This window comes from Tamandua tetradactyla, chromosome 5 (assembly GCF_023851605.1).
Source record: "Tamandua tetradactyla isolate mTamTet1 chromosome 5, mTamTet1.pri, whole genome shotgun sequence".
Classification (NCBI taxonomy): domain Eukaryota; kingdom Metazoa; phylum Chordata; class Mammalia; order Pilosa; family Myrmecophagidae; genus Tamandua; species Tamandua tetradactyla.
In genome coordinates this window covers 136,412,219-136,473,817 of record NC_135331.1, presented here as the reverse complement: position 1 = coordinate 136,473,817, position 61,599 = coordinate 136,412,219, and the positions used below count along the sequence as shown (strand labels likewise).

General features: G+C 36.8%; 1 protein-coding gene and 1 non-coding gene across 2 annotated transcripts; one reads left to right on the top strand and one right to left on the bottom strand.

Annotated features, from left to right (window-relative positions):
- Positions 1 to 6,998: 6,998 nt before the first annotated feature.
- Positions 6,999 to 7,105, bottom strand: LOC143685249 (U6 spliceosomal RNA). Its single transcript, XR_013176498.1, has one exon. It is a non-coding gene; the product is annotated as a U6 spliceosomal RNA (small nuclear RNA).
- A 16,654-nt stretch (positions 7,106 to 23,759) lies between these two features.
- On the top strand, positions 23,760 to 59,795 carry ELOVL4 (ELOVL fatty acid elongase 4). The gene is made up of 6 exons (XM_077162301.1): positions 23,760 to 24,144; positions 48,420 to 48,607; positions 49,909 to 49,989; positions 53,887 to 54,058; positions 55,362 to 55,489; positions 57,776 to 59,795. Exons 1-6 carry the CDS (start codon positions 24,045 to 24,047, stop codon positions 58,049 to 58,051), a joined length of 945 nt encoding a protein of 314 aa, XP_077018416.1. The 5' UTR covers positions 23,760 to 24,044; the 3' UTR covers positions 58,052 to 59,795.
- Positions 59,796 to 61,599: the final 1,804 nt, after the last annotated feature.

Sequence of the window (61,599 nt, the reverse complement as noted above, 5' to 3'; positions counted from 1 at the left end):
CTGGGACAAAATAGTCTTTTCAATAAATAAACATGGGCGAACTGGATATCAATAACTAACACCCTATACAAAAATTAACTCAGAGTGGATCAAATACCTAAATATAAGAACTAGCACCATAAAACCTATAGTAGAAAATGTAGGGAAATATCTTCAAGACCTAGTAATAGGAGGCATGTTCCTAAACTTTACACCCAAAGCACAAGCAACAAAAGAAAAAATAGATGAATGGGAACTCCTCAAAATTAAATGCTTCTGCACCTTAAAAGACACTCAAAAAGGTGAAAAGGCAGCCAACTCAATGGGAGAAAATATTTGGAAATCACACGCCAGAGAAAGATTTGATATCCTGTATAAATAAAGAAATCATACAACTAAACAACAAAAGAACAAACAACCCAATTATAAAATGGGCTCAAGATATGAATAAGCATTTTTCTGAAGAGCAAATACAGATGGCTAAAAAAGCACATGAAGAAATGCTCATTTTCATTAGCAATAATGGAAATGCAGATCAAAGACTACAATGAGATACCACCTCACACCTATAAGAATGGCTGCTATTAAACAAACAGGAAACTTCAAACATTGGGGAGGATGTGGAGAAACTGGGACACTTATACACTGCTGGTGGGAATGTATAATGGTATAGCCACTATGGAAGAAGTTTGGCAGTTCCTTAGGAAACTAAATATCAAGTTGCCCTATGACCCAGCAACACCACTACTTGGTATGTACTCAGAAGAGCTGAAAGCAGTGTCACAAACAGACATTTCCACACCGATGTTCATAGTGGCATTATTCACAATCGCCAAAAGATGGAAACAAATGAAATGCCCATCAGCAGATGAGTGGATTAACAAAATGTGGAATATACATACAATGGAATATTATGGAGCAGTAAGATGAAATAACATCCTGAAGCGCATGACAAGATGGATGAGCCTTGAGGACATAATGCTTAGTGACATAAGCCAGACACAAAAGGATAGATATAGTATGACTCCACTTTTATGACCATGGTAAAGGTAAAACTGGAGACTTATAATACAGAATATAGAGGACTTAGAGATACACAGAAGCTAGAGATGGGTATATAACAGTTATCTAATGAGGTTGAACTCAAATGTAAGGGAATAGGTAGAACTGAAGGCAGTTCTCTAGTGCGTCTATAAGTAATAGTACCATATTGAAAGTGAACATGAATAAAGGGATTATATAGAGCTATGTGTCCCAGTGATTACTAGAAATATAAACAAGTTCTTGCAAGAACTATTTCAAAGGTATGATTCATGTACAAAAAGGTCTTAAGTCCTTGGTGCAGGGAGACAACTGCTATCGCATGCCATGGGCTATGTATAACAGGAAAACATCAGCACTACCACAGCGACAATAGGGTAAATAATGGGTGGAGGAACAAGAGTTAAGGAAGATTTAGATTTCCTATTTGGTGAAGATATGTTCATTGGTGACCTTTCTCTTGGGAACAATGAAATTATCTAAAATTGAGAATTGATGGACTGGGGACTTTGGGCGTTTTACACGATGCCTAATGAATGTGGGTGGTTGAAGGATACATTGACTGAGAATTAGATTGGTGAATGATGGCATATATATATGACCGAATATTGTGCTGCTACCAAAAGGAATGAAGTTGTGAGGCATGCAGCATTGCATGCCTTTGGGACATTAGGTGTCCCAAATGAACCTTTGGGACATTAGGTGAGACAAAATAAGCCAGAAACAAAAGAGCAATTATTGTATGGTCTCATTTAGAAAATGCTTATAAGAAAACAGGGGCCTAGATTTTACCCTCTTGTAGTAGTCACATTTAGTCCGGAGTGGTAATCATTATTTCTGGATTTTGAGAGGATGTTTTATATATCTGTGACCTGGTATTTAGAGATAAGAATGAAGCTGATCAGGTCAGGATTAAAGATTAAGAACACAGCGGTAGGAAGACATTGTCTGTATTTTAGAATCTCACCTACTCTTTGAGACCAAGTGAAGAAAGGCTTATTTTGTCCAGAACCTAAATTTTCTGTAGCACATAATCTAACTCAACCTGTCTACATAACTCATTTAAATAATCAAAACACAGGGAGCCCAGAATAAGAATGAGGGCCTTTAATCCTGTATAGCTTACTGTAATGCCTGGATATATCTTAGAATATATTAAGCAGATAATCGAAAAGTTATTGGCAAAGTCCCTTGGTGGATGAGAGAAAAAAATATGGAACTATTAAACTTTAACACCAGGGAAATACCTGATACTGTGTCAAACATTAGGGACACCCAAATCAATAGGCCAAACCCTTGATCTTGAGGCTTGCTCTTGTAAAGCTTATTAGGGTAGCTGAGAAGGTTAGCCCACCTATATGTATGTCTAAGAGTTAATTCTGGAGGACCTTTTCTGTTGCTCAGATGTGGCCTCACTCTCTGTAAGCCCAACTCTGTAAGTGAAAATCATTCCTCTTCTTCCTACATGGGACATGACAACCAGGGGTGACAGTCTCCTTGGCAGCATGGGAGATGACTCCCAGGGATGAGTCTGGACCTGATACTATGAGATCAACAAGAGGTTGCTCTTAAACAAGATTCAGTTAGACGTTGCTACCTATCACAACCGCCAAACCACAACCAAAACCATTCCAGCCAATCCTATGTTACACCTAGGGCAACATGTAAGATTCTACAGTGGTTCCATGCACTAGGGTAACTTTCCAGATACCCACAACTTCTGGATGGGTCCCTGGACAAGAAAAGCCCTGAAACCTAGAGGGCCCAGCCTCTCCATAACATCAGCTGGTTCCATCTCCATACCCCATATTAATGACAGCCCCTTCCAACATGAAAAAGTTTGAATGGGCATAGCCCAAATACCCCTAAAGAGAGGGATAGAAAGATCAAAGGTGATGGTGGAGTTATACACAGAAGGTAGGATTTAACAAACAAGTATAATGGCTGAATCATTAAATTTCTATTTCTTTTGATCTCCAGTATGCTAGAGCAGCTAGAAGTAAAACCTAAAATTGTGGAACTGTAACCCATACCAAACTCTGAAACCTGTTCTACAACTAATTGTGTTTTGAAATTTATTGCTTTTTTGTATATATGTTATATTTCACAAAAAAGAAAAAAAAGATAATTGTGATGATAAAAAAAAATTCATTCCTTCTAACCTCTAATGTTCTAGAGCAGCTAAATGGAAAAAACTGAGATGATTATAGAGTAGCCCATGAAAAACTCCAGGATCTGTCCTGAAACTAGCTGAAGAGTGCTTTGAAAACTGTTCTTTTTTCTTTCTTTGCTTTGTATATATGTTATATTATACAATAAAAAGTTTTTAAAAAATGAAGAGGAGTTCAAAATATTCAAAGATAAACAGAAACTGAGAGAGTTCATCAACAAAAGACCTCACCTACAAGAATTGCTAAAGGGAATTCTATAGGTTGAAAGGAAAAGTCAAGAGAGAGGAGCTTGGAGAAGAATGAAGAAATGAAGATTAGTAGAAGAGTAAGTGCAAAATCCAATATTGCTCTACCTTCAAAATACAATTCTAACCTTTAATTTGTATTAGAGTCAATATAATAGAAACAAGGTAGCTGGTTTGAAAGGATTATTAACCCTAGAAAAGCCATGTTTTAATCCTGATTCTCGTGGAGAGAATTCTTTTAATCCATATTCAGCACTACAGGTTGGAAATTGATTAGATTATCTCCACAGAGATATGACTCACCAATTGTGGATATTAACCTTGAATTAGAGGGAGATGTGACCTCCACCCATTCCAGGTGGGTCTTGATTACTTTACTGGAATTGTTTAAAAGAGGAACCATTTTGGAGAGAGCAGATCCATGAGAGCGATGAAAACTACCAGAGCCCACACAGAAAGAGATCTTTGGAGATGAAGAAGGAAATGCCCCTGGGGGAGCTTTATGAAGCAAGAAGCCTGGAGAGAAAGCTAGCAGATGTCACCATGGTCACCATGTGCCTTGCCAGTTGAGAGAGAAACCCTGAACTTCATTGGCTTTTCTTGAGTGAAGGTGTGCTGGTTGGAAAGGTTGTATGGACCCTAGAAAAGCCATGTTTTAATCTAAATCCCATTTCATGAAGGCAGAATAATCCCTATTCAATACTGCATGTTTGAAACTGTAACCAGATCATCTCCCTGGAGATGTGATTTAATCAGGAGTGGTTGTTAAATTGGATTAGGTGACGACATGTCTCCACCCATTTGTGTGGGTCTTGATAAGTTTCTGAAGTCTTATAAAAGAGGTAACATTTTGGAGAATGAGAAAGATTCGGAGAGAGCGGAGAATGCTGCAGCACAATGAAACAGAGAGTCCACAAGCCAGCAACATTTGGAGATGAAGAAAGAAAATGCCTCCCGGGGAGCTTCATGAGACAGGAAGCCAGGAGAGAAAGCTAGTAGATGATGCCGTGTTTGCCATGTGTCCTTTCAGCTGAGAGAGAAGCCCTGACTGTTCGCCATGTGCCTTCTCACTTGAGAGAGAAACCCTGAACTTCACTGGCCTTCTTGAACCAAGGTATCTTTCTCTGGATGGATGCCTTTGATTGGACATTTCTATAGACTTATTTTAATTGGGACATTTTCTCAGCCTTAGAACTGTAAACTAGCAACTTATTAAATCCCCCCTTTTAAAAACCATTCTGTTTCTGGTATATTGCATTCTGACAGCTAGCAAACTAGAACAGAAGGAAACCTCTTCTTGATACCTCAATGGGACATTTTAATAGACTTGCTTTAATTGGGATATTTTCATGGCCATAGAACTATAAACTTGCAACTTAATAAATTCCTCCTTTTACAAGCCATTCCATTTCTGGTATATTGCATTTTGGCAGCTAGCAAACAAGAACACAAGGAAAAGGCATTTTTACTAATAACAGACATCCAAAATATTAAGTGGTAAAGTGGAACATAAACAAGATTAAGAGGAGAAAAAGGGTTATCGAATGCAGAATGTGTATGCTATAAAAGCTAAGTTGGAATCTTTTCAAATTAGTAGATTATAGGTGTAGGCTGTATAATATAAAACTCAGGGTAACCATGAAAAAAGTATTTTAAAACTAATACAATGCAGAAATGCAAAAGGAACTAGTCAGAGACATCACAAAGATAAACTGTACAAAAAAGGAGATTGTGATTAAGGAAAAGAAAGACACAAAAAAAATGACCTAAAAAAAAGGATAAAGTAGCCGAAGTGGGTACTGCATTTACAGTAATACCACTGAAACAATGGATTAAACTACCCAGTCAAAAATCACAGATTGGCAGATTGAATTAAAAAATGCACGAGCCAACTATATGTTGTTTACAAGAGACTCACCTTAGACCCAAAGACACAAATTGGTTGAAATTAAAACGTTGGAAAAACTCATTCCATGCAAATATTAACCAAAAAAAGAGTTAGGGCAGCTGTACTAATATCAGAGAAAATAGTCTTTAAGTCAAAATCTATTGTAAGACACAAAGAAAGATACTATACATTAATAAAAGGGGTGATCCACAAAGAAGAAATAACAATCACAACTATTTACGCCCCTAATCAAAATGTCCCCAAATAGTGTAGTGTGATGGTGGCTCAATGGCAGAATTTTTGCCTGCCATGCGGGAGACCTGGATTTGATTCCTGGTGCCTGCACATGCAAAAAAAAAAAGTCCCAAAATACATAAGCCAAGCACTGACAAAACTGAAGAGAGAAATTGATAGTTCTGCAATAATAATTGGAGACTTCATTACACCACTGTCATCAATAGATAGAACATCTAGACAAATGATCAATAATGAAACAGAGAACTTGGATAATATGATAAATGAACTAGATCCTGTGCTGGTTTCAAACTGCTGTGTACCCCCAGAAAGCCATGTTCTTTAATCCTGATTCAATGTTGTGGGTGGGATCTTTTTAATTAAGTTGTTTCCATGGAGATGTGACCTACCCAATTGTAGGTGGGACCTTTTGATTAGCTAGTTTCCATGGAGCTGTGCCTCCACTTATTCAGGTGGGTCCCTTACTGGAGTCCTTTAAGAGGAAATTGTTTTGGAAAGAGTCAGCAGAGCCCACACAGCCAGAGATCTTTACAGATGCAGAAGGAAAACATCCCTGCAGAAGCATTATGAAATGAGGAGAGAAAGCTAGCAGACATCACCATGTGCCCTCCCAAAAGGCAGAGACAGCAGCCAGGTGCCTTCCCAGCAGACAGAGGGGCTTCAGACAGCAACAGCCTTTCTTGAGTGAAGGTAATTTCTTGCTGGTGCCTTAATTTGGACATTTTCATGACCTTAGAAGTGTAAACTTGCAACTTAATAAATTCCGTTTTTAAAAGCTGCTCCATTTCTGGTATATTGCCTTCTGCTTACAAACTAAGACAATCCCCTTGAGGGGCTGGGGAAATATGTGAAACTATTAAACTTCCCTGCTTGAGGAAGATCTAATATTCTTCTAAGTATTGGGGACTATTGATTTAATAGGCCAAGCCCTCTATTTTAGGGCTTGTCCTTATGAAACTTATTCCTGAAAAGGAGATTCTAAGACCACTTATAATTGTGACTAAGAGTCACCCTCAGAGAACCTCTTTTGTTGCTCAGATGAGGCTTCTCTTTCTAAGCCAACTCTGCAGGTAAACTCATTGCCTGCCCCCCAGTATGAGGGACGTGATTCCCAGGGGTGGAAATCTCCCTGGCAACATGGGACATGACTCCCAGAAATAAGCCTGGCCCTGGCATTTTGGGATTGAGAAAGACTTCATGACCACAAGGAGAAAGAGAAATGAAACAAAGTTTCAGTGGCTGAGAGATTTCAAATAGAGTCAAGAGGTCCTTCTGGAAGTTATTCTTATGCATTCTATAGATATCCCTTTTCGGTTTTTGGTGTATTGAAGTAATTAGAGGGAAAGGCCTGAAACCGTTGAATTATAATCCAGTAGCCTTAATTCTTTTTTTTTTTTTAATTTTTTTTTTTTGCTTAGGATAAATATGGAACGCTTCACGAATTTGCGTGTCATCCTTGCGCAGGGGCCATGCTAATCTTCTCTGTATCGTTCCAATTTTAGTATATGTGCCGCCGAAGCAAGCACCCAGTAGCCTTAATTCTTGAAGATGATTGCATGACTATATAGCTTTTAAAGTGTGACTGTGATTGTGAAAACCTTGTGACTGATACTCCCTTTATGCAGTGTATGGACAGATGAGTAAAAAGTATGGATAAAAAATAAACAAATAATAGGGGGACAAAGGTTAAAATAAAACAGGTAGAGGGAAATACTAGTGTCAATGAGAGGTAAAGGGTATGGTATATATGATTTTTTCTTTTTTCTTTCTTTTTCTGGAGTGATGCAAACATTCCAAAAAATGATCATGGTGATGAATACACAGCTATGTGATGCTATTGTGAGCCGCTAATTGTACACTATGTATGGAATGTTTGTATGTAAAAAATGTTTGTATGTTAAGATTTAGCAATAAAAATATTTTAAAAAGAAAAAAATGTAATGCATAGTGTTCTTCTGATATTTGGGGGGCTGAAGTTTCCCTCTTACATAATGAAATCTTCATGTTTTGGTATTAGGAACAATACTAACATTTTTATGTTTTTCATTTTTATTTAAAGCTCCTTAAGTATATCACTCACTCTGAGCATGTGAATGTGGCAGGTATTTATCTGGGGTGGAGGACAGAAGTCCACCTACACACAGACTCTTGTACAGTCATATAGGCTTCTCCACACAGGTCTGATTGAAGTTCTACTTCCTCTAGGAACATCCAGGATAGTGACTGAAGCACCTGCAAGAGTCTTACTCCCAGGTTTATCTGGATAGAATAAGGTTGCACAGGGAGTGCCTAGCAGTCAGACAAGTCTTGTTGGAACCCACAAAAGGGAGCAACAAACATCCCTTATCTTTAAAAGACAGTCAAGATAAGAAAAACTAAGCAGCTCCTTCCCCATCAATGCTGTAGATGCATGCAGGAGGGAGAGACAGACAGAAGAAAAGCAGACATTTATAAAATGGTAATGTTTATTTTGACAATAGAGGTATCTTACAAAAATATAATCTGATTTTTTTAAATGGTAGAAGGGGGAAGAGATATAGGAATTCAGAGGAAAAACACAACATCACTGTGATTAGTAATCAAAATTGACAAGGTAAAAAGGTAAATTTTTCAGGAATGATATTTTATTAAAGTTTTGATATTTGATAGTTGGTGATTTGGAACTCTGAATTGTAGTATTTGGAAAAAGAAATATATCTTACTATATAATCATATAAACAAACCCATTTCAATAAATAGAGATAATAATAATAATAATAGTAATCGGTCCAAAACATCCTGAGGGAATCTCACAGGGTGAAAATAATGACAGTACTTTTTTGGGTGGAGGGGAGCATAAAGGGCAGGAATCAAACCCAGGTCTCCTGCGTGGCAGGCAAGCATTCTACCACCGAACCACCCATGCACCCAATAATGATAATACTTTATATTATCACCTTACAATTTTTAAAGTATTTTCACTTATATATCTCATTTGATCCTAGTATCAGTTTGTGAGATAGGAGGCATAACTTTTTCCATCATTTTTCATGTATGAGATTGAAGCCTACAGCAGTTGAGTGACTTGTTCTAGGTTATATGGCTGGAAAGTAGCAAAACTAGAACAAGAACTCCAGAGTTTTCCTTCTCAGTCCATTTTTATTTCTGATAGAATAATTATTCATAGCTCTAGTTTCAGTAATGAAAATAGCAACTAATTTCCATAGTTGAGTAAAGCTTGTCCATAAATAGCTATAATTCAAAGCATTTATCCATATTACATTGAAGCCTCTTATGATTGTCCCTTTTCATGCACTGTTAAAATAATGTGAAACAACTCAATAGGCAACTAAACTTACATATTTCCTTTGGATTCTCTGGGTGGTTCTCTTCAATCATAGTTTGGTTTGCAGATGGCTGAGTGTACTATTTGAAGATGACCACTTCCACCTACCCTACCTTTTGATCCAGTTCCACCAAGAGTTGGTTTCATAACTACCTATATATTGCAGAACCTTTGACCTTGCTTTAAATCTGTCTCAGTGATTTTCAATGAGTCTATTTAATTCACCCTGGAAAGGGCAGATTTAGGGTGCCAAGAACATATCATGAGTCCAGCCTGGAGAAAGATGTATGCAAGGACATCCTTAGGTTTATTCTTTTACCCACCTGCTTCCTAGATCTGTTCCTTTCCATACAGGCTCAGGAGAAAATGTGCAGGTGGTTTAGACTGGGAATTCTATCATTGTTCACACCTTCCTTGAGAAGGCAATACATGCATTGGTAGGACTGTAGGATCTCCAGAAGCCATGGAAACTTCAGATGTGATGTAATTCCACGGTGAAGTTTTTGCTTAACTTAAAACTTTTTTGGTCATTTGGTTCCCTTGTTAATGAGAAAAGGCCAATCCCTAACATTTGTGAACCAGGGTAAGAAGAAAAACTGAGGCTGACAATCCATGTGTCTAAATATTTGAATACTATAAGTCAGGCTAACAATCTGTAAAGTAAAATATGCTCTTTCCTCCTACTGCAACAATACATCCATAATGACAAAATTGAAATACATGTACAAAGCTACTTTTAAAAAATAACTTATTGAAACAATTCACATGCCACACAATTCATCCATTTAAAGTGTATGATTCAATGGCTTTTAGCATATTCACAGTTATTTATCAGTCACCGCAATCAATTTCAGAACATTTTCATTAGCCCCAGAAAGAACTCCTCACTCCCTAACTGCCTCTCTACCAATCTCTTACTCCCCAACCTTGACCCCTAGTCAACCCTGTATCTACTTTCTGTCTCTGTAGATTTGCCTACTCTGTATATTTAATATAAATGAATCATACCATATGTGGTCCTTTGTAACTGGCTCCTTTCACTTAGCATTAATGTTTTCAAGGTTCATCCATGGTGCAGCATGTATCAGTACTTCATTTCTTTTTTAAAAGCATTTTTTTTAATTAGAGAAGTTGTATGTTTACAGAAAAATTGTATAGAAAATACCGCATTTCCCTACCACCCCACATTATCAACACTTTGCATTGGTGTGATAATTTGTCCATAAAGGACATTTTTATAATTGTGCTATTGCACACTATTATAATTGTATGTAATTGTACTATTACATACATACAAGTATAAGTATACTGTAGGGTTCATGGTGTTGCACAGTCCTACATTCCATCATTTGTTACTCTAGTAACATATATGTGACCTAAAATTTCCCCCATTTTATATACATATAATTCAGTGTTGTTAATTATACTCACAATGTTGTGCTACCCTCATCACCGTCCATTTCCAAAACTTTACAATCAACCCAAATAGAAATTCTGGACAAATTAAGCATCATTTCCCCATTCCCTACCATCAACCCAGCCCCTGGTAACCTATATTCTAGATTCTAATTCTATGAGCTTGCTTTTCTAATTATTTCTTATCAGAGAGATCATGCAATATTTGTCCTTTTGTGTCTGGCTTATTTTACTCTTGAAAGACATGTTTTCAACAAAGTAGACAATAGACTTTTACTTCAAGTTTTCTTGTTGACAAATGCAAAAGGGAAAACTACCAACCCACAGTATTCCTAAGATAGAAACACCCAGTTTCTCAGGAGGAAAAATGCAATTCTATTTGGTTTTATGTTAAAACCGGACATCTTTTCTTTCTAACCTGAAGTACTCTGACTTATCCCTTCAAAACCAAAGGCAGTTTGTTTTTGTTTTTAGTCTGTTTTTTTAAGTCTCTGTGGAAGGTTTCAAAAAGCCAGGTTGTCAGGAGGGATTTGAAAGAGGTATGTGCTTCATTAGAATGGAAAGAGGAAATCACAGATACATACAGGAGGGCATGGGAACTGTACCTCTAACAGAATAGAAGGAAATGGAAGAATCAAATAGCAACAGAAATAAAACGAAAACAGATGCTAGGAATGGGAGAAGATGAAAATAGAGATAAAGCAATACAGGGATTGAAGTGCATTTTCCAATGAAGAACTCTTGCATTTTACTGTTTATAACAAAGGTTAAATCATTGAAAGGGAAATTTATCTTATTAGAAAATTCAATTAATAGAATGAACACTGGAATAGTTTTTTCATTATAAAATTAACAAGTGAATTGAATCACTGAGTTGAATTAAAACATTGTATTCTTCATCACTTTGAAACCTACCTTGCTAACTGCTTGAAAAAAACACTCAACCTATTTCAACCATTGCTGAAACTTGTGGGTAAATCCAGAGTTCATTAAGTTTACTAAAAATGTTTGGTAAATAAAAACTCATGACAAACTTCATAATTGCTATATTCAAGGAAATCCAAAGGAAGAAAATAATTTGAATATATGTAATTTATTGGATCAAATTTGATGAGCATGAGTTTTTCAATCTTAATACCTCGATACATACACTTTTTAAGATCAGACCCTTCACTTTTGTATAAAATTCTCACTTATCTGCAACCTCCCACCCCCAACTTATTTCCTATAACTCCATTTTTTTTTTTTTTTTTTTTTTTTTGGTATAGGTAGGAGCCAGGAATTGAACCTAGGTCTCTGGCATGGCAGGTGAGAATTCTGCCACTAAGCCACCATTGTACTACCCTAACCCCGTACTTTTTTGAGAATAAAATCGAGTGTTTTTCATACCACATTGCCTCCTTCAACAACTTTATTTTCTCTTTGAAATAGTTCACATCAGTCAATTTCATATCTAGGGCCAATGAGTGTTCTTTGTAGAAAAACGTCTTTGTAAAATGGGAAGTGTTGTCTTGGACAGGGCATATATAGATTGCAGGGTTTTGGCGAGTGAAATAGGACCTAAATGTTGATAAAATTCTCAGTAGTTGTAAAGCTAAAGAAGAAAGTGAAAGAGACACTGTGCCCTCATACGCTGCTGAGGAGACCATCTTACCGACAAACCAAGGCAAGTCTGTAAGTAACGAGGCCTATCTGGTGCAGCTACCATAATTGATCAGCAAACTCAGAAATTTTATTAAATTGCAAAGGATGAATTAGACTCAGTAACATTTCTTGAATTGTTAGTAAGACTCTGGTCCAGAATAATACAAGAGATTTCCAAATGAGGAATGACAAGTGAATTAACGTTCGGCACCAATCTCCACAAAATTATGAAATTACTGGGTTCTTAGTCAATTTCTGGTGGTATGAATTTATCTATTATTATTTTTAAGTCTAGAATAAATGTAGCACAGGACAAAAAAGGAAAGCAAGCACAGGACATATTATTTCAAAAACATTTTAATAAATCCTTGTTAGTAGATTGCTCATTTCACTGGTAGTATTTTCATTTGGCATTTTCTGTCTACAATAGATTTTTTTTAACTTTTTTTATTGTATAGTATGACATATACAAAGCAAAGAAATAAAAAAAGCAATAGTTTTCAAAGCACTCTTCAAAAAGTGGTTACAGGATAGATCCCAGAATTTGTCATGGGCTACTATACAATCCTCTCATATTTTTTCTTCTAGCTGCTCCAGAATATAGGAGGCTAGTGGGCTTAAATACATTTTTATCATCACAATCGACTTTTTTCCTTCCTTTTTGTGAATAATAACATATATACAAAAAAGCTATAAATTTCCAAGCACAGCACCACAATTAGTTGTAGAACATATTTCAGACTTTGACATGGGCTACAATTTCATAATCTTAGATTTTTACTTCTAGCTGCTCTAAAATACTGGAGACTAAAAGAAATATTAATTTAATGATTCAGCATTCATATTCATTTGTTAAGTCCTATTTTCTATGTATAATTCACCATCACCTTTGATCTCTCTATACCTCTCATTGGGGTTGTTTGGGTTATGGCAATTGTAAATTTTGATATTGGAAGGGTCTGTCACTAATATGGGGTAGGGAGATGGAACTATCTGATGTTCTGGAGAGGCTGGGCTAGGTTTCAGGACTTATCTGGACCAGGGACCCATCTGGAGGTTGTAGGTTTCTGAAAAGTTACTCTAGTGCATGGAACTCTTAAGGAATCTTATATATTGCCCTAGAAATTCTTTAGGATTGGCTGGAATGGTCCTGGTTGGGGGTTGGTAGGTTATGATAGGTAGCAAGGTGTACCTGAATCTTGCATGAGAGCAACCTCCAGAGTAGCCTCTTGACTCTATTTGAACTCTCTCTGCCACTGACACTTTATCAGTTACACTTCTTTCCCCCGTTTTGGTCAGGATGAAATTGTTGATCCTATGGTGCTTGGGTCTGGATTCATTCCTGGGCGTCCTCTCCCACATCGGCAGGGAGACTTTCACCCCTGGATGTCATGTTCCACCTAGCGTGGAGGGCAATGATTTCACTTGCGGAGTTGGGCTTAGAGAGACTGAGGCCACATCTGGGCTACAACAGAGGTCCTCCAGAAGAAACTCTTAGGCTTCTATGCTATCTACATAAGCTTCACAAGAGTAAGCCTCATGATTGAGGGCATGGCCTATTGATTTGGGTGTCCCTAAAGTTTGACACAGTATCAGGCGATTCCCTGATGGTAAGGTTTAATAGTTCTATAGTCTTTCTCCCTGCCCTCAGGGGACTTTGCCAATACTTTTTGATTATCTGGTTAATATACTCTAGGATGTTTCCTGCCTGAACTCTTTTGTCCCACCTCCTTCCTAGTGAGTTTGTTGAGTTTGCCTTTCATCAAACTGTACAGTTTGGGACTCAAAACCTTCAGTTACATTCACCACCAATCTGATGGGGCTCGTTGCATTCCCAATTTGGAACATTATGATTAGTATAATTATTTTCATTTTTTAAGTGAGCTTCAAATCCCTCATCTATTTTCCTTGGTAAGACTCTCTGACCAGGGTCACTATTAACTATTTTAGATTAAAATACAGAATCCAAACCCCAAATCCAAAAACCCCTTCTACCCTCCCAACTATTATCTCTTTATTGTGATTTTTTTTTAATGTGATTTTTAAAGGGTCTGAAGTTGGAGTTATTTCCCAGGAATTGGACTGCATTGTTGGGTACGTATTATCCGGCTCAGGTACTGGTCCTTTCACTCAGGTGTAATGAGTCCAGCCTTTGCTGTCCAGATGGCCATCTTGGTTGTCAACAGAACTTGATAGGGTCATTCCCAGGCTGGATGGAGTTTAGACTCTCCATGATTTGATGAGGACCCTACTGCTGGGTTGGTGTTGATGGACAGCAAATTCAAGAGGTGGGGTCTGGGTCAGCAAGCCAAGGTGCCTGAGGGATGACAGTAGAGGACAAAGCCAGTACATAATTCTTAAGGAAGAGGTCCTCTGCAAGGTCAGCTACTGATGTGGTCCGTCTCAAGGCAAAATTCTCCTCAGGCTCGGGACATGCAAAACTCAGAACAAGTTACTTACTTGGTCTGCTCAGAGAGTTGTCAGGTCACTGTGAGGCAGATTTTCCCTTCCCCTTTTCTCCATCACAATCAGCGAATCCAAGTTTCTGGTCTTGGGTCCTTCTGGCTACTGATTGTGGAGAAGAAAATAATGTACTGATGATCTTCTAAGAATGGGCACCCAGCCAATAAATGATGGCTGGTCTACAATAGATTTTTTATTTTAAAAAGAACAACCAGGAAGTTAGTGTGCTATAATGGAAAGCATCCTAGATCAGGAATCAGAAGGCCTCAATTCTATTTTTATCTCTGACCCTTAACTTGTATGAGCATGGACAAGCCACTAGCAATCACTTGCCTCAATTTCCATATTGATCGATGAAGATAATATGTTCCCCATCTACCTCAAACAATTGTTGTGTAGGCCTATTGAGATAATGAATATTAAATTATGTTTAAAAGCATGGTGATTTTTAACAACTGAAATAATTCACTACCAATAAACCTACTTAAAATGGACGAGAATACATTCTCCATTGGAAATTGAAAAGATTAATAAAAGATACTGCAATATATTTCCGTTCATTAATAATTTAATTGATTATCCACTGATAGTATTCTAAAATTTTCTTTGTGTACCAAAAGGAAATATCCACTGCTAATTATTTCTTTCATAGAAAAAGATTATAATCATCGAGGTATTCTATGCTGTATTCTTGAGTTGAGATACCTCTTCTAATACCAAAATAATTTCAAAGGATGTTACAGTTTTGGCTGCCATAAGTTTTCTTTAAATAACTTAAACTTATTCATTGTTTTTATTATTCTTATAAATAACATGAGCCATATTCTATAATTTTTAAGTTAGATACTTGATTAATATTATTTTCTCTCTCATAGTGTTATTGATGGATGTTCTGGGAAAGGAGAATATAAATTTCTTCTAAAATTTTCTCTCTCCCCTCATAGCAAATACTTCTCTGCCTTCTTCCTATATCATGCTTTCCATTCAGCCATTTCAAAGCAGCTGAGAGAAATATACAACTCGTCTTCAAGTAAATCTTGTAAGTAGGAGGGTCTAAGATGTGCTGCATAGCAATTTTCACCCACCCATAAGAGACTTGGATAACAGTCCCCAAAAGAAGTCTTGATACGGAGCAGCATTGCAAAGGACAATATATACAGATGCTCACATTTTGATGGGAACAACTAGGAAAGAAAAGGGAGAAAGTCTTAGAAAAACATTCCTATACAGTAGAATGAGTTACTTAAGTGTAGGGATTATATCCTATTCATCTTTTTTTTTCATATCTTTATTTATTTAGATGTTTAGGCACTCACAGTAGATTTTTACAAGCTAGTGAACACTGACAAATTATTTCTCCCACAAAACTGCAACCACACATTCCCAGATAGTATAAATATATGGTTGAACTAAAATTAATACACATCACCATTTATCAGTTACATAATAGACAATTATCAGGTATCTAAATATTAAGCTACATAGCTCAAAAGGCTTATTAAATATTAGATGTTTGCTGAATCATTAGCAGAAACTTACTTTTCCTTTTGTAAGAGAGAATGGGAAGAGAAGGAAAAAAATTAAACTTCAAACATAAATAGTTGCTAACTTCCAATAGATATGGAAAAAATTAAAAGAATTTCAGAAATTTTGTTATTATAAATTATTGTATCTAATATAATAAAGTACCTTTGACTTTAAAAAATATTTACTTACTAAGTTAAACAGCACATTCTACATATTTTACAAAAGACAAAAGCAACATTTTACTAAAAATATTTAATAGCCTATTCCATTTATTTGTTAGGCCATCCCAGTTAAGTTGCACTCAAAAGGGCCTTCAGGACCTACTCTGGCCCTATCTCGTATATACAATTTCCATTTTAGAATACAGTGCTGCTGCGCACGCCCAACTTTATGGCTTGGTGGGTTAGACAACACCCAGCTCATGGACCTGAGGAAACTCAGGTCTCATGGTAACTTGGTGGCCAACGGTTAAGCGTTCAGTCTCTACTAAGGCCCAGTAGCAGGCCAAAAGCTGTTTCTCAAAAGGAGAGTAGTTATCTGCAGCAGATGGTAAGGCCTTACTCCAAAATCCTGAGGATCTGTGTTGGGATTCTCCTTTAGGGGCCTGCCAAAGGCTCCAGACAGCATCTCTGTTTGCCACTGACACTTCCAGCACCATTGGATCTGCTGGATCATACAGCTCAAGTGGCGAGCAGCTTGTACAGCAGCCTGGACCTATTGCAGAGCCTCCTCTTGTTCAAGTCCCCACTCAAAATTAGCAGCTTTTCTGGTCACTCGATAAACGGTCCAGAGTAGCACACCCAAATGAGGAATATGTTATCGCCCAAATCCAAAGAGACCATCTAGGTGTTGTGCCTCTTTTTTGGTCATATGAGTGGCCAGATGCGGTAACTTATCCTTCACCTTAGAAGGGATATCTCGACATACTCCACTCCTGGTACCAAGATGTATTAGTTAGGGTTCTCTAGAGAAACAGAATCAACATGGAACACTCACAAATATAGAATTTATGAAAGTGTCTCATGTGACTGTGGGAATGCAGAGTCCAAAATCCACAGGGCAGGCTGTAAAGCCGACTGTTCAATGGAGGGTCTGGATGAATTCTACAGGAGAGGCTCGCCGGCCGAAGCAGAAAGAGAGCCTATCTCTTCTGATTCTCCTTAAAAGGCTTCCAGTGATTACATGGAGCATCATTTATTGCAGAAAACACGCCCCTTGGCTGATTACAAATGGAATCAGCTGTGGATGCAGCTGACATGATAACGATCTTATTCTATGAAATTTTTTCATTGCAACAGACAGGGCAGCACTTGCCCAACCAGACAAACAGGTACCACCACTTGGCCAAGTTGACACGTGAAACTGACCGTGACACCAACCATTGTAAAGTTCAAACACTAAAACACTTTCTTTAAAGACTTAGATGACTGTCACATTACTTCTTCCAATACCATAAAAAAAAATAAAATTAAGTTGGAAGAAGTGGGACGGACACATGAAATCTTTATGGGCTCAGAAAGAATATATTCGGTATTTTTTATCTTCTGGATCTGTATCTGAAACTCTAAGGGCAAGATTACTTCACAACTAGACACATGAAGGGAAGGAACTAGATAGCAATTTGTAATCATGAATATGATCTCATTCTCTCTCTCACACACACATAATTAATTTTCATTTGAAAACGGAAGATGGTAGAAAAATTAGCATTCTAAAATATCTTAAAATCTATCTGGACCATTTATTAGTGTGGAGCCGAAATTGGGTTTATTATGCTAAGATACTAATTTTAGCATATACTTTTATTGTTTCAGCCCGAATTAGCAAACTGGTAGTTCTTAGGTTCAATTCAGTCCATAGGCATGTTTTACGTGGTACATATGTGTTGTTTGGTTTGTTTGTTTGCTCATCCACAAAAATAGTTTTTAAAATATTAGCCCTTGATCCCTTGATATGCTTAACTTTCTTTAGCAATGAAAAATATTAAATGAGCTAAAACATTTGACTCATCATATAATTTTATGACTAAATTGTTAAATTAATTGCTTACGTCCAATGAAGTTCAAAAGGCAGAGCAACAATGTAAGAATAGAAAAAGCTTAATGTTAGAAATATCTATGAATTCAATGAAACAAAATAATATTAATAATAAAGGGAAATAATATACTTAGATGCAAATACTAGCTATCCATGACTGTTACGGTAGTAGGCTGTCGCTATCTAACCTGTCAAATAGTGATAAGTGCTGTGAAGAAAAGCAAAGTAGGGAAGGGGAACAGAAAATCAGGAGTTAGGGATTTGGGTGGGAAGAACTTCATGATTCAATTTAATTTCCAGGAAAAGCTTCACCAAATAGGGGGAAAAGGCTTTGGAAAAGGCTTAAAGGAAAGGAAGGAGCCATAATTCAAGACCTTGCTTAGGTCTGATTTTCTTCAACTTAGAGTCATGTGCTTCTGTATTCAATTGAGACCAACATGAGTCCTAGAACCCAAGAGAGCAGTTTTTTTTTAATTGAGGGGTTGTAAATTTCCTATAACCTGAGAATTCTGTGTTCACCACTGTAACAAACTTTTTCTTGTGATCCATGTTTTATTATATATATTTTTAAAACAAGGCACAAAATCAATGCAATACATTACTTTCCCCCCTGCAATTGTTTTTAAGAGGGTATGTATGATGAGGTGTATATTTGCATATGAGAGAGATATTGGAGGTTGATTGGGGTGGGGTGGGGCTTGATATCCCAGTCGTAATTTGTTATGTGTCTATTAAAAGACATCTCGGGCAGGCCACGTGGCTCAGTGTCAGAGTTCTCGCCTGCCGTGCTGGAGACCTGGGTTCAGCTCCCAGTGCCTGCCCATGTTAAAAAAAAAAAAAAAGACATCACCCTCTCTTACAGCCTTGCTTTTTTTCATATTTAGTCTTGACATAGAAGCCAATACTCTAAGAGGCATAAAAAGGCATTTAATCTCCCTTACGTTGCTTTGTTCTTGTGATTTTCAGAATTCTCTCTTATCATTGCTGTTTAGCAGCTTGATTACAATATGCTACAGAGGTGTCTATTTGGGTTTATCTTATTTGGAGTTCACTGAGCATCTTAGATGTGTATATTCAGGACTTTTTTTAAATTTGGGAAGTTTTCAGCCATGATTTATTGGACTATTCTCTCTGCCCCTTTCTATTTTTTTCTCATTCTAGGACTCCCATAATACACATACGGCTACACTTGATAGTGTCTCGTAGGTTCCTCAGGGTCCATTCATTTATCTTCATTCTGTTTTCCTTCTGCTCCGCATAGTGGATGATTTCAATTATATTATCTTCAAGTTCACTGAATCTTTCTCCTACAACTTTAATCTGCTGTTGAACCCCTCCAGGTAATTTTTAATTTCTGTTACTGTGATCTTCAGCTATGTTTGTTCTTTTTCATAATTTTCATCTCTCTATTGATATTCCCTTTTTGTTCAGCTATCATTTTCCTGATTTCCTTTAGTTCTTTGTCCATGTTTTTCTTTAGGCCTTTGAGAATATTTAGGATTATTTTTAGAAGTTTCTTTCTAATAAAGTATCAGTGGCTGAGAGATGCTTCAAATAGAGTCGAGAGGCTACTCTGGAGGTTACTCTTAGACAAGCTTCAGTTAGACATTGCTACCTATCACAACCTGCCAAACCCCAACCAGAACCATTCCAGCCAACTCTAAATAATATCTATATCTGTATCTATCTATCTATCTATCTATAATATATACAAGATTCCACAGGGTTCCATGCACTAGAGCAACTTTCCAGAAACCTACACCCTCCAAATGGGACCCTGGAACAGATACGTCCTGAAACCTAGAGGGCCCTGCCTCTCCATAACATCTGATAAGGGTGGACCACGGCGGCTCAGCAGGCAGAGTTTTCACCTGCCACGCCAAAGATCCAGTTTCAATTTCCGGTGCCTGCCCATGCAAAATAATAATAATACTAAAAAAATAATGAAACATCAGATAGTTTCATCTCCCTACCCAGTATTAGTGACAACCCCTTTCAACATGAAAAAGTTAAAATGGCCATAGCCCAAACACACCTAAAGAGAGGGATAGAAAGTTCAAAGATGATGATGGAGTTATACAGAGAAGATAGGATTTAACAAAGGAATATGATTGCTGAATCATTAAATTGATATCTCTTTTAGCCTCCAGTATCTTAGAGCAGCTAGAAGTAAAGCCCTAAAATTGTGGAATTGTAACCCATGTCAAACTCTGAACTATGTTCTACAACTAATTGTGGTGCTGTGCTTTGAAATGTATTGCCTTTTTATATTAATGTTATTTTTCACAAAAAGAAAGAAAAAAAAGTCGATTGTGCTGATAAAAAAATATTTAAGCCCTCTAGTCTTCTATATTCTGGAGCAGCTAAAAGGAAAAATCTGAGAGGATCATACGGTAGCTGATGACAAACTCTGGGATCTGTCCTGTAATTATTTGTTGAAGAGTGTTTTGAAAACTATTGCTTTTATATTTCTTTGCTTTGTATATATGTTATGCTATTTTAAAAAAAGTTTCTTTGTGGTCCTCCTTATCAATGGTTTCTAATGCTTTAATTTTCCCCTTCGTCTGGGCTGTCACTTCCTGTTTCTTCATATGTTTTATAATCTTCTGCTGAAACTTAGAAAATTTCAATATTTTGTCACTAAAAATTTATACTATGAGGCATTTTTCATCATGCTTATATCCAGCTCATGTTATGACAGAGATTTACTTGAATGCCAAGAGCTAACAAAAAAAGAGAAAGAAAACACCTTTTGCAGTTTCTGCAGATTGACCTGCTATCAATTTCAACAAGTGGTCTCTTTGTAGGGATTGTCAATACAATGAGTTTAGAGAATAGCTAAAGACCAAAGCATAGGGGCCCCCTGATCCTTCCTGCACATGAGTCTTGTCTTGAGCATATGTGTGTGGTCAAGGGAAATCCCCCATTTGTGCATATGAAAGTGTCCCCTCTTCCTGTGGTAATAGTTTGCTCACAGTCCCGGCTACAGGCTACAGCCAACAATTCCTTACCCCCAAACAGCCACTTGACTGGTGTTCTTAGCTGAACTTGGTGAGCTGTTTTGTACATGCAGGAATTCTGGGACAGTGAGTTCCTCAGGACACCACCAGACAGATTGGGTAGACATACTTTCTCCTAGCATGTGTAGGAGGGTTACTCTGCTCCCTCTGGAACCAGGACAGGGATCCACAGTGGGAGCATTGGCCAGCTCTGTGCTAGGTTGATGAGAAGTGGGGGAGAGACAAACCAGGGCACCAGGAGATCCTACTGCTTTTAAGTAGCCTTTTTCTTGATTTAGTGCTAGCCCTCTTCTACAATTTTTAAACATTTTAATGGAGCTTTGAAAAACATATTTTTGCCAGTTCTTACTGATTGTTCAAAGCTTCTGTGGGGGAATGGAGCCCTGAAGTTTCTCACTCATCTTTCTCATAATTTTTTTTGATAACTGTGAGTATCCTATTTTATATTCAATCCACACCAAAGACCGTTTTTTCCCTATGATCTCAGAATTTTCCAGATACTATGAATGCTATTATTTGGTTTTGTTCTGTCATGAGGCCAATAAAATCTTGGTTAAAAGGCTGTCATGCTAGTGAGTGCACAGTGGCCTCCTTCCCTTTGCACCAGGGTAAGCATGTTTTGTCCCTGGTCAGGAATTGGTATTTATAAACTGCTTGTGAATTGATATTCAGACGGTTAGCCTCTATACCACATAGTGCTCTGAGAGGGTAAGTTCTAGGGCTCTTGGTCTTGGTGTATGTTTGGACAACCCATAAATGCAAATAAACCTACTACTCTTCCAGGTGGAGAGTGAAAGAGGTGATGGAAGTGTAACCGCTTCTCCTAACATACTTGTCATCGCTTGACTAGCATTTTCTTATATGTGATTGGCGCCCCCTAGTGAATAGAGGAACTTAAATTGGCCTCTCCTATAGAAGGAGAGTCTGGGGTAATAGTATTTTAAGCCATTTCAACAATTTCACACTGTATAAAACATGTAAAAATATTGAGATTGTGTGCATGTGTATAGGGGGGAGGGTGTGAGTATCTTCTCCCTACACAGCATTTAAAGATTCCATCATACAGAAGTGCCGATCTGTATTCCAGGGGAAGTTCAAGCTAATCTGCTAAAATCATCAAGGTAAATGGTTGGATAGTTGATCTTCATCTAGTCTCCAAAGGGAGAAACTTGTGTGGATGGTTTTTTCTGTTTTTTAAATAGGTACTAGAAACTGCCTGATACTCTTTGGGACTGGGATTTAAGAAACCATAATTTTAACCCAGAAAACTTTAATCTGACACATATATTTGTTAAACTAACAAATTATATTTTATTTGGTTAATTTCAAGAATAGACAATTTAGGGAAGACTGTTTGCTTGAGTTATACAATAAATCAGTTACTTTTAATTATCTTCTCTACCCAGAGCACCTGCCATTTACAACAGTGTTTATGTTCTGAAGGGAGGATAAATTATAATTTTGCATCATCATAAATATTTATTACTGTTTATAGCACTGGGTTAGGTCTTCAACAAGGAGCCAAAAATAATTTTTATTCTCTGGGATGCTTCCAGTATAAAATATAGTCAAAGAATATATAACTGGGTCAAGTGGAAAATAAATACAATGAAAGGTAGTTTTCCCATTATTTTAACAGAGTTAGAGGTCAGGAGCAATCACACACTTGACTCAGTGGCCTTTAAACGCAGGTGCAGAAAAGACTAAACAAGAAGTAGGTGACAAGATCAACAAGAAGTAGGCAACACGTTTAATAAATAGGTGAAAGTTTATTGGACTATTCTGAAAGATAATGTTTTATGTCAGAAGCTATCAAATTATGAACGTATATAGTGAGTTTTTGCTACTTTTCATAAGTACACTTTTCAGAGGGTAGATTCTTTTTATTGCATCCCACCTTCTTCCTTTCTAAACAATTTTTTCTTTAATCAAAAATTAATTTATGTTTTCTTCTCTTGCTTAGATTGCCCTCTGTCTCCTGAACAATTTTTCTTTTGGGTTCACCTCAACTCCATCCGTTCTAAGAAGACTTCTCTTAACTGCAACTTATTGTTCTCCTTTTACTTTGAACTCTCTAATCGCCTAATATAACAAAATTGCATTGCTTGGATTGTTCTGTGTGTATCATAAGGGTCTGCAGATCACATTAAGCATTCATTCAATTTTTTGTTACCTTGACAATTAATGGGTAGATCCTTCCCTCCCCGTCGCCCCAGTTCTTTCACCAGCTCTGAAGCGTGGAAGACAGATATGTCCTTACTTATTTAGAGGGGTAAGTTATTCATTCCCCTCGTCTTGGTGGCAAGTGTGTCCTGGTGGGAGGTGGGGTGGTAACAGAAACATAAGGGAAATCGGGGCGAGTGACAGGCCAAAACACCTCGCCGCCCTCATCCTTGCACACAAACCTTCCATTCTTCCCTGTCCTGTTCCCTTGGTTATCCCGGGAGGATGCGAGGTCACCCGTGGGAGGGGCCTGAAGCCTGGAAGGAAGGCGGAGGAGGAGGATGGGGAGAGGAGGCTAGCAAGGGTCCAGGTGTCTCGCTCCCGTACCGTGGAGGAGGGGTAAGGGGGCGAGGGTTGCCGGGCGGTGCGCGCCTGCGCGGATCTCGTCCCCCCCCCACCTCGCCTTCCAGCCCCGGGGCCGCAACATCCCTGCGCAGTAGAACCCTGGCGCGCGGGCGGGAGGAGGGGCAGGTCGGCCCCTCCGCCTCCGCGCACCGACACGTGACGCCGGCGGAGGAGATTGGAGCGGCGGCGGCGCGAGGCGGCGGAGTGGTGCAGCGCCTGGCGCTCGCGGCGGGACCTCGTCCTCAGCCTCCTCCTCCTCTTCGGAGCCTTGACGACACCTTCTGCACTGCTGGGTTCCTTGCCGCCGCGGCTGCCGCATCCCAGTCGCCGCATTCCGCCGCGGCGCCACCAAGAGGAGTTGACGCCGCCGGGAGGCCGCCGTTAGAGGGGTCCCCAGTTGCCCCTCGTCCCCTCGGCTGTCGCCTCTGATTTCTCTTGTCGCCGCCAGCGTCTGTTACCGTCGCGATGGGGCTCCTGGATTCGGAGCCGGGTAGTGTCCTGAACGTGGTGTCCACGGCGCTCAACGACACTGTGGAGTTCTACCGCTGGACCTGGTCCATCACAGGTAAAGGCTCTGACTTCCCCATCCTCGCTGGCCTTGCGGCGCCGTGGCTCACTCGGCTGCCTCCGCGGGAAGACACCGGCCCCCGGCCTCAAAGCGCCAGGGCTGAGCACTGCAGGTCTCCCGCCCGACGCTGGGCTGTTAGGATGCTGCGTATCTCAGGAGGCGCCTGGGCACTTGGACCGCGGTCGGGCACTGGTTAATCTGATGCGAACGTTGAGTGCTTTCGCTCCCCCCACCTCCACACCCCGGTTTTCCTATGAGCTTCTCAGATCCAGATCTCTCTCGTATCCTTCTCGGATGCAGAAGCTGAGATGTCAAATGGAGCCTATGCAGCTGAGAGCTCATTGCAGGAACCGCCCCACCCTATTCTCCCACGTGCCCTGATCTCATCTGACAGTTCTACCTTATGCACAGGATTGGTTTTAACATTTAGAAATACTCCGTGTGGAGAGATGGCTGGGAATGGGGGTGCGGAATGCTCCAGTAGAAGCTGTCTTTTTGCTTCTTCAGCCTTCTGCTTGCTTGTTGAACACAACCCTGCTAATATTTCCCTCTAACTCCTCCACCTATATATAATTAAGAATGAAAAGTAAAGTTGCCAGTTTGGATCCTTGAACCTGGAGAATGTTATTGTCTGAGGCCTTTCAGCAACAAATATATTTGAAGTGATTGTCTATAATGGCTTTGCGCACTGCAGCGCAGTCAGGGGGGAGGGGACGCTAAAACCATTTGGGGAAAAAAAATGAGTGGTCTTAGGAAGGGGGTCTCTACAGCAGCACCTAGAGGTTGTCCCAGAAGCCTGCATACTTACAGATTTCTTAAATCTGCAAACTTTTCCTTTTCGCCGTTGCAGTAGATTTATGCAACTCTTCTAGTGGAAGCAATTGTAATATTATGTGATTTTCCCATTTATTTTCATTTGCTACGTTGCTTTTGGTTTTAAAGCATTTAAAGGCTCCTGAAATCTAACATTAGATTAAGAGGATTTTAGAAATGATCTTCTGACTTAAATTTTTCTTGTTCTTTTGCAATATTTTGCTGCATTCCAGGAGTTCCACCTTATGACCCTGCCTTTCCCCCCTTTGAAATGAAAATATATTCCTGTAGGCTTTGTGTTTGTTGTTGGAATAATACAATTGCTGAAACAATATTGTGGGGAGAACGTTTGCTGGTATTATTTTTGTGAGACGGAATGATTCTTTGACCTTAATGCAGGCTTTGACCTAGAAAAAAAAAGTGTTTTTTTTTTTTCAGAAGATCTCAAGTTTAGCTCTTTTGGAAATAAGCTATTTAAGTAGCCATTGCAACTGAAAACAGTTAAAAGACAGTTTTTAAAGGAGCTTTTCTTTCTTAAGTCATTCATCTATATATCTTTTTGCTGTTACACTGAAGTTATGTTGTACCTGCAGAAACCATCTAGGAAGGATGTACCTTCCCTTCATCTTTGTGATTTTGATTCTTTAAACATTGCATCAGGGTTTCCCATTACACAATTGTGCAGAAGTGAACATCAGACAAGCTCTCTGGCAGATAATTGCGGTTTGGATACTAGGAGTTCAGAGTTGTTAAGATCTTCCAATCTCCATATCACTGTAGCCACACCCAGGAGTTCGCAGTCTGGTCTGTCATTCCTTCCTATCTCCAAACTTTCCCATCTCCTGAATCTCAGAAAGAAAAATTGAGGGCAGAAATAGAATATGGTATTTCTGTTATGACCAATTCCTTCCTAATGAGGTTTGAATTAAGAAAAAATACTGCGAATGAAATAGGAAATTTTGTGCGGTTGCCTCATGTGAAAGCCTGTTGCTAGCCTGTGAAGAGATATGAAATAGTGTAAAACTGTGAGCCAGGCCTGAGAAGTGAGGGCATCCACTGGAACAAGTGACCTCTCACAAGCAGGTCCAAGGGAAGGTGTTCACTGATGCTTGGGCTATCCACTTTCGAAACCTGAGACTGCTTCCTTGCTTTCTGTAATGATCTACCCAGTGTAGGCAGATGGTATTTCTCAACCAACATAGAGGCTTAGTGGGATATAGTCTGCTCTGCCTTGCTGTGTAAGGAGGAGTGTTTTTCAGGTTCAGGCAGAAAAGACCCGAAGTATACGGTGTCCCGTTTCCTTTTACCCCTTCACACTGCTCCAATTTTTAGAGATCTCTCCTGCTATAATTACTTGAAAATCTGGAGGGGGGTTTCAAAGTAGAAAAGTAGATGAGGTTGAAGAAAAGTTGGTGAGTCAGAAATTTGGAAAGAAGAGAAGTAAAAATGGGAGGAGAGAAAGATGGTCTTGAGAAATAGTGATGACTGTGATGAAAGAAAGGATACAGATTATTCAGGGAAAACAAGAAATGAGCTAGGTTCCATGCCCTTAAGTGTTTCATTCCCAGGACTGTATATGCTTTTCTTTATTTTTATTAGTTCATTAAATATTTCTCTCCATTGGTGGTTTCTGTTTGCCTACTTAAGTGTAAATAAGCAAATATATGCTTTTTACTATCATAACAGGAATAGTTACTGATTTGTAGTGCATATTTTATGTTCCACAAAATTCTGCCCTTGACCACTCTCTGGGCGAATATAACTGTGCTGTTATATCAAATGGTGCTATTTAATAAAAAATGCCCAAAACAATGTATGAAATCCGGACTTTTCACAGTCACATATGCATGTAACAAATACAGAATATGAACCAGAATTGCTTATCCTTTGGCTAAGATCAAGTGCAGAATGTGGAGCAGAGTATGTTAACCCTGAAAAAAATCTTACTTTTACTATATCATTGACAATTTTTACATTGGAGTTGAAACCGAGAAAGAGCTATACTTTTAGAGAAACAACAAAAATAACTTTTCCACCTTCCCGTATGATATGTTTTGAAATTTGAATGAGTAAGCTATCTTGGTTTATATTATAGGAAAGTATAGATGCATGTGTGTGACTATATCACTTTGCAGTATGGGAGTAGGCACACTGATGTCATTGTGTTTCTTTTTCTCTTCTATTCTTTGACTTAATGAGTACATTAAAATTATTAAGTCTAGGATCTTAGGCTCAAAAGTATATATTTGATCAAGAAAAGTTGTGTATAGATTTTTAAAACTCATGAGTCTAAATATCCCCTAACCTATCAATGTTCATATTATCTACATTATCCACTGGGTTCATTTATTATTCATTTAATAAATATTTATTGATAGCCTTTTGTGTAACTAACATTTAGCAGAGAAACATCCTGAAAAGTAGTCAGCACACCCACTATGAATAATGCCAATTATCTACTGAGCCACCATGTACTTTTTGACTGTATGTTTTTAAGCAGCCAGTGTTCCTATTGCATGCATACATGCATGTGTGGGGGGTGGGTGGAAGGATAGTGTGCTCTGTTCACAGACATATAGTATTCCATATTTTGGCAAAATAAATGAACTTGTGTCTACTTGGGAGTTGATGTTATAGCGTAAAAGTCTGGTTTAGCTAAATGCTTGAATTCGCTTTGGAAGGGCCACAGGGAGAAGGGGCTGAGTGACTGGTATCAGAGGAAGAAGGCCTTCTGCAGGATGGTGATGAAATGGAGAAGCCAGGAAGCTGCATGTAATCGTTCATTCCATGTTCAGTTGCCATGTGCAGGCACAGTTCTGGGCTCTAGGTAGAGAATGGAAACCTTTGGTCCCTACCCAAGGCAGTTTGCAAAGTTTAGGAGATTGCTACCATTCCGCTTTCCTTGGTTTCATGGTCCAAAGGCAGTGTGATCTGTCGGAGTCCAACTTAGCTGGGGCCTAGAGAATGTCAGGAGAAAGTCCTTCCCTACCCTACTCACGTCTACTTCTTTCACTTGCACTTCATTTTTGGGTTGTAAGGAGAATATACAAGCTGTTTTTAGAATATTTTAGGTGTTTGACTGCAGGTTTCTCACCCTGGACTTGAATGCTAATTGGTCTGGATACTTTTGGGGAGTCTTCATAGGTAGACTAGCAAAAAGAGTGTCAAAGGCAAGGGGAATTCTTAAACACTAGTAATGTGCTTAAGGACCAGTGAATTGTCCAGGTTATCTGAAACTGGGGGCTTTTGTGGGAGGGGACATTTACTCGGCATGAATAAGATGGGGAAAAAGGACTTTATGTCTGTCTCAGGGATTGCTAGGCCCTAGAGGAACAAGCATTTTAAATATTGTACAATATTTTTACCTAAGTTGTATTGTGTTTCACAGTTAGTGTATAGTTTTTCTGTCTAAAACAGAATTTGTTTGGCTTATCCTGGGAACCTAGTTACAAATTTTAATGTTTCTTTTAGAAAAGACATGCTGAATTCTAATTAGTGAATTAGAAACACATTTGTGGAGCATTACCCCTAATGTAGATTCTCCTTTGTCAGTGATTTCAATGAGGTTCTAGTTATCCTACCCTTAAAATCTCTCCGAGGTCTCTGGGAGGTCCTGCCATTTTGTTTTTGTTTTTCTTTTGTTCTTTAGCACAGTCTGGTTTTGGTGACAGACTCTTGAATTGATATTAACTGATGTTCATGTCCATTTTCCAACAACAGCATATAGCAAAACATCCTGTTGCAAATGAAATCCTGGGGTCAACCAACTAATGCAGGTTCTAAAAGCACTAATTGGTGTCAGAACACAGTTTTATTCAGTTAGCTACTTTGGCTTAGGGAGTCAAGATTTTAAGAATAATTTAGCTAATTATTTCAGACAGTGCTTTGGTGATAGTAAGAGCCACAAAGTAGATGGTATCCTTTTAAAACTAAATTTGTTTTTATAGTTTTTCCTCAAGTCATATGATAATGTCATCTGTGAATAATTTGACATTTACGTATTTTTTCATATATTGAGCCTCTTATAGTTTAGAATTAGTAAACAGAGAAGAGTTGTCTAACAAAATCTGGCTTTTCTCACTTAAGATGGCTCTTATTTCCTCCTCATTATTAGGACATTTCAACTTTATAAAATCTGTTAAGAAATCAAGGTGCTATTGTTTTATTTTCCTTAATTTGAGAATGTATTGCAAACTATAAGGGGAAAAATCTTTATGGGTTTGGACTTTTAGAAGAGAGAGAGGGAGGGAGGGAATACATGGCCTTTCAAAAGTGGGGTCCAAATTTGCTTTCTGTCCTGGTCAGCAGTATTCCCCTGCCTAGAGACCTGTAGCTCTTAACGGCTTGGATACTCACTGGCCCTTGAGGAAAACGTGTGTATATACACTTTCATGCTTCCTCTTACACTGTTTCCCTTGCCTTTAATGCAGCTTGGGTCCTCAGTTGGACCCATATGGGTTTATTGTCCTATGTAGAAGTTACTGTCTTTAGCAGTTACTCATTGTGTTAGTTTGCTGGAACTGGAACTCTTTTTAAAAAGGTAATTTATTAAATTGCAAGTTTACAGTTCTTAGACTGTGAAAATGATCAAATTAAGGTGTCCAGGGAAAGATACCCTGACTCAAGAAGAACTGTGGGTCCAGAACATCTCTGTGAGCTGGAAAGGTACATTGCAACGTCTCCTGGCTTTCTCGTCCAGCTTCTTGTTTCACGAAGCTCCTCTGAGGGCATTTTCCTTTTTCATCTCCAGAGGTCCTTGGCTGTGTTGACTCTGTTGGCTCTGGTTGCTCTAAAGCTTTTTCCAAAATGATTCCCTCTTACACGTTCTAGTAAGGAACCCCTCCTTGGATGGGTGGAGACACATCTCCATTGAAACCATTTAATCAGAAGTCACCACCCACAATTGGGTAGGTCACATCTCCATGGAAACAATAAAAAAGATTCCACCCAGCAGTATTGAATGAGGATTAGGACATGGCTTTTCTGAGGTACATATTAGCTTCAAATCAGCACACACATATACTTTTTTGTGCCATTCCTTCTGTGACTGTATTGTCTTAACTATTTAAATCTTCATTATTTTTCACTTCTTTGTATGTTTTCTTCTAACACTAGGAAATGCAACATATATTTGTGATTTGATTTAATACAACATAACTTCCAAATAGTGATATATTGTGGTTACAAAATACTATTAAAGTTCTGAACTAAATTGCAGAAAGTTTTCTTAAATGAGCTTTATGATCATGTAATTCGTTATAAATTCAATTCATGTATATTTATTTAATATAGTTTGCCACATTTAATGAGGGGATCAAACCATCAAATAATTTATTAGCACAAGTCAGGTACTGTCAAAGAATATAAAATCTTATATAATTACTCTCCATTGTGCAGAAGCATGCGATGTATATGTGGAAGTGAGGAGGGTAGCATGAAATAGTGAGTGAAAAGACAATTGGACTGCGATTTAAATGACTTAGGTTTTGGTCTTGGATCTGCTGCTAATTAGTTGTGAGGGTTTGGATAAGTTCCTTTAGTTTTCCAATCCTCAGTTTTTTTATCTGTAAATTAACAGGGTTGAATTAGGTAAACCCCAAAGTCCTATCTGGTTCTAAAATTCAGGATATAGATGTAACTTTCTTATATTCTTGGAATAGGTAAAGCAGTTTCTAATAAATATACATTGATTAGTATTTAAAAACATCATCATATACAATAGTTCAATTATTTCTTGACAAAACTGTTACCAGCACTGCTAAAATAGTAAAAATAATGAATTCATATTTAGTCCTTTTTACATTTTCTTAACTTTTCCATAAAAAATAGTAGAGGAATAGTTAAGAGATACAGATATTTAAACACCTGTTTTGAAGTAGCACTGTTTGTAGCTATAGCCCCATTCCTGTTTAATTATATAGGTATTCCTTGAATAACCAAAAATTAACTATGTTGTCAAAAAAAAACAGGTGCAATAACATTAAAGAATGAGATTATCTCAATTAAACATTGCATTTATTATGTACTATGCAATTTATGAGATTGACTTATGTTGTGTAATGTTTAATGATCCTGTAGATGAAGAAATAGACTTAAAACCACACAGCTAAAAAATAACAATTGGTTTTTTTTTTAAACTTTTTTTATTAATTAAAAAAAATTAGCAAACAAAACATTTAGATTTCATTCCATTCTACATATACAGTCAGTAATTCTTAATATCATCACATAGTTGCATATTCATCATTTCTTGGTACATTTGCATCGATTTAGAAAAAGAAATAAAAAGACAGCAGAAAAAGAAATAAAATGATAATAGAGAAAAAAAAGACTATACATCCCATACGCCTTAACCCTCACTTTCATTTACCACTAGCATTTCAAACTAAATTTATTTTAACATTTGTTCCCCCTATTATTTATTTTTATTCCATATTTTCTGCTCTTCTGTTGATATAGTAGCTAAAAGGAGCATCAGACATAAGGTTTTCACGTTCACAGAGTCTCATTGTGAAAGCTATATCATTGTTCAATCATCATCAAGAAACATGGCTACTGGAACACAGCACTACATTTTCAGGCAATTCCCTCCAGCCTCTCCACTACATCTTGAACAACAAGGTGATATCTACTTAATGCATAAGACTAACCTCCAGGATAACCTCTCGACGCTGTTTGGAATCTCTCAGCCATTGACACTTAGTCTCATTTCACTCTTCCCCCTTTTGGTCAAGAAGGTTCTCTCAATCCCTTGATGTTAATTCTCAGCTCATTCTAGGGTTTTTCTCAGTCCCTTGATGTTGAGTCTCAGCTCATTCCAGGATCTCTGTCCCACGTTGCCAGGAAGGTCCACACCCCTGGGAGTCATGTCCCACGCAGAGAGGGGAAGGGTGGTGAGACTGCTCGTCGTGTTGGCTGGAGAGAGGGGCCACATCTGAGCAACAAAAGAGGCTCTCTTGGGGGTGACTCTTAGGCCTAAATTTTAAGTAGACTTGACCTATCCTTTGTGGGATTAAGTTTCATGTGAACAAACCCCAAGACTGGGGGCTCTGCCTATAGCTTTGGTTATCCACACTGCTTGTGAGAATATCAAGAATTCAACTTGAGGAAGTTGAATTTCTCTCCACTCTCACCATTCCCCGAAGGGGGCTTGCAAATACTTTTCCAGTCACTGATCAAATCGTTCTGGAATTCATTGGGGGATCACTCTGGACAAACCAGCAAAATCTCATGCGCTACCTGAGATTCCATGTACTTATGACATTCAATCAAACTATCTACATGAGTTATATTAGGAAATGCTCTAGTCAAAATATAAATTTTGACAAACATTTTTTGCTTTAGTCTCACACATAAGGTGACGTTTTAAAGTATTAATTATCATCTATTTTCAGCACCCTGCAATAATGACATTCCTTTGTTCTTCCTCATGCCAAAACATTTTTAAAATTTGTACATTGTACATTTCACTATTATTATACACTCTAGGCATTCCTAGATTGTACCATCTTGATCTTTAACATCTATCTTTCTTTCTGATTTCATTTATGTCCCCAGCCCTCCTCCCTCTGTCATTCTCACATGCAGCTTCATTCAGTGTTTTAACATAATTGCATTACAGTTAGGTAGTATTGTGCTGTCCATTTCTGAGTTTTTGTGTCCAGTCCTGTTGCACAGACTGTATCCCTTCAGCTCCAATTACCCACTATCTTACCCTATTTCTATCTCCTGATGGTCTCTATTACCAACGACATATTCCAAGTTTATTCACTAATGTCGGTTCATATCAGTGAGACCATACAGTATTTGTCCTTTAGTTTTTGGCTAGTCTCACTCAGCATAATGTTCTCAAGGTCCATCCATGTTGTTACATACTTCATAAGTTTATTCTGTCTTAAAGCTGCATAATATTTATCATGTGTATATACTACAGTTTGTTTGGCCACTCGTCTGTTGATGGACATTTTGGCTGTTTTCATCTCCTTGCAATTGTAAGTAATGCTGCTATAAACATTGGTGTGCAAATGCCCGTTTGTGTCTTTGCCCTTAAGTCCTTTGAGTAGATACCCAGCAATGGTATTGCTGGGTCGTATGGCAATTCTATATTCATCTTTTTGAGGAACCGCCAAACTGCCTTCCACAGTGGTTGCACCATTTGTCATTCCCACCAACAGTGAATAAGTGTGCCTCTTTCTCCACATCCTCTCCAGCACTTGTCATTTTCTGTTAACAATTGGTTTTGAATGAAGATCTCTCTCTTTCTCAAGTTATGACCTTCTCGTAATACACCACAGCTTGCCCATTCATCCAAACATATGTTGTTTTATTGCCCAGTTATAATGCTTAAATGTATTATCGCATTTAATTCTTATGTTCCTTCGAACTAAGTACTATTATTATCTTCAGTTTTTGAGGTGAGTATAACTGAGTTTCCCTGGTTCTTATCCATTTAGAACCCACCATACCAAATTAAGCCTTTAGAATAATCAGCCTTCAGCTTGAATTGCACATGGATTTACTCCCTTCGTCTTTGTTCCTTTGAAGCTTCTCAATCCATCTCTATTTTTATCTGCTTTCATGGGTAATGTTATAATTTCTCTCATTTTTTTTTTAACCTGTATCTCTGTCCAGTGAAACTTGCAGCCAGTTATTTTTCCTCTGTTTTTTTTTTTTTTTTTAACTCTTTCTCTCCATTCTTTTGAGTTCTTGAATGACTGTTTCATAACTGGATTAGATAGAAGTACCTTTGCCCTCTTAACTCTTCGATGGACCACTCTTAGGCCATTTGCTTCCTCTTCTTCAAATACTGAGGGCAGGTGAAGGTCTCTATTTCCTCCCATCTGCCCATCAACATTTTAACCTCTTGGCTCTCTTTTAGCTCAGCTTCTGTCTGGTCCACCTCTGTAGTTTATAAGAGCTGCCCTTTTCTTACATTCGTCTAGGTGCTTTTCCAAACTCAAACCTTCCGTCCTCTTTCCTGCATGCACAGCAGGGTAAAACAAGCATTTCACCTCCTAAAACTCTCCCTAATTAAGAAACTGATCCAATTTTCTTTTACCCACCATCTACAGGATCTGTTTTACTTCTAAAGTGTATCTCAAATTGTTACCTATTCCATTTATTTTTCACTTGTCTGGAGGCCTTTTCTCTTTTAGTTTTGCCTATTTCATTCATTGAAACACAAGCTCTTACTTGGCTTGGGGAATGTATTAAGCATCATATTTTCGATTAAAATCCAGAAGAGGTCTTAGGTGTTTTTAGTTTAGTCCCTATCTTAGAGATAAAATCTTTGTCAAATCCTTCTTGACAATAGTTGTCTACATTTTTCATGAAACATTTATTTTAACAAATGTTGAGGGCTTTTATTTAGTGGACATTGTTTTAGGGATGTAGCAAATAAGGATGTGACTCTGACCCTCAAATCGTTTTTGATAAATGGAGAAAGACACCAGTGTACCTCCTTAAAAAAAGGAGATTCCCTTTGGAGTCCTTTTTTTTTTTAAATCACTTTTTAAAAATTTATTGACTGTTTTTTTTAGTGCAGTTGTAGGCTTACAGAAAAGCACTGCAGATTTTTTTTTTTTACTTACGTGCAGAAATTACCCATATACCCCTCCTCACCCACATACTTTTCCCTATCATTGATATTTTGCATTAGTATGGTACCTTTGTTACAATTGATGAACCAATATCATTATACTTATTACATATAGTATATAGTTTACAGTAGGATACACTCTTTGTATTGTAGTGTACAGTGGGTTTAAAATATTTTATTTTGGTGACGTATATACAACCTAAAATTTCCCATTTTAACTGTTTTCAAGTATATAGTTTGATGGTTTTAATTACATTTGCAATGTTGAGCTGCTATCAGCTCCCCAAGTGTTTGGGGTTCATTTAGTGTAGTGTGTCATTGTATTAAATGGTAACTGTATTTTTTTTGTTGTCAGTAGTAAAAACAGATGGATGTTTAGCATTATTACTTGGTATATTAGTGGTGATTAGTAGCCAGCTGTAGAAATTTGCAGTTGTTGGCTCTAACTTGTTAAAGAAGGATGGACAGTTTCAGAGAATCAAATATAGTACATACTTCTTGATGTCCTTAAATATACTCCTGAAGCTACTCAATATTTGTAGTTGATCATTAGACATGTTTTTCTTGTGTTTATCATAGATTAAACAGATGTTAAGTGTTGTTAGAAGAAAAAGAAATGAGTGATTGATTCTAGAATTCTTAGATTCTAGGTAGAATCTAAGAACAAATTAAACTTTTGTATGACCTAATTATGTGTTATACAAAGTAGGTCCACATTTCTGGTAGACTAGAGCAGTGCTTGTCAAATTTGAATGTGCAAATCACCTGAGAATCTTATTAAAATGCAGATTCTGATTTGGTAGATCTGGTGTGAGGTCTGAGATTTTCAGTTTCTAGTAAGCTTCCAGGTGATGCTTTCTGCTGGTACATGGACCCCAAGTTGAATAACAAGGGGATAGAGTATTCCTCATTTCTTTTACAGTCTATATTATGTGCTACTAAGGAAAAAGAAAAAGTTTTCAAGTGCTTAAGCTATTAATTTTAAAATATGTTTAAGAGAAAGTCAAATGATGCCATGGACTTTTAGAGAACATTTGTTTGTTCCAACAGGGGGTTTATATATCTCTTAGAACTATGTTGATCAGTAATACCTTAATGTTAGAACAATTTTGTAATTTATCATGCTAATTTTACCTGAATCTAAAGGGCAGTTTAGAAGCATCTCAAGTATATATTCCTACAGCAACAGCAATAATAATAATAATAATAATAATAATAATAATATCTATTTTCTAAACATTTTATGGCTTTCATTCATTCCATCAGCAATCAGCCATTCGCTGGGTGCTTCACTGTGAAATCCTCTGTAGCTAAAGAGATAAAAGATACTGCCCCTGCCGTCTAGCATGGGAGGCCATTAGCTAGACAGTGAAAAGACAGTTGCATATTAAGATAGAGGTTATCATGAGGTGCTTTACAAGTTTCAAAAGAAATACATACTTAATACTTTTAAGTGCATAAAGAATCCATGTTGGAGTGAGTTCTTATAGAGTATTTTCATTTTGAGCCACAGAGAACCCTTCTGATTTGGATAATTTTATTATATTCCCATTTTACATATAAGGAAATTATAGCTCTGAGAGTTTCAAGTTCACAATCATAGGGCTGGAAAATGACAGTAAGGGATTGAATCCAATTCTTAGTTCATTGCCTCTGCTCTGGGTGGGTTTCCAGTCATCTCCTGAGTGGGACTGTTTGTACTGTAGTTTTGTGTTCCTTCTGTCCAGTTCTTCTAGAAATTTAGATGTTCTAAAAATTACAGTTTTTTTCTAATTTTTATTTCAGGACATGATGGCAAAAGTTTCATTTTAAACCACTTGGAAAAGAAAGGTCATTCTGACTCGTGAAAATCCTGAGTTATAAAAGCTTTAAAAGAACACAACCTTTGAGAAAAAGTAGGGCTGTTAGAGATTTTAAAGGAAGTTGTTTTAATATAGATAACAATAACTTGTTGTAAGCATTAATTACTGTTGTATATATATAAACAGATAGAGGTTTCCAAAGGCCCTGGTGTACTTGAACATTGTTGTATTACAAGCATTTTATTTTTTACTAAAATCTGGTCCACATTGTCTTTTTAAAAGATTTTCAACAGACTGTTTAATTCAGAAACTCAAGAGTTGATGAGAATTTTTATGTATTTGGTCTCCTCCTTTTACAAAATATGTTCTATCTTCTTAATATAAATTCTTCTAAGTTAATTATTGATGGTTCTTTTTCTTTAATTTGGTTTGACTCTTTTCTTGGAAGAGAAAGAAAGACTTAGTAGTTTGTTGTCAATAATAATGGCAGTGACAATATTTATTGAGCACTTACTCTGGGTCAGACACTATACATATATTAATCCTCACAATAATCCTATTATCATTCATAAGGTCAGAGACAAGTCACTTGCTCAGGTTATTTGGAAATGGAGCTGGGATTTTAATGCTGGTGTTTTTTACTTGAGAGTCCATATTTAGAACCTTGAGAATTCTTCTGGGTCAGAAAGAAAATATCTAGAAGCATTGAAGGGCTTAATATAGGGAGAGGGGCTCAGATTACTCATGATATAAGACCCACTATGTGAAGATTTGGAGTAGAGAGGGGATAGGGTGCAACAGAACCCTGTGTTCTATGTGTGCTAGAAACTTTCATGTATTTTAGCTTATTTAATTATCACATATTAACCCTATGAGTGAGTTATTTTCTTTTCATTGTAGAAAGAAAAGAACAGTTGATTCTCCAGCTATAGACTGTTGACTCCCCTTCCTTTTGGAAACTTCTTTCTATTCTTCATGAAGTCATTTTCTCTCTTCTCTTCCTGCCTCTCAGGTTGCTTCTGTTCTGTTTCTCCCTCTCTTCCCTTTTTAAGTGTAATGTAATCAGAGTTCAACGTCTGCTCATTGTACTCTCTCACTCTATATGGTCTTTTGCTTGGGACCTCACACAGTGCTGTGATTTTCATTGTCAGTGACTCTTCTGTGTTCACAGCCCTAGTCATTCATTTGCAGCCCCCGAGCCTACTGGATATCTCCAGCATCATGTCCCACAAATACTTCAAACACAAGATGTTTAAAACTTATCTCATTATTTCCTCCAAGATCTGCTCCTTTTCCTTTATAACCTGTCTTTATAATGACTTCATCATCTATGCAGCCATCCAACCCCGAACTCTGGGAGTAATCTTGAATTTTTCTTTCATTCTCACTTGTCACATCCACATCAATCAGACAGTCTACCCATTTTACCCTCATGATTTTCATATCTGCCTTGCCTGCCAGTCACCAGTATAGTGCCCTGAATCCAGGTTTTCATCATCTCTTGTAGTATAGTGGTCTCAACGTCTGGCTGCCTATCAGTATAACCTGGGGAACTTTGAGCTCATACTGCTGGATTCCACCTACAGAGATTCTGATTTAGTAGATCTGGAGTGGAACCTGAGAATCTATATTTTTAACAAGTTTTCTAGCTAATTCTTAACTGGAGAGCTAAGCAACAGACAAGTGTTTGCAGACTTTTCTGATCAACCTGATTTCTCTGCCTCTTTTCATATCCCTTTCCCTTTCAGTCCATCTCTCTCTCTTTTAGCATGATGTTTTAAAAGCCAAATGTGATCTCCTATTTTTATCAAGCAAGTATTTTCCCATTGTCTAGACTATAAATTCCAGTCTCCTTAGCATGGTTGTAAGACCCTCCCTGGTCTGATCTGACTTATAAATCTCCAAAGTCATTTCCTGCCCTTTAACCCCCTCTACCTTAGGCTTGCTTAATTTCTAAAATAAATATTTTAATTCTGCCTTCTTGGCTGTTTATACATGCAGTGCTCTCTGCAAAAAGACCTTCCTGTCTGCTTAGCAAATTCCTCCTTTCTTTGAGAAAAAATTCAGATGCTAGCTCAGTGAAGCCTGTCTTGTCTCCTCTTTCCTGTCCTACCATTGTTCTTAAGACACTAATAATGCATGATACTGCACAACACTTGGGTTTTCTTGTCAGTCTCCTTCTCTAATAGATTGTGTGAGTTTTGAGAAGGTAGGTACCAGGTCACCTTTCCGAGATCACTTGGCTCAGAACTTTTCTGTCTGTTCCACCATGTAGTGTGATCTTATAATACAAACCAGATTAAAAGTAAGACCTGTTGGTAAAGGGTGCTTAAGTGAAGTCTAATCACAAGTGGACTTGTTTTTTTCTCTCCCCTTTTAAAAAAATTATAATTTACACATAGGGAAGTAGAGTTTTTGTAGTGAACAGTTTGCAAGTTTTAGTAAACACACATAAACAAAATTGTATAACCATCATGTCGTCCTTTAATACAGATAAAATTGAGTGATTGCTAACCAAACTGATGTTTGTTAATAACTCAATCACATTAGGCATGAGCTTTATCAAACAGTCAAAATGTTCTCAGTGGAAACTATTTCCCAAAATACAGTTAATCCTTAAGGCTCTAGGAGGGTGAAGATAAAGTGTCTTAGAAATTCTCATTACTAAAATAGCTGTTTGCTCCTGAGCTTATCTTGCTTTAATATTTGGTTTTAGGTTTGCTTAAATTGAATTTAAAACTAGGGTAGAAAACTTGTTTTCAAAGAAGAAAACCCTTTCTGTTTACAGAAAAAAAGATGTAGTGGTTAGCAATTTTCTCAATTTAGATACAATTTACCCCTCTATAACTTCTCATTGGTTTTATTTCTGCCCTCTGGAAACAGAAACTAAATCTGATCTCTCTTTCGCTCTCTCAGTGTTTGATGGGGCCTCTTTCTCTTCCAGACTAGAGGACCTTAGTCCCTTCCTACCACTCTTTGTGTCATGGCTTCCAAAGCATTTATGATCCTGGACCAGGCCTGCCAGATGCAATACCTGTTAGAGTGAGAGACTTCTCTAGTTTGAGAATTTCTTATCATTCTTTCTACTAAGGAAACTCTTATAGGTCTCTTCTTATTTTCTTTCCCTTGAAGAAACATGATTGACAGCCACAAATCTATTTTAAAATATAATTTGCACCTGTAATTTGTAAAGAAATTGATGGGAATTTTCTCTCTTAAAATTGAGGAACATGATGCCTGAATAGGGCTGGAATAGCTGCTAAGATTCACGAGGCTCTTTCTACACCTTCCTATGGCAAGTCTCTTGACCTCTGAATCTCATTTTTAAGAAAAAGGGACCATTTCTAAATAGAAAATGCTGTAATTCTAGTTTATATGAATTTTACATGACAAAGTGAATGGTTTAGAATTATTAATGCATAAGCTCAACATGAAAACAAAATCATTGAGATAAAAATATAAAAATTATTTTTATTAATGATATAAAATATAAAAATAAGACAGTTTGACAATTTGATGACAGTCAATTTATGTTTGTGCCATTATTGATCCTCCCAAAATTTTCAGTGAGAGCATTGCCAAGAATGTTACATAAAACCTGTTTGAATCTTGGTAATCTTTGATGGCAGAATCAGTGGTGGCAGGAGGAAGTAAGGTTTTAGTAGAACATTTTTTTTCCATTTTTCTCCTAATAAATTCATAGATCAAGGAATCTCACCCAGAACTGTATGGAATTAGGATACTGACAAGAAAATGCTAGAAATGTATCTTCTGTTACTTTAATATGCATAATATACATTTGGATTCAATGTAACCCAAATGTATAGAGATTTAATTTAGCTTTAAAGTATATTTATTTAAATATTTGAAAAAATTAATGTGAATCTAGAGAAGTCATTATTTTGTAGAATGCAGTATTACATAAAATCCGTGAAGTTTTAGTACTCATGATTTTCCTTTATCTGATACCTCCAACACTGGTTCAACATTCAGGGGTACCTGCTAGTAATGATGAATTTTCTTATGGCATGTGTCATGGTCAGGTTCATGTGTCAAACTTGGCCAAGTTGTGGTACCTCTTTGTCTGGTTGGGCAAGTGCTGGCCTGTCTGTTGCAATGAGGACATTTCATAGAATTAGATCATGATCACATCAGCTGCATCCTCAGCTGATTCCATTTGTAATCAGCCAGAAGGGAGTGTCTTCTGCAATAAGTGATGCTTAATCTAATCAGGGAAGCCTTTTAAGGAGGATTCAGAAGAGATAGGCTCTCTTCCTGCTTTGGCTGGCGATCCTCTCCTGTGGAGTTCGTCCAGCCCCTCCATGGGAATCATCAGCTTCACAACCTGTCCTGTGGATTTTGAACTCTGTGTTTCCATGGTCATGTGAGACACATTTATAAATTTTATATTTGCAAGTGTTCCCTGTTGATTCTGTTTCTCTAGTGAACCCTAACTAATACATCTTGGTACCAGGAGTGGTTCTTAAGAAACAGAATCTTAAAAATGGGTTTATATGAATGTTTTTCTACTCTGATTGAACTCAAAGGCACCAAGGACTCTGATTCCCATAATTAGAATGACACTCCCAATTCATGGAGTGAGTTGGCAAAAGAGATAGTCAAAATATCACCATTCTATTCTTTGCTTGTATGAAGCCAGGCTCTGGGGGATAATGTTTTTGACACCGTTACAGAGTTTTGTGGAAATAAGAGGTATACAGATGTTGGATGTTGTTAGATACACTGGCTTAAGCCCAAAGGGATGGGCTTAAGACTTCAAACGAGATACTTAAGCGCCATCTGACAGATGTAGAAGTTTCTATAAGTATCCCGAAGGAAAATCTTATTTCCTGCAGCCGTAGACTTGAGATCTCTGAAAATCAGATTAAGAATCTTATTGTTAGAGTAACAACTTTACAACATAAATTGAAATCTCAATGTTGCATGGTATGTGCTATTAAACTGAGGGCATTGATTGGAAAGGAGTGGGACCCTGAAAAATGGGATGGTGACATATGAGTTGATAATGATGTCAGGGGTGAGATTGAAACCCTAGGTCATGCTGAGTCTTCTCTACATAACCCTGTAATAGTTTGCCCTGAGGACATAACCACCCCACCTCCAGCCTGCCTTGAGGAGTTGGCCACCCAGCCTCCTCTTGAAGGGATTAGCCCTAACGTGATTAATCTTTTTTCACCAGATGAAACTCAAATGAAGGCCCTGAAGCAAATGGCTTGGAAGATATTTCTAATTCTTTTCACGACCCACCCTCCACCCCTCATTTCTTCCAGACCTATAACTAGACTAAAGCCCCAACAGGCTCCTAAAGGTGAGGTACAAAGTATCACACCTGAGGAGGTACGTTATACTCCAAAAGAACTGTGTGAGTTTTCTAATTTATATAGACAGAAATCAGAGGAATATGTGTGGCAATGGATTTTAAGGGTGTAGGATAATGGTGGGAGGAATATAAGGCTGCATCTCCTGTTTCCTGGTATGCAGCTATTGATCTGCCAAATACTTTTTTCTCAATAGCTGTTAGTAAGGACCACCAGAAACAGTTTGCTTTCAGCTGGCAAGGTCAGCAATATACTTTACTGTCCTACCTCTGGGGTATATCCACTCTCCAGCCCTATGTCATAATCTTGTCTGCAGGGACCTTGATTGTTTCTCCCTCCTAGAAGACATCACACTGGTCCATTATATTGATGATATCATGTTGATTAGACATAGTGAACAAGAAGTAGCAACTACTCTAGACTTACTGGTAAGGCATTTGTGTGTCAGAGGATGGGAGATAAATCCAACAAAAATACAGGGGCCTTCCACCTCAGTGAAATTTCTAGGTGTCCAGTGATGTGGGGCATGCCAAGATATCCCTTTTAAGGTGAAGGATAAGTTGCTGCATCTGGCCCCTCCTACGACCAAAAAAGAGGCACAATGCCTAGTTGGTCTCTTTGGATTTTGGCGACAACATATTCCTCATTTGCTACTCTGGCCCATTTATTGGGTGACCAGAAATGCTGCTAATTTTGAGTGGGGACCTAAACAAGAGGAGGCTCTGCAACAGGTCTAGGCTGTTCTGCCACTTGGGCCATATGATTCAGCAGATCCAATGGTGCTGGAAGTGTCAGTGGCTAATAGAGATGCTGTCTGGAGCCTTTGGCAGGTCCCTAAAGGAGAATCACAACACAGATCCTTAGGATTTTGGAGCAAGGCCTTACCATCTGCTGCAGATAACTACACTCCGTTTGAGAAACAGCTTTTGGCCTGCTACTGGGCCTTAGTAGAGACTGAACACTTAACCATGGGCCACCAAGTTACCATGAGACCTGAGTTGCCTATCATGAGCTGGGTGTTGTCTGACCCACCAAGCCATAAAGTTGGGCGTGTGCAGCAGCACTGTATTGTAAAATGGAAATGGTATATATGAGATAGAGCCAGAGCAGGTCCTGAAGGCACAAGTAAGTTTCATGAAGAAGTGGTCCAAATGCCCATGGTCTCCACTCCTGCCACATTACCTTCTCTTTCCCAGACCAGAGCTGTGGCCTCTTGGGGAGTTCCTTACAGTGAATTGACTGACAAAGAGAAAACTTGGGCCTGGTTTACAGATGGTTCTGCACAATATGCAGGTACCACCCAAAAGTGGACAGTTGCAGCACTACAACCCCTTTCTGGGATGTCCTTGAAGGACAGTGGTGATGGGAAATCCTCCCAGTGGGCAGAACTTCGAGCAGTGTACCTGGTTGTTCATTCTGTTTGGAAGGAAAACTGGCCAGAGGTGTGTTTGTATACTGATTCATGGGATGTTGCTAGTGGTTTAGCTGGATTGTCAGGGACTTAGAAAGACTATAATTGGAAAATTGGTGACAAAGAGGTCTGGGGAAGAAGTATGTGGATAGACCTTTCTGAGTGGGCTAAAAAGATGAAGGTATTTGTGTCCCATGTGCACCAGAGTGTGACTTCCACAGAGGAAGGTTTTAATAATCAAGTGAATAAGATGACCCATTCTGTGGATATCACTCAGCCCCTTTCCCCAGCGACTCCTTTCATTGCTCAATGGGCTCATGAACAAAGTGGTCATGGTGGTAGGGATGGAGGTTATGCATGGGCTCAGCTACATGGACTTCCTCTCACCAAGACTGACTTGGCTACAGCCTTCTGAGTGCCCAGTCTTCCAGCAGCAGAGACCTACACTCACCCCCAATATGGTACCATTCCCCGAGGTGACCAGCCAGCTACATGGTGGCAGGTTGATTACATTGGACCACTCCCTTCATGGAAGAGGCAGTAATTTGTTCTAACTGGAATAGACACATACTCTAGATATGGGTTTGCTTTCCCTGCATGCAATGCTTCTGCCAAAACTACCGTCCGTGCGCTTACAGAATGCCTTATCCATCGTCATGGTATTCCGCATAGTATTGCTTCTGACCATGGAACACACTTTACAGCAAATGAAGTGTGGGAATGGGCACATGCTCTTGGAATTCTCTGGTCTTACCATGTTCCCCATCATCCAGAAGTCACTGGATTGATAGAACAGTGGAATGGCCTTTTGAAAACTCAATTACAGTGCCAACTATGTGGCAGTACTTTGAAAGCCTGAGGTAATGTTCCCCAGGAGGCTCTATATGCTCTGAATCAGCTACTGCTGTATGGTGCTGTTTCTCCCATAGCAAGGATCCATGGGTCCAGGAACCAAGGGGTGGAAATGGGAGTGGTACCACTCACTATTACCCCTAGTGATCAACTAGGAAAATTTTTGCTTCATGTCCCTGTGACCCTGAGCTCTGCTGGTCTACAGGTTTTGCTTCCAAAATGGGGAGTGCTTTCTCCAGGAAAAACAACAATGATTCCACTGAACTGGAAGTTAAGACTGTCACCTGTTCACTTTGAGCTACGTATGCCACTGGATCAAGAAGGGGATTATATTATTGTCTGGGGTGATAGACCCTGACTATCCGGGGGAAGTAGGACTGCAACTACATAATGGGGGTAAAGAAGAATTTTCTTGGAATATAGATCCCCCTAGGGTATCTTTTAGTACTACCATGCCCTGTGATTAAAATCAATGGAAAACTGCAACAACCCAATCCAAGCAGGACTACCAATGACTCTGAAACTTCAGGTATGAAGGTTTGGGTCACCCCACCAGGCAAAGAACCATGGCCAGCTGAAGTGCTTGCTGAGGGTCAAGGGAACATGGAATGGGTAGTGGAAGAAGATAGTGATAAATATGAACTTCGACCACGTGATCAGTTACAGAAACGAGGACTGTAATGCTGTTTTGTTCATGTCTGCTATTTAAGTTGTAAGATATCAAGTTTAAGAATGAATGTTGCCCAAGGATTTGCGCCCTATTCTGGAGAGATTTAATGTGTATCCAGTTATATTCAGGACAGTTGAGTATTGTTAGGTAAAAGAAAAAATGAGTATTTTATTGTTTTTTATTTGGAAATGGGTATGCTTTAAGGTGATATATATAGCTGCCAAGTTGACAAGGGGTAGACAGGCATGGTCAGGTTCATGTGTCAACATTGGCCAAGTTGTGGTGTCTGTTTGTCTGGCTGGGCAGGTGCTGGCCTGTCTGTTGCAATGAGGACATTTCATAGAATTAGATCATGATCAGGTCAGCTGCATCCACAGCTGATTCCATTTGTAATCAGCCAAAATGGAGTGTCTTCTGCAATGAGTGATGCTTAATCTAATCAGGGAAGCCTTTTAAGGAGGATTCAGAAGAGAAAGGCTCTCTTCCTACTTCAGCTCGTGAGCCTCTCCTGTGGAGTTCGTCCAGACCCTCCATTAGAATCTTCAGCTTCACAACCTGCCCTGCAGATTTTGGACTCTGTGTTCCCGTGGTCATGTGAGACACTTTTATAAATTTTATGTTTGTGAGTGTTCCCTGTTGATTCTGTTTCTGTAGAGAACCCTAACTAATACAGCATGGCATTATGATGATGCACTAAATCCTTCTTTTTAGTAGTAGAGAAAACATAAAAGAAACATTTACACAGTGATGTTCATAGTGGCATTATTCACAATCTCCAAAAGACAGACAACCCAAGTGCCCATCAACAGATGTGTGGATAAGCAAAAGGTGGTATATACATATGATGGAATATTATGCAACAGTGAGAAGGAATGTGGTCCTGAAGCACACGACATGGATGAACCTTGAGCATGTAATGCTGAGTGAAATAAGTCAGACACAAAAGGACAGATATTGCTTGATTTCAGTAATAGGAACTAACTAGAATATTAGTTTTAAAACTCAGAGTTTTAAAAAATAGAATATAAGGTACCTAGAGATAAACAGAAGCTATAAAGCAGTTGCCTAATATGTACAGAATTTTTAACAAGGTTGAACTTGTGTTTGTGAATGGATAGAGGAGAGCGTAACTTGGTGTTGGATTATAAGTAATAGTGCTGTATTTTAGGTGATTTGGTTGAAAGGGGTTGTTTAGCGTCATGAATGTCACCGTTTAACGCTACAGATATAAATAAGTTCTTGCATGAACTACTACAAATGTATGACACTTGTACAAAGAATTAATAATAGAGTGGTATATGGAGAAAAATTACTATTGCCAGCTACAGCCTATAGTTAACAATAATAAGTTAATATTCTTCCATCAATAGTAACAGGTATACCACACCAGTAGTAGGGGTCAATAATGGGGGGATGAGGGATATTTTATTTTGTATTTTCTTTTTTTGTGTGTCTCTGATATTTTTCTTTTTGTCACAATGAAAATTGAGTGTGATTGCTCAACTAAGTGATGATACTGTGAGACATTGATTATATACTTTGGATGTAGTATATGGTATGTGAATACATCTCAAATGTGCAGATTTAAAAAAAGTGTAGGCCTGACATGCTGGAATCCTGCATTTGGTTCCTGGTGCATGCCCATGGGGAAAAAAAAAGTAGGATATTTGAATCTTGTCAGAAGCACTAAGGGAAGTATTAATGCAGGTAAATACAGAACGACGAAACTGCAAAGACATGAAAAATTGCATGCAAATATTATATGATAACGAGTTGTTACACTGTGGCTCAAGTGCTGACAATTACTATGACTTCCATAATAATTGTAGGAGATGGAAATTTTGAGAACTCTTTGACCCTTGTGAACTGGAAGGGCTAAATCAAGAAAGCATGGTGTGAAATGTGGTTTTATAAGTTGAAAATTTAGGGATGCTGTTAAGTGTTTGCTGAATGAATCATGATTTGCATTGTTGAGCAAAGTGAGGCCGTTGTCTTTTTTTTTCCCTAGAGAAAGCTGTGCAGTAAAGGACAATGAACTTTATAGGGCACACAAAAGTTAAAAGAAAAACCCTAAGGGGAATCCATTTGGTCCATGGAATGATGGCATAGGCATAACTTCTTAGAAATGTAGGCTTTTCCTAGAAACGGGCCACATTCCAGACCTACTGCATCAGAACCTGCATTTTAACTGTGTATCCAGGTCATTCTTTTGCTCATTAAACTTGAAGAAGGACTAAGCTAGTGCACCTTCTTGCCTCAGATTTTACAGCTGAAGACACTGAAGTGAGACCATGCCTGTAAGGTACTATACACAGAAGCAGAGCCAGCGTTAGGACTCAGCTGGTCTATTTACTCATCCAGTCTAGCTGTCTCTGATACCTCTATCATTTCTTATCCTCCACAGTTTTACTCGTCTATTGGCCTATGTTAGTGTCAACCAAATACTTTTGCTCTTTGTATCAAACTCATAGAGAAAACAATATCTGTCCTATATCTTGTGAGTAAGAATAGGACACCATAGCAATTCCTGTGACCTGAAGTAGAATGGGGCTTGTCTTAAATCTTTTTTTATAATATGGAAAAATAAAGATCTAAGTAGATAAGCATCCATGTTTTAATGAGGGCTTTGACATAAAAAAGATGTGATCATAGAAGGATAATAGGACATTAAAGAAAAGTGAGCAATCACTGAGAAGACCATAATGGCACAATGCCTTTCACAAAAAGTCAGCTATGCCATCTTACTAACATCTTGGTTATTCATAGAGTTAAAAAAAAAAAAAAAAAGGACGTGTTCTCAAGGAAAAAATTAGAAAACTATCTTGAATAATATGGTGATTACCATTTAAATAAATTATAGATTTGTAATGATCTCCAACTTAATCCTCCCAGACAGATATAACTTTATCCTTGTATTAAACATTCGAGGGAATGGCTTGCATTGCCCCACACCTCTTGAGTCTATAATTCTTTGCTGCTTTAGGAAGGGACATAGAGAGCAGTTTCCAAACTGCACACTGATTACTTTTACATGTTTAGTATGGAAGTCCCATATCTCCTTAAAATACTTATTTTCTGTCTGGGAAGTCTTTTCTTCTCTTTTCCTACCAGGACTATTTCCTATAGTTTTAGTAACCTTTGTTTGTTGTCCTTGTTCTCTAGATTCTTTATAAAACATAGGCTATGATATAAGTAATGAAACATTTTTTTTTTTGGCCTGGGCAGGCACTGGGAATCAAGCCCAGGTCTCCAGCATGGCAGGCAAGAATTCTGCCACTGAGCCACTGTCACACCACCCAAAACAATTTTTAAATGTTATTCACCAGAATCAGTCTCATGTCTTTGATTTTTTAAAATGTTTTTTATTGTTAAATATAGCGTATATACAATGAAAAGAAAGAAAAAGCAATGACTTTCAAAGTGCACTTCAACAAGTAGATACAGAACAGATTTCAGAGTTTGTTATGGGTTACCATTCCACTATTTCAGATTTTTCATTCTAGCTGCTCCAAAATACTGGAGGCTAGAAGAAATATTTTTTTAATTTTTTGTGAAAAAGTAACATAAATACCAAGAAGCAATAAATTTCAAAGCACATCACAACAATTAATTGTAGAACAGATTCTTGTCTTTGATTTTTAACTGTGTATTTTTATCAGGATTCGAAGAACAGTGATCTGTATTTGGTCAAATTAGAGAATTAAGTTGAAGCATTATAATCCTAATAATTTCATTTTAGAAACCTGTATTAATTAATGAATTTTATGTTATTTTGTTCTCTCTGTAGATAAACGTGTGGAAAATTGGCCTCTGATGCAGTCTCCATGGCCAACCCTGAGTATAAGTGCCCTCTATCTCCTGTTCGTGTGGCTGGGCCCAAAGTGGATGAAGGACCGGGAACCTTTTCAGATGCGCTTAGTGCTCATTCTGTATAATTTTGGAATGGTTTTGCTTAATCTTTTTATCTTCAGAGAGGTAGGTTTATTAAGGTTTAATTTCCCATAACTCTGGGGAATTAAAAAATGATAATGGGTGAAACCATGATTGTAATATTGTACAAGATAATTTTTAGCTACTTTAGAAGTAAATTTTGTATTAATGACATTTTTCATTTTAGGACACCTAAAAGATAAAATCCAACTTATGCTTAAGAAGTTGCATTTTTAAATATATATATGTACAATAATAAAATATGCATGTACAAAACCAGTATAAAAAGTATGAACAGTTGTTTAAAACGGAATTTTGCATCAAACTCTCTAGATTCTGATATTATAACCCTTATTAGGTCTTTTAACGTTAGATGTTATTTAACTTTTTTTAGCCTCAGTTTTCCCCATCCATAAAATAAAACCTACCTTTTAGGGTCATTATTAGAATTAAGTGAGATGACCTTTGCATAGTGTTTGGCACATATTAAGAACTCAGGAAACAGTAGCAGCTATTTATTTGTAATTTGTATTCCCAGCAGTTTCAAGGCTTGATGACGATCAGAATATGCAAATGTAAAATACTGGTGGCAAATTAAATCCTGTTACATAATGTCTTTTTTTTGGCATGGGCAGGCTTCTTTTAATTTTGGATTGGAACTAAAATGAATTAAGGTATAAAATTACCTATCGTACAGCTGTGGCTCCTAATCATCATGAACGTTTCTGGGGTCCGGCAAATGCTCAAATGCTCAGTGATGTTTCGAATGGAACCCCTAAAGGCTAGAAGTTAAAATGGCTCTTTTTGAAGTTGTCTGAGTATAAGGAATTTGTTTTCTAAGAGATTTCTCAGAGTTTTAAATTCTCTGTGATCCCTGAGAACTGGACTAGCAATGGTAAGAAAATAAACAGTAACTCTCCTAAAAACTAAAAAATAATACTTTGGCAACTTAATCTACACAATCTCAACTTCATAAAAAAATCTATTTGGATACTTTCACCTTATTTGTTAGCTGCAGACCACCCTGGATCAAAAGTAGAAATCAACTCTTACAGCCATTAAGTCATGATAATAAAAATTCCTCTTAATATTATAGAGCTGCTGTCTTGATCCAAAAGTTACTTTTGATTTTTGAGATTTCAATAATAGAAAAAAATGCACCATGGTAACTTAGAAATTCTGATGCATTCAATGCTTAATGATTTAGAATTTTTACTATTTAGAACATTTGAAAAATTTTTTAGGACATATTGCTTTAAAAATAATTTGAAAGTGTATACTGTACTTAGTGACTTTAATAAATATCTTACTGAAATGTTAGTTCAAGTATTACTGCTTTTTTCCAGTTATTTATGGGGTCGTATAATGCAGGATATAGCTACATCTGCCAGAGTGTGGATTATTCTGATAATGTCAACGAAGTCAGGGTGAGTACATTAAAAATACTGTTAATCAGTAGAAGTAGATTTAATTGAATAGGCCTCTGTATATGAAGAAGTATACTTTAATTTGGAAGTGAAATTATGCTGGATATTTAGAGTCAGTAAAACCTGTTTTTCTTTAAACGTACGTAAATGAAAATCTGTTTTCATACATCCGGTGTGTTCTTTCATTTGATGGGTGAGAGTGATATGTGTTTGATTACTGCAGTACGCTTCTTTTTTATTTTTCATTTTTAAAAGATAGAGGTTCCATATTCAGTATAAATAAATTATTTTACATTTTTATTGGTTTTGATTAAGAATAGAAACCCATAAAGAGGGTTTGATTAATTTAAGAAAGTCTGAGCAAAAACAGAAGTTTTTTGAACTATGTAATATATAGTAAATTAAACATAGTAAATTTGTATAGATATCAACTCAGTTTTTATTATATTTGCAGAAAAATAACCATTACTAATATAATGTTATAGTATTTTATTTTTTGGTCACTTATATTAGTAAAATTATCATTTTACTCAAGTATAAGAAACAACAGATTATCCTAAAAATTTTCTTAAGTATTTGCTGAACTCCTCTTGTGTACCGTGGTTCATAATAAAAGTTACATATAACATGTGTAAAAGTTACATATAACACGTTTAAAAAATTTACACATATATAAAATACATAAAATATATGTATATGGTAGTAGCTTCTCTAGGAAAAAATACCTTTCTGGAATGGGATTTGGACAGTGTAAATGCCAGCATTCATCAAGATCCAAATGGCTTAAATATGCTTTCCATTTTATGTCTAAAATTTCATTTCTGTATTAGAAGACTTAGGTACTGATGAAAAATCACCCCTTTGATTGTTGTGTTAATTTTATCATTCAGTAAATATAGTGTGGAGTACCTGCTATGAGCAGATGCTGTGATGTGGGCCACTGGTGACAGCCAAAGTCCCTGCCTTCATGGAGTGGACATTCTAGTAGGGATTTCACAAAAATCATGTGAAAAATGGTTAAGAAGAAATTAAGTCCTGTGATGTAGACTGAGAGGGATTTAGTGGGACTACTTCATTTAGGATTTGTGCACTAGGAAAAATTTTTCTTCTGATAACCACATCACCAGAGAGCCTCCTGAGCTTTTACTTCTTTGGTTTGAGGAAGAGGAAAAGAGAGAAGAGTTTGACGTCTTAAAAAAATTCCTTTGCTGAGAAAGTATATTAGTATGTTTAGGATAAATTTTAAAATATCGCTCTGAGAATTGTAAGCCTACACTCCATGCCTAAACTGCTAATTTTTTTTAAAAAAAACAACTAGCTGTTGTGAAAGACAGAAATCTAGTAGGATAAAGAAGCCGAGATTTGTAGCAGATTGTATTTGAAAATTTCCTTCCTCTTTCCTCCCTCTTTTCTTTTCCTCATCACCCTGCCCCATCACACACATACACATACAAATTAAACTAAGCTTTGTTTAGAACAACTCACCCAATTAAAATGTTATGCAACTGAAGTGTGACTCTAATATAGTATGAGAGCTAGTACTTATAACTAGTTAATTTATCATTTTATTTTTCTAGGGAGAGATTCAGGTATTTTGGAACATTCTCATCTAATATCTAAAGAGATTGTGTTTTTCCATGGTTGTTAGTTCTTGTTAAATTAGGAAGCAAAAGATGCATTTTATACACATATGCATGCTCTCGTATTATAATTGTAAATCAGTAACAGTTCATTCTTGGTAAAGTCCTATATTATTTTCTTAATGTACTGATATTTTATTACCTTACTAACAAAAATTTAAATCACATTCCACTGTCAGAATTTAAACCTATCAAACTCAGTTAGCAAATATTAATAGTGGATGTTATTTGCCCTCTAATGTGCATGGAATCCCTTCCAGTATTTCCCCCATTGAAGCTTCCCCAACTAACCAAAATCTTCAGTTTGCTGAATGAAAACTAACTTCTTATAGTAAATCTGTAGAAAATCTGTAGGTCTAAAGCATGTCAGAAGCTAGTTTTTTTTGAACTTTTATGTTACATTAAGAGTGAATAATTCTGGAAGCTTCTCCAAACTTTTTCATTTTCTTAATACACCACCTCACATTAGAAGATGTTATGGATTTAGGTAAGACATATATAATTAGTATATGGTCACTCACAACTAATAAAACATTAATGCTTTTGAATTTTTCAGGATATTTCATGTTATAAGAATTACATCAAATTGTAATATACTATATGAGTTATTCAGTTTCAACATAGAAATTTAGTTTTTTCAATAATAAAAGCTAATAATTATAATATTTATTAGATACAATAGAATAAATATTTTACTCAGAGAATCATTTTTTTTTTATTCATCTGTTATGTGACCAAAAAGTATCACTTTTTATTTTGGTGTAGCCATTTCAAATATATCTAATGCAGTTTACAAGCTAAGGAGGGGAATTGTTGATTATTACATATGAATTATGGCTAGTTTAGAGGCCCAGATGGGAGGAAAATAAGACATGTGTTACCTTCTATAAAAGTTTTCCTGTGCCAAAATAGTCATTTTATTTAATTTACACTAATATTGGATAGTTAACTGTCTCAAGCCTGTTTTCAACCAATTTGCCTTTCAACAGTATTATGATTCAAGCGAAATCAGCAAATAATTTTCAACCTGTGAATATCAGAGTATTTTTCCTTTGGCCTTTCTCTTTGAGACTCTTTGCACACACTTTGAAATTGTAGTTTTGTTTTTCAAAACTAAAACCAAAACCAAAGCAAATCAAACAAACAAAAACCACGATGTCTAACAGAGGCAGGTATAAAAAGAGGAAGAAATCTTTCAACTCTAAAATACCTGACTATGACTGACTCTGTTAAGCTCCTGACAAGGGTGTATAAACAAATTTCAGTTACAAACTGCCTTATTTGTGCATAGTAAACTTGTCATAAAAACACTTAATATATGAAAGTGAAGTTTAGGTTACTGTTACCATAGGATTCTTTAAAATATATATATTTGTATGCTGTATGGTGGGGGTCACATTTCGTTCTTTTTCCATGTCAGTAACCCATTATTGCAGCACCATTTGTTGAATTTTGTTTGTTTGTTTGCTTATTTGGGTTTTTGTTTGTTTTGAAAAGTGCACGGGCCATAAATTGAACACAGGTCTCCTTCATGGCAGGTGAGAATTCTACCACTGAACTACCCTTACACCCCCTTTAAACATATTTTACAACATGTTCACAGAGGTAACCTGTCATTGGATCCTTAAACTTGAAATTTTAATGTAATCTTTTTGAACTATCTGACATCTTAATTAGAAGCCAGGAGAAGAAAAGATTCATGCATGTAAGCAGCATTATGTTTATGACCTAGGACATAATTATTTTTATTTCTTTCTATTTACCATCTTAAAGATTTCACTGCCTGATACAAGCTGCTGTGATCAGGGCCTTACATTAAAATGATAGAGACAGAATCTGATACAGACAAGTTACTAAACAGATCTACTTGCAAGTATATCTAAAGTGTGCTGTTGGCTAGGAATGAGCAACCAAAATATCTTTATTAATTAAACATCTGAGTTTCTCAACAAAATTGAAAAACATAGCAATGCAAGTGTGTTAGCCCTACGTTCAACATTTTGACACTATGTGACATCCAGCTATTTGAAGACTGAACCTTTTCTCTTTAATTATTAGTACTGTATAGATACGTAGTTTTGGACCCTTTCTTTTCCATTTTTTCCCCTATGCTTAGGTTTCAAGCCCACTTAGGTAAAAATAAGTCCATGCCTTGTACATTTTGTGCAGTGAAGATTATTTTGCACTTATTTGCAATGTGTACAAAACCATACAGTGTTTTTCTGGTATTTATAACCTGCTTTTTTCTTTTTTACAGATAGCTGCTGCTCTGTGGTGGTACTTTGTATCTAAAGGAGTTGAGTATTTGGACACAGTGTTTTTTATCCTAAGGAAGAAAAACAACCAAGTGTCTTTCCTTCATGTATATCATCACTGTACAATGTTTACATTGTGGTGGATTGGAATTAAGTGGGTGGCTGGGGGACAAGGTAAGTATTTTCAGGAATGTATATGCATGTATTAAATTACATAGTAATTGTGTTGGGTGGAAAATAATGGGAATCTGGGAATTTGACTTGGTCTGTGATTTAACTTTCTTTTATGGTAAATCATTTCTGTGTTAATTTCATTTTAAAGAATTTTGAGAAAATAAAACTTTAATTTTTTTTTGGACCTGTAATTGCTTTAACATCTAAAGCCTCCTCCAAGAAATGGGCATAAACTAGGCTAAGTGTAGAAAATAATAATTTAATGAACATTCAGAAGTAGTAATCCTGATCCAAAGAAAACCAAGATACAACCTCTCGGTAGAAGACCCCATCTTCAGTCCAAGCCCAAAGCCCCACCTACTCTAAAATGACTTTAAATGATCCTGTTGCTTCTTATGCACATGAAATTTGTATATAGCTTTGTTAATGTTCAAGACAGTGAATTCACAATTTGGCCAAGATCTGTCCCTTGATATTTTTAGATGCCTGTAGCTTCAGGATGATTCATGTCAGTGAGCTGGAAACAGACCATTCCCTGTGGTTAAGACCAAGGGTATACTCATCATTACAGTCCAGTTCATCTTGCTACTTTCCACTGTCACTATGGTAACTGGCAGCTTAGGAATTCACACTTATAAGTTATTATTGGGGAGCAATTTAAAATAGTATAAAGTAAAACTGTATAATTTTCAAAGAAAAATTGGCAAATTCAAACTGACTCTTAAGCCATTTTATGATTTATTGAACACTTTCATTTAATTAATATTCTAGAGAGAAAAAGAAGCCATTGATTTAGACTGACTGGACTCTCTGTGTAATTTATGTTTTATTCCATGTTTGTAATGTTATTATATTTAAAACTATTTTAAAAACTAAGAAATAAGTACTGTATTGTTTGGATAGGTAACTGGCCCATCTAAAGGCAATAATGGAGCATTTACAATCTACTTAAAGATTTTCCCTCCCCAAATAGTAAAATTTAAAAGCAATATGGACAATAGTTCTGTTAGGGCCTACTTAAGCTCACTGGAGTGTTTCATTTGAAAACTTGGAAATTTAAACTTGCCACATTGAAAGTCCTTTCCATTTGAGAAATGCACATGTTTATTTATATAGTAAAAACCCAAACCTAAACTTTTTACGAACTAGATTTTCTATTAATACTACTTTAAATAATTCTGTTTCTAATCTGCAGTCGATTAAATGTTAGAAAATAATATAGACTCATTTATTTTATATCCAAATATTTATAGCCTTATAATATTTTTTCTCTGTTACAATGTTTCCTCTTGTTTTCCTAAAGCATTTTTTGGAGCCCAGTTGAATTCCTTTATTCATGTGATTATGTACTCATACTATGGGTTAACTGCATTTGGCCCATGGATTCAGAAGTATCTCTGGTGGAAACGATATCTGACCATGCTGCAGTTGGTGAGTTAAATACTTTTGAAGTTTGTTCTGGTGAAACACTGAAAATTTTTGAATTTTATTAATTGGAAAAGACCAAATTGTTTTAGAAAATTTTCTATTACAAAATTAACTTTCTTTGCCCTCCGGCCTTAGGAGTTGAGACTGCTTGGCTATAAACTATCTATTCAGAGACTTGCTTGGTCACAGCTACGTTCTCTTGTAATGACCTTTAAAAACTTAGTCATATCACTTTCTCTCTAAAGAGAAACATTGTTTAAAAAATCTGTGAAATCAAAGATTAAATATCTTAACACCCTACAAACTCCATAGACTCTTGTAGACTCATGTATGACTAGAAAAATAATTGAAAATTTTTCTCAAGTGATATTTCATCCTAAAATTTTATTATTACCTCTCTTCATCCTGTGCTTGTTTAAATATTCCATTTCCATTTTCAGTCCTTGATTTATTGATGCCATACATTTAGAAAAAAAAGTTGAAAAGACGGGACTGAGCCACAGTGGTAAAAGGAAGGGAAGTAAGGACTATAGATCTCTTCTTAGTTCTCTAAAACCCAGTGTTTAGCGAATAGAACCAGGTATTTTTAAACACTAGTGTTTAGACCAGACAATTTTCAGCATGTACCCTTAGTAGGACTTCTCACAGCATCTGGGTGCATCAGTGTAACATCCTGAGCTGCACTACCCTGTTATCAGACTGAACATTCAAAAACTATTCTTTAAGCCTTGGCATGTATTATAATTTGCTTTAATCATAGCATGTACACAGTTTTATCAGTGAAATCACGTTTGGAAATATTATCCATCGCCATCTTAAGTTGCTAAACAGCGAGCTAACCGAACAGGAAACACAGCTTTGGGGAATGCAGGGAGTGAAGAATTCATTTGTAACTAAAATGTTACAGGAAGCTTCCTCCAGCTTTTTGTGTGAGCTGTTTATACTGTTTGTGTAATTCATTTTTCCTGCTAATTAGTAAGTGGTCCCAAGAAAATGAAGAAATAACAAAAATCAGGTGAACTATTTCTGTCTATTTTGCTGGACTCTGCACCTGGTTCTCCTTGAATGATCCCATATTCAACCACACCCACGTACACACCCTTTTTCAGTGATACGGGTTCTAAAGAACAATGCGAAACCAGAAGGTCTTAAAAGTCTGAAGTTTGCCATGGAAAGTTTTAAAAAGTCTGAAAAAATTTGTGATCTCCATGGAATAAGTTTGTTTTTAATATTTAATAAAATAATTAGCATTGGTAATGTTTTCTTTAAAAGAGAAACCACAATTGCCCACTACAAATAGGATATTAATTCTGTGAAGGACTGTTAATTTCTAAACCAAAAGTTCCCACAGTAATTCCTTCAAAGCACATCATGTACATTAATCTTGTAAAAATTAGCCCTTATTAACACCATGGAATTCATATCTTTACATCTTAAACATTTCATATATTGATGTATCAAATTTTAAAATTATTATATTACCTTAAGTATCTCAATTTTGGCCTTTCTGCATTTAAAAACTTAAGGTTGAAAGTGATAATCTTTCTTTTTTTGTATTTATTCCTAAATGTTTTCTAAATTTTTATCGGAATCTTAGTTTTTAAAGGTATATAGTGCTAATTCAAATACAAAATTTACGTACCTCCTATTCTGTAAGAAGCTAATAACGAACAATTTTGGTAAGTTTATTTTTAAAAGTATATGGACCTGCTTAAAATTCTTTGGAAAGAAATCAAACTGCATTGTGGGAGCCTAAGAAAAATTGAAGTGTTTATAATACTACTACTTTCCTCTTGTAAACCACTGATGTTCCCTCTCATTACATAACATTATGCAGCAAGTATTCACTGAATCCAGACACTGTGCACACATCACTGTGTTGATGGCTTGAATCATCAATGAGCAAAAAAAGCCCTTCCCTCTGGAGTTCCAATATGAATAATACAGATGGACGATAAAGAAGTAAAATATATAAAAACAGTTTCAGATAGTTGTAACTGTTATAAAGAAAAAGAAACAAAACCAAAAACACCCTTTGGCTGAATAGATTGAGAAAGCCAGTTGCTAGAGGTTACTTTACTTCAGGTGGTTGGGAAGCCCTTGCTAAGGGAGATGGCATTTGAGCTGCCAACTAATTGAGAAGGAGCCAGCCATAGCAGCTGGAGAACTATTCAACTTTGGATAGCTTGGCAAATTTGGATTTATGTTTGCTACATGGAATATTCTGTTGTTTTTAGAAGTTGTTTACTGTTCTGATTAAATATATTCTATGTTGTTTTTGTTTTTCAGGTTCAATTCCATGTGACCATCGGGCATACAGCATTGTCTCTTTATACTGATTGTCCCTTCCCCAAATGGATGCACTGGGCTCTAATTGTCTATGCAATCAGCTTCATATTTCTCTTTCTTAATTTCTATGTTCGGACATACAAAGAGCCTAAGAAATCAAAAACTGGAAAAACAGCTGTGAATGGTATTTCAGCAAATGGTGTGAACAGATCAGAAAAACAGCTAGAGATAGAAAATGGGAAAAAGCAGAGAAATGGAAAAGCAAAAGGAGAGTAAATTGAACTGGGTCTTAACTGTTGTTGACAGTAAGGAAGTTCCCATTTCATATAAAATTTCAGGGAAAACAAGCAAATGAGGGTTTGAAGGTGGGGAGAAAAGCAAATGTGCTCTATGTACTAATGACTTTTAGACTGAGTAAAGTGTTTAATACAATACCCAGATGTTTTATTTTTGAACATTTTTTTTATTAGCTTTGATGTCCAGACCAAAGCAATCATCATGGGTCTTTGGAGACTCTCCCTCTGCTCACATCAGATGAGATTTTTCATGTATGTCATGTACATTCGTTATAAGTCTGAATTTTAGACCATCACAGAAACACAGTCTTTAGGAATTTTTTGGTTAAATTAGTGACTACCTACTGATTTAAATCAGCTACTTTACATTTTCTGGTTCAAAGCTAGAAATGCAGATACTTTTAAATTTGCACATTTGAATTCATTTGCTGGCTGGAATGGTCGAACTTCTCCACCTCTACTCTGAATACACCCTTTTGACTGTAATGAAATTTTTAAAATCTGCTGATCTCTGTAGACTCTTAGAGGTTTGATGATGATGGTGTTGGTGAAAATAAGAAAGAATTACAGTAAAATCCTGTCTGGTGGCTCATAGGTCACCATGACTTGTGGCACAAATCACTGCGGGAAGCAATTTTTGTGATGAACAGGTAGCCTTTGAATACTCCTTCTACTATGAGAAATATATTATGAAAATTAAGATTATTGTCCAAGTGGAACATGAAACAACATGTCTTCATTAGTAACATCATAAAATAGTTACATTTATGTGCTATTTAAGTTACAAGAGAGTGTGATGATTTATATCAGGTTTCCTTATTTTGATTTGTGGCTGTTACCAGTTTTTCATATGTGGAAATATACCTACCTCTTCTGTTGGAAAGAAATTTAAAATTAAATAAATTTAAATTAAAAAAATCAAGGAGTCCTCTAATGTAAATTTTAAACATATTAACTTTCAATTCCACTATTTTTTTTTTCAAGTTACATCAAAATTTTCTGTGAACTATCCTTCCCTTTCAATGTGTTGAATTTTGGATTGATATTTTCCTTGTGACTTAGTTAGGAAGGACTAAGTTGCAAGATCTTATTTATTAATAAGTATGAAGTATAAACCCATTTTGGTGCAATATTCTTGACTCCTTGGTGCTAAAGATTTAATTCAGTGCTTGATTTTATAGGTGTAGTTGTTAAAATACAAAATAAATAAAAGAGTAATCGGAACTATGAAATGAAGTTTGTTATTTTCAAATGAAGTATTTCATGTAATACAAGCAAACAACTTAAATTCACTAGGGAAGAGAATTTGTATGTTTTACTTCATAGGTTAGTTTGTTAGGGGATGTTACTGAAGGGTCATTATAGAAAATGTGACAAGAAGGCATGAATATTTCTAAGTATCTTGGCAACATGTCAGAACTGCATGTGCAGAATGTTTGTACAAACAAACTATTTCAAAATATTTTGTAAACTATAAATTATTGTGTAGTAAAATTACACACTTTTACCCCAAAGGCCTGTGGTGATGAGAAGTACAGAAACTTTGCAACACCTACAGTAGGTGGTCTAAAAGGATTCAACACTTTATTTTTGCTGCTCAGTGTGTAATGACTAGAGATTTGTAAATCTTTGTGAACATTGTGTATTGGTTCCCCAGAGCTATTCATTCCCTGCTACATGATTTCAGCACAATAAATATACTACTCCTGCTGTGGGAAAAATCATTTTTTGTTGTTGTTAATCAGTTTATTTTAATGTAAATCATCTGATAGGTGTTTATTTAATTCAGTTGTTAGAATTCTAAATTTGTTATGCAGAAAAGAAATAAAATTAGAACTTTAGATGTCTATGATTTCTGGTTAAACTCATTTTTTATGGTAGCATATTTTTACTTTAAAATTCAGTTTCCTTTGGAAGAGCTTTTGGATGCAGATATAAAACATATCATTTCTTCTATATTATTCTTATATTTGTGACTTCAAATATAAGCCTTAACACTCTTTAATCTGTGGGTTTTTTGTTCCAAAATTTTTTTAAAAATAGGGAGCTCTTGTGTTCTTATATTTAAATCATTCAGTCTTAACTATACTTTAAGGTTCTTTATGGAAGATGGTTTTAAAATTGATAAACATAACCTTTTCTAGTAGCTTTTCACAGTTTCTCTGTCCTCACAGATAAATTTCGTGTTTCATAGCTAAAAATCTGTGAATGAGGATTGCAGTGTTTTTAGCCCACCAGCTAACTAAAGTCATGTTTTCTTACTTAGAAAAGAAGTGATGTATTAAATGTATGTAATGACTCGAAATTCCTGAGCTATATAACTGTGCTTTCCAATATAATCTTTGACAGTGGCTCATATTTTTTCTGTTTTCTCTGTTACTCTTGAATCTGTTTTGCTGGAGGACACTGATAACGAGTTTTGATTTTAGCATTACTAATTATTTCATTCTGTCTTTATCTCTCTTTCCACACACTCTGCAGGCATGCAAATATATTTTAAGTCAGATTATTATGTTCATTTTTTAGAAGATGGGCTCTGGAAATGTTCTTTAGTTCATTAGGAATTAAAAAACCTGTTTTAATTTACAGGTTTGTTCCATATATGCAACACCTTATCCTAGAAATAAAAACAGAACCAAGAAGTCACTTGATTTTTGCTATCTTATCTGTTTGATTATGTAACAATGCAGGCACTATATATTGACAGGAGCAGAACTTTTGAATCTTGCCCTCCTTAGGATGTGGCAAGTCACACTGAGCTGTTCACTCTCAACTATTTCCTTTTGAGAAACAGCTAGCATTAATCTCAGCCAGCTGTATTCATAATGCTATCTTTATGGAGAAAAAGATGACTACAGATAAATGGGATGAAAATGAGTGTTCAGTATAGACCTGGTGACTTAGATTTAGGTTTCCCGCTGATTGGTAAATAGGGCAGGGAAACTAAGAGGCGCCACAATGGAAGCTACATATACAAAAATGCAAATCTGAGCAGTAACCATAAACCTGCTTAAGGGGATCAGCCAGCTGGCACGCCATATGCAAATGATTTTGACAGGTGACCTCGGAAAGCAAAGCCTTAATTGTGATATATTTTAGAATCCATGTTTGGTCTTGGGTTTTGTAGGCAGATGTCTTCTCAGTCAGAAGAATAGTTGTGAAAAGGACAAGAAATAGAAACAGATTCCCTTTTTCAAAGCACTATAAGTCATACAAGTGTGTGAAGTTTTTTTCCTAATGTAAATTATAGAAGAAAGACAGCTTTGAGTTGAATGGTGCAGCTTTTTTTTTTCTTTTTTAAATAGGAGACTGTAACATGAACTGTATGTTCCTGAAGGGAATTTAAAGATCTAAATTAGAAATTTGAATTGTTATATAGGACCTCTGTAGGTGAGAATTGTGAGATTCTAGGGTATTTTACTAAGAGTTTTGTGACTTATGAAGAGCATGGTCCATAACTGTCTTTGTCTTTAGATGATTATTAATTAATGGGATTTCTAGGTGGGCAAGGGATGATCTCAGTTACCT

What these genes read in the sequence shown, in the direction of transcription:
- ELOVL4 (XM_077162301.1), top strand. Translation starts at nt 24,045, where the DNA reads ATGGGGCTCCTGGATTCGGAGCCGGGTAGTGTCCTGAACGTGGTGTCC. An exon ending in CTGGACCTGGTCCATCACAG is followed by an intron (nt 24,145 to 48,419) that starts GTAAAGGCTCTG and finishes TTCTCTCTGTAG; the next exon opens with ATAAACGTGTGGAAAATTGG. An exon ending in ATCTGACCATGCTGCAGTTG is followed by an intron (nt 55,490 to 57,775) that starts GTGAGTTAAATA and finishes TTTGTTTTTCAG; the next exon opens with GTTCAATTCCATGTGACCAT.